This window comes from Thamnophis elegans, chromosome 16 (genome assembly GCF_009769535.1).
Source record: "Thamnophis elegans isolate rThaEle1 chromosome 16, rThaEle1.pri, whole genome shotgun sequence".
NCBI lineage: Eukaryota > Metazoa > Chordata > Lepidosauria > Squamata > Colubridae > Thamnophis > Thamnophis elegans.
This window is the reverse complement of record NC_045556.1, coordinates 5,347,132-5,417,401: the sequence shown is the minus strand read 5'-3', so window position 1 is coordinate 5,417,401 and position 70,270 is coordinate 5,347,132. Positions and strand designations below refer to the sequence as shown.

The 70,270-nt window shown below is 45.8% G+C and overlaps 4 protein-coding genes across 4 annotated transcripts in view; 3 read left to right on the top strand and 1 right to left on the bottom strand.

Moving 5' to 3' along the window:
* Positions 1-15,941: 15,941 nt before the first annotated feature.
* Positions 15,942-24,217, top strand: LOC116519415 (cytochrome c oxidase subunit 5A, mitochondrial). Its single transcript, XM_032233268.1, has 5 exons — positions 15,942-16,238; positions 19,804-19,917; positions 21,193-21,314; positions 22,580-22,701; positions 24,058-24,217. Exons 1-4 carry the CDS (start codon positions 16,157-16,159, stop codon positions 22,691-22,693), a joined length of 432 nt encoding a protein of 143 aa, XP_032089159.1. The 5' UTR covers positions 15,942-16,156; the 3' UTR covers positions 22,694-22,701; positions 24,058-24,217.
* A 1,280-nt stretch (positions 24,218-25,497) lies between these two features.
* Positions 25,498-34,400, top strand: FAM219B (family with sequence similarity 219 member B). The gene is made up of 6 exons (XM_032233342.1): positions 25,498-25,611; positions 27,959-28,055; positions 28,383-28,473; positions 29,218-29,295; positions 29,940-29,985; positions 32,013-34,400. Exons 1-6 carry the CDS (start codon positions 25,531-25,533, stop codon positions 32,166-32,168), a joined length of 549 nt encoding a protein of 182 aa, XP_032089233.1. The 5' UTR covers positions 25,498-25,530; the 3' UTR covers positions 32,169-34,400.
* Positions 34,401-39,441: 5,041 nt separating this feature from the next.
* MPI (mannose phosphate isomerase) lies at positions 39,442-57,146 on the bottom strand. The gene is made up of 8 exons (XM_032233571.1): positions 57,023-57,146; positions 50,369-50,496; positions 48,131-48,331; positions 46,040-46,181; positions 44,252-44,434; positions 42,614-42,787; positions 41,273-41,481; positions 39,442-39,953 (listed from the first exon to the last, which is right to left on the bottom strand). Exons 1-8 carry the CDS (start codon positions 57,039-57,041, stop codon positions 39,735-39,737), a joined length of 1,275 nt encoding a protein of 424 aa, XP_032089462.1. The 5' UTR covers positions 57,042-57,146; the 3' UTR covers positions 39,442-39,734.
* Positions 57,147-60,824: 3,678 nt separating this feature from the next.
* SCAMP2 (secretory carrier membrane protein 2) overlaps positions 60,825-70,270 on the top strand; it is a 30,388-nt gene continuing 20,942 nt past the window's right edge. The window contains 1 exon segment of the mRNA XM_032233416.1: positions 60,825-60,997. Within this exon segment, the coding sequence (XP_032089307.1) occupies positions 60,941-60,997 (57 nt within the window). The 5' untranslated portion in view covers positions 60,825-60,940.

Sequence of the window (70,270 nt, the reverse complement as noted above, 5' to 3'; positions counted from 1 at the left end):
CGGCATAATTCAGTAGCACCAATGACCCATTGGAATTTGTGCAAAAATTATAATATTAAAACAGCAACAAACTGGTGGGAACATCAGCCTGAAAAAGTCACCGAAAATCAGATGGTCAAGATCTTGTGGGATTTTCGCATACAAACGGACAAAATACTGGCGCATAATACACCAGACATCACACTGGTTGAGAAAAAACAAGGTCACAATCATAGACATCGCAATACCTGGTGATAGCAGGGTCGACGAGAAGGAACATGAAAAAATCGCGAAAGACCAGGATTTAAAAATCAAAATCCAACGATTATGGCACAAACCAGCAGTGGTAATTCCAGTGGTAATCGGCATACTGGGTGCTATTCCAAAAGCACTGGAATTACATTTGAAACAGTTAAAAATTGACAAAATCACCATCAGTCAAATGCAAAAAGCCGCACTGCTTGGATCCGCACGCATATTACGAAAATACGTTATGACGTCCTAGGCCCCTAGGTGGGGCCCGACTAGTAACCAATGCCAAATCCGGCGAAACAACTGGCCGCTGTGATACAATTGTGATAATAATAATAATAATAATAATAATACAAGCCATATGCCAGCCTTACCAGGACAACTGGTTGAGTCTGCAGTTTGCATTGAGAGATGCTTTCCGAAGAGACGGTGGGTGGGTTCCAGGAGAGTTGACGTCCCTTGTGCTTAACCGCCTTAGCTTGCATTGAATTCATGAACCGAGTTGGAAAGGGACCTAAGAGGTCTTCTAGCCCAACCCCAAGCTCAAGCATGGGTGCAAGGAAAACATAGCTTGAGCCAACTGTTTTCCCCGGTGTTGACTTAGGGGTCTGAGTGACTGAGGAGCGCATGGGACTTACGCTACTTTGATTTGGATGGTGAAGAAAGCCAATTGTAGGTGGACCTTGGATGTGAGATCAAATTGAGATGGGGGACAGGGTGGAGGGGTGGGAAGAAACTATATTTTGTGGATGCCCCCAGCAGAATGAGAAACCGACTAAAGAAGGAGGTCCTGGAGTCACCAGATGCTCAAGAGCCATAGGTAGCACACAGTGATGAAATTCATATTTTTTTTACTGCCGGTTCTTTGGGCGTGGCTTGGTGGGCATGGCAGAGGAAGGATATTGCAAAATTCCCATTCCCTTCCCACTCCAGGGGAAGGATACTGCAAAATCTCCATTCCCTCCCCACTCCAGGGGAAGGATACTGCAAAATCCCAATTCCCTCCCAACTCCAGGGGAAGGATACTGCAAAATCCCAATTCCCTCCCAACTCCAGGGGAAGGATACTGCAAAATCCCAATTCCCTCCCAACTCCAGGGGAAGGATACTGCAAAATCCCTATTCCCACCCTACTCCAGGGGAAGGATACTGCAAAATCTCCATTCCCTCCACACTCCAGGGAAAGGATACTGCAAAATCCCCATTCCCTTCCCACTCCAGGGGAAGGATACTACAAAATCTACATTCCTACCCCATTCCAGGGGAAAGATATTGCAAAATCTCCATTCCCACCCCACTCCAGGGGAAGGATATTACACAATCTCCATTCCCTCCCTACTCCAGGGGAAGGATATGGCAAAATCCCCATTCCCTCCCTACTCCAGGGGAAGAATATTGCAAACTCTACATCCCCTCCCAACTCCAGGGGAAGGATATTGCAAAATCTCCATTCCCTCCCCACTCCAGGGGAAGGATACTGCAAAATCCCAATTCCCTCCCAACTCCAGGGGAAGGATACTGCAAAATCCCAATTCCCTCCCAACTCCAGGGGAAGGATACTGTAAAATCCCCATTCCCTCCCCACTCCAGGGGAAGGATACTGCAAAATCTCCATTTCCTCCACACTCCAGGGGAAGGATATTGCAAAATCCCGATTCCCTCCCCACTCCAGGGAAAGGATACTGCAAAATCCCTATTTCCTCCCCACTCCAGGGGAAGGATACTGCAAAATCTCCATTCCCTCCACACTCCAGGGAAAGGATACTGCAAAATTCCCATTCCCTTCCCACTCCAGGGGAAGGATATTGCAAAATCTCCATTCCCACCCTACTCCAGGGAAAGGATACTGCAAAATCCCCATTCCCACCCTACTCCAGGGGAAGGATACTGCAAAATCTCCATTCCCTCCACACTCCAGGGAAAGGATACTGCAAAATCCCCATTCCCTTCCCACTCCAGGGGAAGGATACTACAAAATCTACATTCCTACCCCATTCCAGGGGAAAGATATTGCAAAATCTCCATTCCCACCCCACTCCAGGGGAAGGATATTACACAATCTCCATTCCCTCCCCACTCCAGGGAAAGGATACTGCAAAATCCCTATTTCCTCCCCACTCCAGGGGAAGGATACTGCAAAATCTCCATTCCCTCCACACTCCAGGGAAAGGATACTGCAAAATCCCCATTCCCTTCCCACTCCAGGGGAAGGATACTACAAAATCTACATTCCTACCCCATTCCAGGGGAAAGATATTGCAAAATCTCCATTCCCACCCCACTCCAGGGGAAGGATATTACACAATCTCCATTCCCTCCCTACTCCAGGGGAAGGATATGGCAAAATCCCCATTCCCTCCCTACTCCAGGGGAAGAATATTGCAAACTCTACATCCCCTCCCAACTCCAGGGGAAGGATATTGCAAAATCTCCATTCCCACTACACTCTGGGGCCAGCCAGAGGTGGCATTTGCCGGTTCTCCGAACTACTCAAAATTTCCGCCACCGGTTCTCCAGAACCTGTCAGAACCTGCTGAATTTCACCCCTGGTAGCACATCTCCTAAGAGCTTATGCAAAGGAGCTTATTTTAATCGCAGGGCGGTAAGAGGGGAAAACATTGTGCAGCATAAACCTGGAAATTTCTTACTTTTTGTTTCAATGGAAAGTTGCATGAATCCATTATACTTGACACCATGCAATATATTGTACTCGGATACAATGCTGTTTAAAAAAGGACTTATGGGGTGTTTATCAGTAGGAAAAAAAATAAACCCGGGTTGACAAAAAGAGGAGATTCATAAATTGTGAGAAGTGGTTTGTGTTTCCTTTGGTTTGGGCTCAACAAGGTCTGTAAACCCTGACTTGCAAAACAGGGATTCAGATTTGGACGGTTCCATAAAGTTTGATTGAACAATTCATAGTAGAGTAGAGTAGAGAGGAATGAAGGAATAGAATAGAAATAGAATAGAATAGAAATAGTATAGTATAGAATAGAAATAGACTAGAATAGAATATAGATAGAATAGAATAGAATAGAATAGAATAGAATAGAATAGAATGGAATGGAATGGGAATAGGAATAGGACTCAGATTAGGACTAGGAGCATAGCAGAGCAGAGCAGAGCAGAACAGAATAAGGAATAGAATTAGGACTATGATAAGAGTAGAGTAGAGTAGAGTAGAGTAGAATAGAATAGAATAGAATATAGGGTAGGGTAGAGTAGAGTAGAGAATGGAATGGAATAGGAGGAATGTAGAATAGAATAGAATAGAATAGAATTCTTTATTGGCCAAGTGTGATAGGACACACAAGGAATTTGTCGTTGGTGCATATGCTCTCAGTGTACATAAAGAAAAATAAAATAGAATACATTCATCAAGAACCATAAGATACAACAGGGATAGTCCTAGGATACTAAATAAGCAAATTATATTAGGAAGCAAATAAAACAATATAAAATTTAAAGATACAAGCAACATGGCTATAGTCATAAGTGGGAGGAGATAGGTAATAGGAAGGAAGAGAAGAATAATAGTAATACAGTCTTAATAGATAATTTGATAGCGTTATGGGGATTAGTTGTTTACCAGAGTGATGGCATTGGGGTGGGGGGAAGCTGTCCTTGTGTCTACATTGATCGATGTAAGTTACATTGATAAATGTAACTTATCAATGTTAATTTGGGGAGGAGGTGTTTTCTTGTTGTGGGGATGGCTAAATGATGATAAGGGACTGATGATTATTTCAGCTGTAGGGAAAACAAGCAGGGAGGCTCCCCATCTGATTTTTTCATCCTGCAGTTCCATCTTCTCTGGCTTCTGGTCTGCAGAGTGGTTAAACCTTTCCATGGATGGCCATGTGTTTTCCTGGAGGAGGTTTCCCTGGCGTCAACCTTCTAGAGATGTTGGATACCCAAACAGATCTCAGTGAAGGACAAAGCTCTAGGTCACTTAATGATGATGATGTTATCCATTCAACCGTGTCCGAATCTATGAGCCAGGTTTCTCCTACCTCTTCTGACTGTGCGCTGTTTCTTTAAGTTGTTCTGGCTGAGGTCAGCTTTGATTGCATCCAGCTGTTGTCCTTTGTTATCACTTAATAGGCAAAGGTAAAGGTTCCCCTCGCACTTATGTGCTAGTCGTTCCCGACTCTAGGGGGCAGTGTTCATCTCCGTTTCAAAGCCAAAGAGCCAGCGCTGTCCGAAGACGTCTCCGTGGTCATGTGGCCGGCATGACTCAACACCAATGTCACACGGAACGCTGTTCCCTTCCCCCCAAAGGTGGTCCCTATTTTTCTACTTGCATTTTTAAAATCTGCTTTCGAATTGCTCAGTTGGTAAAATCTGGGACAAGTCACGGGAGCTCACTCCGTTTTTGCGGCGCTAGGGATTCGAACTGCTGAACTGCTGACCTTTCTGAACGACAAGCTCAGCATCTTAGCCACTGAGTCCCTTTGTCACTTAATACCTGACCCCAAAATGGAGGCAGGAAACCTCGCCAAAGCCCCATTGGGCCAGTTCTCAGCCTGCGTGACCCAACAAATGCACGCACGACAAACCCGCAGCAAAAAAACCGCGGTGAAAAAACCGCGACGTCATAAACGCGCCCACAACAACGCGCCGACAAAACCGTGCCCACAAAAGCGCGATTTAAGTTAAGGTAAGGGTTAAAGTTAGGGTTAGGTTCAGGGTTAGGTTCAGGGTTAGGTTTAGGGTTAGGGTTAGGTTTAGGGTTAGGATTAGGGTTAATGTTATTAGGTTGTTATTAGTTGTTTGTTGAAGCCGCGCTTTTGTCGGCGCGCTGTTGTCGGCACGCTTCTGCGCGCATTCGTCGGCGCGATTTCGACCTCACGGTTTCCTCGCCACGGTTTCGTCGGCGTGCTTTTGTCAAGCGCGCATTTGTCGGTGAACCCTCAGCCTGCAGTGATAGGGAGCTGGGAGGCCTACATTGAGATGTTTGAGTTGTCAAGAAGAACGGAGGCCCTGTTGAAGTCACATACCTTCATTACCAGCTGTCTGGGCTTATTAATGGCCAGCTCCAAGGCTACAGCCCAATGATTCCGTTTGAGTGAAATCCAGAAAGAGACAGATGGACCTATTTTGCTCTTCTCGTCCATCTGAGGCCTCGGATTATAGAAAGATGCAAGCAAGGGATGGGAAGCTATTAAATATTTGAAGCTTTTGTGCTATTCCTATCATTCATCTCCTCCGCCTACCGGGTTTGTCTCACGGTGGGCCTGCAGCTTAGCTCGGCATGGGGTAAAGGAGCTCCTGCTAGATCACAGGTGTCAAACTCAAGGGCCCAGGGGCCGAATCCACCATGCAGGGTGCTTAGATTGAGCCTGCAGACCTGCCCTGAAAACAGAGAAGGACCAGCCTGCGGTGCCTCTGCCAGGCAAAAGGCAGCTCTCCCAGTCTGTTTTGGATTGCGGCAGCCCTCCCAGTCTGTTTTGGATTGCGGCACCCTCCTGCGACCCTCTGCCAGTGAAAACAGAGCTCGGGGAGGCTGCACAGCAGAGGGTTGCGGGAGGCCGTTGCAGCCCAAAACAGAGCCCTGGAGGGCCACGCACGGCATCCCCGAGCTCTATTTTCACTGGCAGAGGGCTGCGGGAGGCTGCCACGGGTGAAAACGGGGCCCAGGAGGGCCATCATAGCTGAAAACAGAGCCTTGATGAGTGACATCGAGCTGGCCATGCCCATCCTACCCCCACCCCTGAGGTCAAACACAATCCTGATTACGGCTCTTAATGAAATCGAGTTTGACACCCCTGGGCTAGATGGTCAAAAGGGACTAATGGCACGCCCCCAATCCAGTGGTGAAATCCAATTTTTTTAAAACTACCGGTTCGGTGGGCGTGGTTTGGTGGGTATGGTGTGGCTTGGTGGGCGTGGCAGGGGAAGGATACAGCAAAATCTCCATTCCCTCCCCACTCTGGGGCCAGCCAGAGGTGGCATTTGCTGGTTCTCCGAACTACTCAAAATTTCCACTACCGGTTCTCCAGAACCTGTCAGAGCCTGCTGGATTTCACCCCTGACCCAATCCCTGGACTGATTTTGCAAACAGGAGATGCTCTCCTTAGCTCTAGCAGTGGTGGGTGGTAAATTTTTTTACTACCAGTTCTGTGAGCATCGCTTGGTGGGCGTGGCAGAGGAAGGATACTGTAAAAACCCCATTCCCTCCCGATCAGCTGGGGACTCAGCAGGCAGAGAATAGATGGGGGTGGGGCCAGCCAGAGGTGGTATTTGCCAGTTCTCTGAACTACTCAAAATTTCCACTACTGGTTCTCCAGAACCTGTCAGAACCTGCTGGATTTCACCCCTGACCCAATCCCTGGACAGATTTTGCAAACAGGAGATGCTCTCCTTAGAAGCTGTAGCAGTGGTGGGTAGTAAATATTTTTACTACCAGTTCTGTGGGCATCGTTTGGTGGGCATAGCGATGGTGGGCGTGGCAGAGGAAGGATACTGTAAAATCCCCATTCCCTCCCGATCAGCTGGGACTCGGCAGGCAGAGAATAGATGGGGGCGGGGCCAGCCAGAGGTGGTATTTGCCAGTTCTCCGAACTACTCAAAATTTCCACTACGGGTTCTCCAGAACTGGTCAGAACCTGCTGGATACCACCTCTGAGCTATAGGATACAAAGATATGGGCACTGTGACATCATCGATGGGGAATGACTTGAGGGCCGATGGGTTAAACAATCTCCTCCATTTCATTCTCCTTTCCCCCCCCTTCTTTTTTTAAAAAACAAAAACAAAATATGAAATGGATGCACAAAGCATCTTGGATGCTTTGAATGCAATGCTTTGACTTCTCACCCCCATCACCAGGAGAAAATCATGCCAGTATTATTAGCATTTCCGCTTTTTATATTTAGCAAAGTAATCCCAGGGATTGGGCAGTGGGCCAGTGTGATCTCCTTGTGCCCTGACCCTAAAGAGAACTGGCTATGCTTTATTCCTTAGTCTGTCGGGGTTCCGACGGATGCCCTAATTAAATCATGAGCCTCCGACCAAGCTTCAAGAGAAATCCAGTTATTTATTAGGAGCAATTTATTAGTCGGCACTAGCCAAGGAAAGCCAGCTCTGACCCCATGTAGTTTATGGCCCAATTATGATCCTCCCCTCCCCAAGGTGTGTCATAAATCACATTCTCCAACGGAGTGCTTTCACAGCTGTAGAGATCACACTTCTCTGGCTGTTGCAGGTAACCTGGGAGACAGCCTTGAGAAAGGAATGTGTGGAATGTGCTTCTGTTGTGCTGCTCTGTCAGTCCCCCCCACCCTCCTGCCTATGGCAACTCGAGAGCAGGCCAGGGATGCTTTATGAGTTGACATAGTCTTTTTTCTTATTCCAAGGTCTTTTCTCTCTCTCCCCTTCCTGATGTGTTTACGGTGCTTCTGTTCAAAAAAAGCTTTTAAAGCTTGCCAAGCCTTGAGCGAATATTATAAAAGTGACACAATGCCAGAGGACTGGCGACGTTATGAGGTTACAGGAGCGTTTCAGAAGCGGATGGGGGGGGGGGGAAGCCATCAAAAGCCATCGTTCTTGGAGACAAATAATGTGTCAGTTGGGATATAAAAAAACATGCCAGGTTCACCACTTACAGAAATGAGAAGAAATATTCGCTCTCTCCAGACCTGGCCTTTGAAAAGACTCCATACACCGGCTGGGTCTGTACCAATCATGGGACTTCTTGGCTTTTGACTTATTCTCAGATGCAAACGCAGTCAACTGTAGATTATTTTGGGGATCTTGGTTGAATAAAACCACGAATTAAGAGTCTTTACGTAAACTTAAATCACAGAAGAAATGAACTAAGCCAGGGGTGAAATCTACTTTACCTTCGCTATCGGTTCGCAAATGGGAGTGTATGTGTCACCTCCGCGCATGCGCAGAGCATCAAAAAATGGATGTCTTGCTATCCGGGCGGGTGGGAGGAGCCTGCTACCCAGCGCGAGCCCGGTTTCCTCTGGGGGGGGGAATCTGCTGTGCCAAGCGATTTAGATTAGCTAGAAAGCAGGAAATTCTGCTTTCTAGCTAATTTGCATCGTGTGTCATAGCTGATAGTCGGAAAAAACGGTTCGCCAAAACTGGTATACATTTTTTTTTTACTACTGGTTCAGGCAAACTGTTCCAAATCAGTAGCATTTCACTCCTGAACGTAGTATAATCCTGACCACTCTTGGGTTTAGATCATTGTGTGAATGCAGATATTTTTTTAATTACGTATTCGTTATTTAAGTTCCACCTTTCTTTTTTATAAATAACTCAAGGCAGTGAGCATACCTAATGCTCCTTCTTCTTCCTATTTTACCCACAATGACAAGGTGAGGAGGGTTCTGCTGAGGGGGAGTGCTATCCCAAGGTCACCCAGCTAGCTTTCATGCCTAAGGCAGGACTAGAACTCCCAGTTTCCTCACAATTGATCCAAAGTCACCCAGCTGGTTTTCATGCCAAGGCAGGACTAGAACTCCCCATCTCCTGCTGATTGAGCCAAAGTCACCTGGTCAGCTTTCATGTCTAAGGCAGGACTAGAACTCACCGTCTCCTGGTGATTGAGCCAAAGTCACCCAGCTGGCTTTCTAGTCCTAAGACAGGACTAGAACTCCCAGTTTCCTGACAATTGATCCAAAGTCACCCAGCTGGTTTTCATGCCAAGGCAGGACTAGAACTCCCCATCTCCTGCTGATTGAGCCAAAGTCACCTGGTCAGCTTTCATGTCTAAGGCAGGACTAGAACTCACCGTCTCCTGGTGATTGAGCCAAAGTCACCCAGCTGGCTTTCTAGTCCTAAAACAGGACTAGAACTCCCAGTTTCCTGGTGATTGATCCAAAGTCACCCAGCTGGTTTTCATACCTAAAACAGGACTAGAACTCCCCATCTCCTGCTGATTGAGCCAAAGTCGCCCAGCTGGCTTTCTAGTCCTAAGACAGGACTAGAACTCCCAGTTTCCTGACAATTGATCCAAAGTCACCCAGCTGGTTTTCATGCCTAAGGCAGGACTAGAACTCCCCATCTCCTGCTGATTGAGCCAAAGTCACCTAGTCAGCTTTCATGTCTCAGGCAGGACTAGAACTCACCATCTCCTGCTGATTGAGCCAAAGTCACCCAGCTGGCTTTCTAGTCCTAAGACAGGACTAGAACTCCCAGTTTCCTGACAATTGATCCAAAGTCACCCAGCTGGTTTTCATGCCTAAGGCAGGACTAGAACTCCCCATCTCCTGCTGATTGAGCCAAAGTCACCTAGTCAGCTTTCATGTCTCAGGCAGGACTGGAACTCACAGTCTCCTGGTGATTGAGCCAAAGTCACCCAGCTGGCTTTCTAGTCCTAAAACAGGACTAGAATTCCCAGTTTCCTGGTTTCAAGCCTGCTGCCTTCACCACTACACCAAATTCACTCACCTTACAATCCCCAATCCTCACAGATTTGTTTTTTGAATGCCGTTTGCGGGCTTGAGGGATGGAGGCTTGTCACGAACGTATGAAATTACCCAGATCTCATCGCGACCAGCTTTGAAGGAAGCTTTAATGCCCGATTTATTTGTTCCATTTCCATAAAATGCGGTCCAGCCGTAATTGCCTCGGATGTGGGTATTATGGTTGGAATTTTAATCTTGGTGGCTCAATGGGCTGTGATCACGTTTGATTATAATGTGCTTTAATTGCGTGCACCTGATTGCTGAGGGCTACTTTGAGGGAAGGGGGGGGGGGATTGGCTGGAAAGTTGGCTGGAAACATACCTCTGTTTAAAACCAACGCTTTCATGTTTACGCAGCGAAAAAAAGAATGCTGTTAATTAGAGCCAAGGTGGCGCAGTGGTTAAATGCAGCACTGCAGGCTACTGCTAGATCAGCAGTTCAGCGGTTCAAATCTCACCGGCTCAGGGTTGACTCAGCCTTCCATCCTTCCGAGGTGGGTAAAATGAGGACCCAGATGTTTGGGGGCAATATGCTGACTCTCTGTAAAACCGCTTAGAGAGGCCTGAAAGCCCTATGAAGCGGTATATAAGTCTACTGCTATTGCTATAGAAAAGGGTTGGTTTTAAGCACCATGGAGAGCGCCAATGAGGTGACTCACTCCAAGGCTGAATTTGACCTTCGGGAATGAGGACCACAGCTGGGTTAGCCCAGATGTTTAAGCAGTTGGCTTCGTAGTCGTGCTTTTTGGAATAAGACACAACACATGAGCCAGCAATGCTTTAACGGTTATGGCACCAGGCTAGAGAGCAGGAGATGGAGAGTTCTAGTCCGGGCTTAGGCACGAAAGGAGACTGAGGGACTTTGAGCCAATCACCAGGAGACTGAGAGTTCTAGTCTCACCTTGGGCATGAAAGCCAACTGGGTGACTTTGAGCCAATCACCAGGAGACAGGGAGTTCTAGTCCCACCTTGGGCATGAAAGCCAACTGGGTGACTTTGAGCCAACCACTAGGAGACAGGGAGTTCTAGTCCCGCCTTAGGCACGGAAGCCAACTGGGTGACTTTGAGCCAATCACTAGGAGACGGGGTTCTACTCCCTCCTTGGCTATGAAAGTAAACTGGGTGACTCTGAGCCAACCACTAGGAGACAGGGAGTTCTAGTCATGCCTTAGGCATGAAAGCCAACTGGGTGACTTTGAGCCGAGGAGACGGGGAGTTTGGAGAGGGTGGTTTAAAAAAAGGACCTTCCCATTCTGGAATTCCACCATCACTCTGCCTCCTATTGTTAAGGGCTCTTGTTAAAAAAAAATAACACCACCCCGTTTTAATGCAGACGGGAATGAAAATAAGAAAAAAAGACAGAATGTGCTGTAAAAATCTATGGGGGGGGGGCAGTGAGGTTCCTAATAGGATCTGTTGTTAAACTGCCTTCTTATCTGCCAGAAAACAGCTGCTTCCTTGGAGCTCTTGGGGAAGGCTTATCTCTGCCACACAGATCAATTCATTTTGCTCAGCTTCCTGCTGCCTGATTGAATATTCATTTTCTGCTGTTGTTCTCCTTCGGTCCTTTTGTTGACTTTCTTCTCTCACTTCCTTCCCGACAAGACTGGTGTGGTGGTAGGTGTGGTGGGACTGAAACCACCAAGGCAGATGAACCTTGGGAACAATAGAATCATAGGATAACAGAGTTGGAAGGGACCTTGGAGGTCTTCTAGTCCAACCCCGTGCTCAGGCAGAAAACCCTACACACCACTTCAGACAAATGGATATCCAATATCTTTTTAAAAACTTCCAGTGTTGGAGCATTCACAACTTCTGGAGGCAAGTTGTTCCACTGGTCTCACGCTTAGATTTAGAGTAACAGACTCGGAAGGGACCTTGGAGATTCTCTCGTCCAACCCGCTGCTCAGGCAGGAAATCCTACACTACTTCAGATGGATGGCTGTCCAATCTCTTCTTAAAAACTTCCAGTGTTCGAGCATTCACAACTTCTAAGGATAACTAAGGATTTTTTTTTAAAGGAAATGTGGAGCAAAATGGATGCATTTAATTCCACTCAACGTAATTAGCATTAATTAATTAACAACTGGTTTTTGTCTCAGGCAGCCTTGCGGATGAAAGCACCAGGCCCATGATGCAGGCTGGCAACAGATCAATGTTGTTGTTTTTTTAACTGTAGAGGAACGGAGGGCAGGAACGCCTTACATTAATTCTACCAGCAACGTTTTAAATGTTATATATCCCCTGGGATGCTGCTCCACAGTGCCTCATCTGTCAGATTGTTAGAGGCACTAAGAGCTTCAGCGTTTCTTCTTCTGGCACCTATAAAAGATTTCTTCCCCGAGCACCAGAAGATTCATGCATCGTGCCAAGGTGGCCTATGGCAGAACCATCTGGGAATTTTACCCTGTGATGGAGCTTTTGAAATGAACACGGTGGCACCTTGAGCCCGATAAAACTGCTTGAGACTCAGAATGGAATGGAATGGGAATAGGAATAGGAATAGAAATAGAAATAGAAATAGAATAGGAATGGAATAGAATAGAATAAGGAATTGGAATAGGAATGGAATAGGACTAGAATAGGAATGGAAATAGAAATAGAATAGGAATGGAATAGAATAGATAAGGAATGGGAATGGAAATAGAATAGGAATAGAAGACTAGGAATAGGAATGGAATGGAATAGAATAGAATAAGGAATAGGAATGGAAATGGAAATAGAATAGGAATAGGAATGGAATGGAATAGAATAAGGAATGGGAATGGAAATAGAAATAAAATAGGAATAGAAATAGACTAGGACTAGGAATGGAATGGAATGGAATAGAATAGAATAAGGAATAGGAATGGAAACGGAAATAGAATAGGAATAGAATAGAATAGAAAGAATAAGGAATTGGAATAGGAATGGAATAGGAATAGAATAGGAATGGAAATAGAAATAGAATAGGAATGGAATGGAATAGAATAGAATAAGGAATAGGAATGGAAATGGAAATAGAAATAGAATAGGAATAGAATAGAATAAGGAATTGGAATAGGAATGGAATAGGAATAGGAATAGAATAGGAATGGAAATGGAAATAGAAATAGAATAGGAATAGAATAGAATAAGGAATTGGAATAGGAATGGAATAGGAATAGGAATAGAATAGGAATGGAAATAGAAATAGAAATAGAATAGGAATGGAATGGAATAGAATAGAATAAGGAATAGAGTGGGAATGGAATAGAATAAGAATGGAACAGAATAGAATAAGGAATGGGAATAGAATAGGAATGGAATATAGAAATAGAATAGAATAGGAATAAGAATGGAATAGAATAGGAATGGGAATGGAATAGGAATAGAATAGAATTAGGAATAGGAATGGAATGGAATGGAATAGAATAGAATAAGGAATAGGAATGGAAATGGAAATAGAATAGGAATGGAATGGAATAGAATAAGGAATGGGAATGGAAATAGAAATAAAATAGGAATAGAAATAGACTAGGACTAGGAATGGAATGGAATGGAATAGAATAGAATAAGGAATAGGAATGGAAATGGAAATAGAATAGGAATAGAATAGAATAGAAAGAATAAGGAATTGGAATAGGAATGGAATAGGAATAGAATAGGAATGGAGATAGAAATAGAATAGGAATGGAATGGAATAGAATAGAATAAGGAATAGGAATGGAAACGGAAATAGAAATAGAATAGGAATAGAATAGAATAAGGAATTGGAATAGGAATGGAATAGGAATAGGAATAGAATACGAATGGAAATGGAAATAGAAATAGAATAGGAATAGAATAGAATAAGGAATTGGAATAGGAATGGAATAGGAATAGGAATAGAATAGGAATGGAAATAGAAATAGAATAGGAATGGAATAGATAGAATAAGGAATAGAATGGGAATGGAAATAGAATAAGAATGGAACAGAATAGAATAAGGAATGGAATAGAATAGGAAGGAATATAGAAATAGAATAGATAGGAATAAGAATGGAATAGAATAGGAATGGGAATGGAATAGGAATAGAATAGAATTAGGAATAGGAATGGAATAGGAATAGGAATAGAAGAATGGATGGGATAGGATGGAATGGAATAGAAACAGAATAGAATAAGAATAGGAATAGAACAGAACAGAATAGAATAATGGGATAGGAGGGGGTGGGACGGGATGGATTAGCTAGAGTAGGATAACAGTTGGAAGGGACCTTGGAGGTCTTCTAGTCCAACCCTCTGCTTAGGCAGGAAACCCTACATTACTTCAGGCAAATGGTTGTCCAATCTCTTCTTAAAAACTCCCAGTGTTGGAGCATTCACAGTCTTGGAGACAAGCTGTTCCACTGATTAATTGCTCTTAACTAAAACTAAAAAGAGACCTTCCCTAGTTTCTCCAGCGTAAAAGAGACGGGGGAAGAATTATACTTTCCGTCTTGCAAGATTCTGTTGAAGTGGCTTTACAATAAAGCAGAATTAGCTCATCCGGCTGTGATTCCTGTCTAGTTTATTCCGCAGACTGACAAATCTATAATGGAGTGTCTTTAATGTGCTGCAACAAGCCAACCATTGCGAAACATGATTTATGACTCAGGGTTGAAGAGTAGAGAGGCGGCCTTGAAGAAGGCCGCGCAACAAAGAGAGTAGTGAGTTGCTGCAGGTACGGCCCAGTACGGCCTGGTACGGCTGTACCAGTAGTGGCCTGGAGCAATGGAGAGTGCACTGGCATGGTGGTTCATTTGGCCCACCTACCCGCCCGCGTGCTGTAGCTGTATTTATGCCAAAAGGCATAGTGCACATGTATGCACAGCATTCGGTGCCGGTGCGAGCCCCATCAAGCAGCTGGTTGTCACAGGGGTGGTGGATTGCGCATATGTGCGCAGCGCACGTCTGGTGCATGCACGAACAGACCATGATCAGCGTACTGGTAGCGACCGTAAGAGCAATCCACCACTGCACGAGGCTCTTCTCCATGTCCTTCTCATTAGGTGGCCAAAGTCCTTGAGTTTCCTCTTCAGGATCTGGCCTTCTAAAGAGCAGTCAGGGTGGATCTCCTCTAGGACTGACCGGTTGGATGGCCTTGCAGTCCAAGGGACTCAATGCAGGAGTCTTCTTCTCCAGCACCAGAGTTCAAAGGCCTCCATTCTTTGGCCCTCAGCCTTTCTTAGGGTCCAAACTTCACAGCCATCCATCGCAAATGTCTTCACCAGCGACAAGCGACAGTAGATCTCACAAAAAGGAGTCAAGCCATGCAAAAATAAATAAATAAGTAAATAAATAAAATAAAATAAATGAAATAAATGAATAAAATAAAATAAATAAAATAAATAAAATAAATAAAATAAATAAAATAAATAAAATAAATAAAATAAATAAAATAAATAAAATAAATAAAATAAATAAAATAAATAAAATAAATAAATAAATAAAATAAATAAAATAAATAAATAAATAAATAAATAAAATAAATAAAATGAAATAAATAAAATGAAAATAAATAAATAAATAAATAAATAAAATAATAAATAAAATAAATAAAATAAATAAAATAAATAAAATAAATAAAATAAATAAAATAAATAAATAAATAAAATAAATAAAATAAATAAATAAATAAAATAAATTAAAATAAATAAAATAATAAATAAAATATAAATGAAATAAATAGAATAAATAAACAAATGAATGAATAAATGAAAACCCCCACCATAACTTCATCTATTCATCATCCACCTTTCTGGCTTTAGTAGAGTTAAAATTGCAGAATTGACTTTTTCCCTTTTTCTCTTTTTCTTAATTCAGCCCTGGAATTCTTCTCTCCTTTCTTCTGATTGGCCGCCAGCCAGCCAAGCCGTCCAAGCCCCGCCCGCCTCGTTGAGCAGGGCAGAAAACCCCGCCCTTCCTTTTTTCCATCATTCCTCCCCGCCCACCCCTTTGGAACGCCCCGCCCCGCGAGGCCGCCTGCGCGCGCCTTCACACGACCTACCTCCCACCCTTTCTCTTCTTGTCCCGCCCTCCGGCATGGCTGCGCGCGCATCCGCCTGCCTGGCCTGGCCTGGCTTGCCTCCTTTCTTTCCTTGCCCCGCCCTCCCGCGTACCTGCGCGCGCATCCGCCTGACCTGCCTGCTTGGCTTCCCTTGCCCTCTTTGCCCCGCCCTCCGGCGTGCCCCGCGCGCGCATCCCTGTGCCGGCCTGGCCTGGCTTCACTCCTTTCCCCCCCACCCCGATGCCCCTCCCTCCCGCGTGCGTGCGTCAGTTGCGTAGGTGCGTGGCGTGGCGTGTCGCCTCTTGTCCCTCGCGCGTCGCCGTAGCCCGGCTCGTCCCATTTTTGTCCTCCGCGCGCCGAAGGGTGACCCGGGTGGGGGCCGCGCGTGGCGAGCGAGCAGCCCTCAGTTCGCGCGCTTCAACCCGCCCGCCTGGCCTCGCCGCCTCCTTCGCCTCCCGCCCGTCCGTCCGTGGGTTTTATTTTCTCCCCCACCCCCGTCCTCCTCCAGCTCAGAAGATGCTGGCCGCCGCCCGGCTCCTCCGCAGCTGCGCCGCTCCCGCTCTGCGCGGCCTGGCCCTGAGGACGCCCGCTGCGGCAGGTGAGCCCCCCTCAGAGCCCCCCTGACAGGAAAAAAAACCGGCCCTCTCTTCTCCACAAGAGGTGGGGGACTACAACTCCCATCCTCCCCTGCGGCCCCTCCAAACCCCCACCCCACGCGTCCCCTGTCAGATTTTGACAGGGTTTTGATCACCCTTGCAAGGCGGTTCCTAATTTTTCCACACACAGAGAGAGAGTAGGGGGAAGAGGGGTATCCCCAGAGGTCTCCCCCGCTCCCGTCCTCTGAGCCCCGGGCGGGAAGGTGACATTGAACGGCGGAGAGGAGAGAAGGCGAGGCCAGAGGGCGGAAGGGAGGGAGGCCCGTCGCTCTCTCTTTTCTGCCCCCCCTCCCACCAGGAGGAAACCGGGCTCGCTCTGGGGTTAAAAGGCAAAAAGGTTGGGGTTCTTTACGTGGTGGTGGTGGGGCAGGGGATTGTCCCGATGACCTTTTATGCACCCAAAGGTGGAGTTCCCCCTCCCCCCCCCCCCACACACACACACAAACACACAAACACACAGATCCCCCCCCCCAGGGCTCGCTCTGGGCTGAGGGTTACAGACAAAAGGGTGGTGAGGTTTTTTTAAAAAATTGCTTAATTAATTTATTTAACTTGTCATTCACGTACAAGATAACAGGTCTAAGAATAAACAGGAATAAGAACATGGGAAATGGGTAGGAATAAATGGGGACAGGGAGACAAGGATGGTGGGCACAGTGGTGCGCTTATGCAGGCCCCCCTTTTTTGTGGTGGTGGTGGGGAGAGGACTACCCCAGTGACCCTTCATCCCCACTCAAAGGTGGATTTCCTCTCACGTCTCCCCTGCAGAGGAAAACATGTTCGATGTGGGGTTAAAAGGCAAAAGGGTGGGTTGGGGGGGTAGAAAGGGGAGAGAACTGCCCAAGGTGGATTGTGTGTGTGTGTCTCCTTCTCTCTTTTTCTCTTTCTTTCTCTTTCTCTTCTCTGTCTCTGTGTCTCTCCCTCTCCCTTTTTCTCTCTTTCTCTTTCTCTCCCTCCCTCTCTCTCTTTTTCTCTTTCTCTTTCTCTCTCTCTTTCTCTCCCTCCCTCTCTCTTTCTCTCTTTCTCTCTCCTCTCTTTTTCTCTTTATCTCCCTCTTTCTCTCTTTCTCTCTCTCTCCTCTCTTTTTCTCTTTCTCTCCCTCCCTCTCTCTCTGTCTCTCTCTCCCACTTTCTTTTTCTCTTCTCTTTCTCTCTCTCTCTCTGTCACACACACACGCACACACACAACAGCAAAGGGCCTTTGAGTGCAGGACTGCCCAGAAGGTCCGTGTTGAGTGACGGCCAAAGTGGCGATGGATTATTAGCTCAAGGAGTCTTGATTAAGATTGCTTTGATAGAATCAATGTTTTTGGGGGGGAGCATATTTATGAAGGGGTCAATGAGGTGAAGAGTGTGGGGACACCTGTTTTAAGGCTTTTTAAAAGGGGCAGCAGGGATGGGGCTGTATGGGCTTCGTTCCCCTCCCTCCTTCCTTCCTTCTTTTCTCTTTCTCATCTTCCTTCCTTCCCTACCCCCTTCCTTCCTCTTTCCCTTCCTTCTTCCTTCCTTTTTCTCATTTTCCTTCCTCTTTCTCATCTTCCTTCCTTATTTTCCTTCCTCTTTCTCTTCCTTCCTTCCTCTGTTTCATCTCCCTCCCTTCCCCTCCCTCCCTTCCTTATTCTCATTTTCCTTCCTCCCTCCCTCCTTGTCATCTTCCTTTCTTACTTCCTTTTTCTTATCTTCCTCCCTCCCTCCCAGCTGTGACCTGGGCTCCTCCTATGTTGTATGCAATATATGAACAAATATTACAGCAAATAGTGACATGCATGAGGTGATTTATCTAAAGTCCATCTATTTTTAACCCTATGCGATCGTATCTGGAGTTGGGTTTTTTTTGGGCGGGGGGGCGAGGCAATGTATTATCTCGCTATGAAAACATATATTAGCCTCTTGATCTGCTCTTCTTGGGTGGATTAAAACATAATCTCCCTTGTTTCTGGTTTCATGTTTGAAGAAAATCATATTTGTGGCTTTTGACTTTCCTGAAATGAGATTCAAACAACTTGTCAGTGACCTACGTTCTGATATATATCTATTAATGGCATTATTTTAAGTTTAACGTATAGCGTCTATTCTTAATAGGCCACACCCAGCAATGTGCAGTTCAACAAAAGCTTAATAACTTCAAGGAAGTTGAAAGGATATTCCCTTTTACTCTCCCTTTTAGCAACAAGCTTTAGTTGAAGAGCCTGTTGGTTGTTGCCTCCCTGCCTTCCTCTCTCCTCATGGACTTTGTAACTTTAGGTTCACAGCCTTGTGTGACTGAATTCTACTTTAGATTTTACAGTGGTATTCTTTTTCAGCTTTTTCCTGTTTCAGGGTAGGAATTGGAGGCTGCCTCAAGAATATGTTACTCCTATTTGCTGCGTGCTCAATTTTATTCCACGCAGTTCTGCCTTGAAGTTCTTTACATCCCAAGCATCAAGGCACATTGGCATATGCTAAATAAATAACCAGGGCACATAAGATATTATTTTAACTGTTGCTATATTACATTGATGATATTTTAATATCTTCAAAGACCCATTTGCTTAACAGATGTTGAAAGTTTAATTACTCTGTCTTGGTAGAATTGGGCAGATGAGGGAAATGAAACTGCACGTTAAATATTTAAGGTTTTACATTCGTTTTAACACAGTTTATATATGCTCATGAAGGCATGTGCCTTTTAATAAGAATTTGTTACCAGACACTTTTATATCTCTGGAAATAAGAATTAGCATTAGTCAATCAACATTACAAGGTTTATTTATGTACTCCTTAAAAGATTGCTACACTAAGATTAGTGAAGTAAAATTCCAAAAACATCAAATAATTTCCCAGCTTCCTTGTTACTTATTAAATTTCTATGCTGCCCATCTCCCTGATAAGGTTACTCTGGGTGGCTTACAGACCATTAAAAGATAAATTAAAAAAGCAGTTAAAAATTAAAAATACGCAGAAACTAGGAACCAAAAGATGGACAGTACAGAGATGAGGTCTTCTTATCTCAGCAGCCACCTCCAGCAGTGACCTTCCCCCTGGGACCTGCAAGCCAGAGGGCAAAACCAAACTTTAACACTCTTCCAAGGCCAAAAGAATGACAGAAGGTCTCACCTCCAATGGCAGAGTGTTTCACAGCATCAATGCCACTTACTTTTTTTTCTCTCCTATATTATTAGTATAATATAGACTCTTAGGCTCTTCTCATGTTAATATTTTCTTTCTATGCCTTGAAATAATCAAACTTCTGAAGTAATCCAGTGTTAAAAGTCCCCAGCATCTTTTATGCTTATGCGGTATTTAAATTTTTTGCTCAGTTGAATTATTTAAGAACAATGAAACAAATATTCTTTCTGCGGAATAATTCCAAAGTCTGTGATATCCAGTGCTGGACTCATTTTACATCCATCACAGTTAGCGTCATGGACAGACTCTTGACAGTCATAATTTCAGGGCTTCCTGTCCTTGTAGTGTTGTAGTTTCACATCTTTGTTTTCTGCTCCTTCCTGTTTTTGTTTCAAACCAGCACTACCTCTGCGTTGCTATGCTCACAAAGCAGAGATCACGGATGAAGAACTGGATGCTCGCTGGGTGATGTTCTTCAACAAACCTGATATTGATGACTGGGAACTCAGGAAAGGTAACACACCTGGGAAACATTGGGGGGGAGGGGCAGAGCCACTAGAGAAATTATATTTTCTAAAGGTTTGATTGATTTGTGCAACCCAATAGGAATTATTCTATAGGTCCCTTTCCTGGAGCAAACAAAATGATCCCAGAGCAAAAACCACAAAGATCTCGAGGTTTCCACCACTACCACCACTTTGAACAGCTACATTGGTACAGCAAAACTACCGTATTTTTTGGAGTATAAGATGCACCGGAGTTATAAGAGCCAAGGTGGCGCAGTGGTTAAATGCAGCACTGCAGGCTACTGCTAGATCAGCAGTTCAGCGATTCAAATCTCACCGGCTCAGGGTTGACTCAGCCTTCCATCCTTCCGAGGTGGGTAAAATGAGGATCCAGATTGTTGGGGGCAATATGCTGACTCTCTGTAAACCGCTTAGAGAGGCCTGAAAGGCCTATGAAGCGGTATATAAGTCTACTGCTATTGCTATTGCTATAAGACGCACCAAGATTTTGAAGAGGCAAATAAAAATTTAAAAAAAGGTTTTGCACTCTGCAGACCTCCCCAAAACGCTGTGTTTTTTGCAAAAACGTGCCCATTTTTTTTCAAAGAAAGGGCATGAATAACCTTTAGGAGGCTTGTAGAGTGCTTCCGGGAGGTGGAGCCCCCCCAAAATGAGCAAAAACTGGCCCATTTTTCACAAAAGCGGGCCCATTTTTGGGTTAAAAAAAAGCATGCATAGCCTTTAGGAGGCTTATAGAGTGCTCTTGGGGGCTGGGGGGGGCAAAATTGAGCAAAAAACAGCCCATTCTTCGCTCATTTCTGCCCTCCCCAGCCCCCAGAAGCACTCTATAAGCCTCCTAAAGGCTCTGCACAGCCATTTTGGTGAAGGGGGCGGGATTTCGGGAGGCAAAAAATGCTGTATTCAGTATATAAGATGCACCCAGTTTTTCAGCCTCTCTTGAGGGAAAAAGGTGCGTCTTATACTCCGAAAAATACGTTAGCTATAATATATTACGATTGACAGTGTGAGACTTTGAGTTTGAAGTAAAAGTTAGAGAATTGAGATTTCAGCTCCGAAATTTTGTCTTAGATTTTGTATTTGGATAAAAGCAGAGTTACTACCTTATATGCTCCACAGCAAAATCTCAGATGATAGAATAGAGACGCAGAGGGAGAAAAGAATTAAATGTCACGTTACGATTATGTTAAATGGATGGCAAACCTGAGGAGGGGAGGACTGGAATAAATGCAGCCCTCTCCTTCAATGCTCGCTTCTTTCGATAGGTATTAACACCTTAGTCGATGCAGACATGGTTCCTGAACCAAAAATTGTCGATGCGGCTCTGAGGGCATGCAGGCGGCTAAATGACTTTGCTACCACAATCCGCATCTTGGAAATGGTAAAGGTGAGCGAAGGCATCCTTCTGTTTGCAACATAAAGCATGGTGGTGAGATGTTCCCTTGCACACCTCAGTGGCATTCACTAACAAACCTCTGAGATTCTTCTTCCTCCCCCCCACCCCACCTCCAGTCCTTGTCTGGGAACGGCTTAAAGTGAAGCATTCGCCTCAAGCAGAATGGACCTTGAGTGGGAAGGGCGGAAGAATCAGACAGGATCCAGATCTGGCCAGCAGGCCAGGTCGTTTATATTCACTGATCCAGGGGTGGGCTGCTACAGGTTCACCCGTGTTCAAGAGAACCCGTAGCTAATGTTAGGGCCGGTTCGAAGAACCTCCAAATCCCAACCCCTGGCTGGCCCCGCCCGCCCTTCCTCTCCCAGGAGTCTCCACACAGCCCGTTTCGGATGCGAGGTAAGGGCCCGCACAGAGGCTCAGGGAGAGGGAAAAATGAGCCTCCCAGAAGTTCCAGAAGGCTGGGCCCATTTCCAGCCTCCGGTGCCTGGGGGAAGCAGTTTTCGCCCTCCCAGAAGCTCGAGGAAAGCCTCCAGAGCCTATGGAAGGTGAAAACGCCCTCCCCCGTGGGTCAGGAGGCTGACTCGGCCACGCCCTCCCAGCAACTGGGTAGAGAACCCGTAACTGAAATTTTTGAAACCCACCCCTGCACTGACCTTGTCTCAGAGATAGTATAGGTAGCATGCTGGCTTAATATACGGGGATATACTCCTATACGTTCAGACTGCTCCTCCTAGTTCATGAACACTCGTCCAATGCCAAGAGAGCCAGTCTGGCCTAGTGGTTAAGGCATCAGGCTGAAAACCAGGGGACAGAGGGTTCTAGTCTCACCTTAGGCATGAAATCTGGCCAGGCTTATCTTGGGCCAGGATTGTTGTTCAGGGAGAAGGGAGGAAGGCGTAATATGTATGTTCACTGCCTCGAGTTATCTATACAAATAATACAAAAATATCAGTTTAAAAGAGAATTCAAGAAGCTGAATGGACTAAGCATATGCTTCACCTATGTATTATAGCTTCTCTGGACATGAACTTTTCAGAAATAAGATCAGTGGTCAGAAATTATGAGTTTAGTGAAACCACATATGAGTGACAACAACGGCAGCTTCCCAGCAGTCTAAATATTTATTGCTTGTGGGTTATGCATATTTCTTGGATAAGATCAGGGCCATAGAAAAGTTAAGCTTTTGGGCTTAAGTATGCTTGTCTGGCCAAATCTGCTTTTTAAAATCCTGATGTCTTGTGTTCTCTTTGAATTAGTACAAAGCAGGCAGACACAAGGAGATATATCCATACGTTATCCAGGAACTTAGACCAACTTTGAATGAATTGGGAATTTCAACTCCAGAGGAACTTGACATGGACAAAGCGTAAACTTAACAGTAAGAAAACATCTTTAATTTTTGCCCTTTGAGCATGTTCTTTAATACTCTGTTTGGTGTTTGATAAGGTAGAGAAAAACATTGGTGTCTCGGCAGAAAATGTAGGATACCTGGTATGTTCTCAACAACTGGAATCCAATTTTCTGTAGAATACAAGGGCTCTTAATACCTGGGAGATTTAAAGTATATTATAAATGAAAAGATACCTCAGTCATCTTGTACTTCATTTTACTTTTGGGGGAGCCACTAGTTTAAAATGCAGCAGACATCCCTCAAATGGAAAAAAAAAATTAAGCTCTGTATTTCTAAATAGCATTCAGATATAATCTTCTTAAGTCGCTATTTGCTCATATTAACCATTTATTTCCCCTGATAACAAAGAGAGAGAGAGAGAGAGACAGAGGGAGGGGGAGAGAACTAGTGAAAGCATTTTGCCAACAAGAGAAAATTAGAGAAATTAACACAAGCAAACATAGAGCCGAGGTGGTGCAGTGGTTAAATGCAGCACTGCAGGCCACTTCAGCTGACTGTTATCTGCAGTTCAGCGGTTCTAATCTCACCGGCTCAAGGTCGACTCAGCCTTCCATCCTTCCGAGGTGGGTAAAATGAGGACCCGGATTGTTGTTGGGGGCAATATGCTGACTCTGTAAACCGCTTAGAGAGGGCTGAAAGCCCTATGAAGCGGTATATAAGTCTAACTGCTATTGCTATTGCTATATGATAAAATAAAACAGTTCTACGGAAACCGTGGTGGAAGCACATGTAGTGCAAATGCAGAAAAAAGCCCCATGTTACAGGACAAAACGAGACCAGGGGTCCCTTAGCCTCTTATTGCTTGTGGGGCATATTGGGTGTTTTGAGAATATATTGCAGGCACTCCCCCAGAATGGATTAGGGCTTCCCCATTCATAAAATGGCTGTGATGTCAAGGTTAATTACATATTTGCAAAGCCTTAGCCAATTAGAATGCTACATCGCCCTCTCTATATATATCTTTCTTCCTCCCTCCCTCCCTCCTATCTCTGCTTCTGTTTTCTACATCAGTTTTTCTTAGATCTGTTTTTTTTAAATGTAAAAAGGGCATGAAGCCCGATAGAAATTAGGAGCAGTGTTTTTGTATACAAGTAGCAACCTGGGCATTATATCAAACATCCAAAGGACAGACAAGTGGCAATTAAATGCTACAAGTTTCTTAAATTGCTCTATGCAGCCACGTATTCATCTGCGGCTAGTGTTGAAGTTGGAACGGCTTTTCTTAATCTTTCTATCCACTCCCCCCTGAAGAAGCTTGGGAAGAGGTACCGAACTTGAAAAGGATACCTCCAAACTAATTCCAAACTATCTGTTCTTTTCCAGATGGACTTCCCATGAGTATACTGTTAAGGTTCTGTGACTGTACAACAATTACCTGGATATAGACATTATAATTACTTATTTGAAATCACTTCTTCCTTTTGTTGAGTCCTGGATATGTATTGTGAAGTTGACCTAATAAAGAGGAAATGGTTTGAATTGACTTTGGTGTTTATAGCCTGTGATTATGAATTACAATATCTATGTCTGTCTGTCCATCCCTCCATCCCAAGGCAAGAGTAAGCAAGCATGGGATTCTATTGAGACATTAAATTCCGTATATTTCTGCACAAAAAGTAGTTGTTCAGATTTCAAATAATGAAAGAACCACATTTTAACATGCAAAACCCAATTAAGAAATTATAATTTCATAAGTATTAATTCATGTTAAGAACATCATATTGCTTCCATAGAATATAAATTGGACAATAAGCTTGATTGACTTCAGCTGCTTACATAAATCTTAGCATTTACTACGTTAAAAAGTCCCAAGTCTCCACATTAAGCGACATAACGTGTCAGTTATACCACTTTTTAAAAAACCTACAATTTCCTAGTCCTAATAGTTACTTAGAAGCTTTTGAAAATATGTGGTAGTGCTTGATGAGATCGTATATATCAAACTTGGATAATTCATAGTGGTAAATAATGAACGTATTTTGATGGGATAAACACAGAGATGAATTACATCTTCTGAACAATTGTATACCTGTGTCCAGGAAGGATGAGAAAAATAGTTTAGGAAAAACAGCTTGTACGTTGTAAATTCAGTTTATGTACTCTTCGTATAATGGCTAAGAATTGCTCCAAGTTGCTTTCTCCTTATATGCCTTCACAAAGGCAATTGCAGCCTCCCTTCTTAGAAATGGATTAATCGAATCCCTTGTCTCAATATTTATTAAATGTATATATGAATTAAATTTATAGCTCATCAAGCAATGTTATGTAATTTACAACAAGATATAAAACCACCATCTAAAACAAACAAAATATTGATATTAAAATGAACAAAAACAGCTATGGACGATGGCAGTATGATGGGAGTTGTAGTCCATCTGGAACAGGCTGGAGAAAACGTTTTTTCACACAAATGAGATAAAATTTGGTTTTTTTTTTCTGTTTGTCCATTGGAGGGCATTTGACAGACGCCACGGAGCGCAAGTCCTCCAGTATCCTAGAGCGCCTATTCCATTCCTCTGCTCTTCCCAAAAACAAACAAAAAACAGGGAGCCGCCTCCCATTGGTCAGCTCTCTTGTCTCTCTTAACCCCGCCCATAGGCGTTGCTCGCGAGACAGAGAAAGCACAAGGGCGGGGCTTTACAGAAAACAAACCAATCCGGGAGAATGTCGGAGGATAATTTTGAATAAGGGACCGCCCCGTCGCGTTTCCTATTGGCGGAGCTTCGCGATGACGGGCGGAGGCGGTGGGTGGGTGGGCGTGGCTTCGGGGGGCGACCCTCTCCGGCTAAAGCGGCGATGGCGACGGGAGACGGAGGCGATGAGGAGCCGCCTCGGGGAAAGGAGCCCGGGCCGCACCTCGGGCCCAGCGGCGTCCTGGTGAGGCTGGGAAAGGGGCGGCGGGGAGAACCTCTTATTGGCCGGGTCAGCCCGAGGAGCTGGGCTGGATGAGGCCTTGCCTGGGCGGTGGGGGGTGGGGTAGACTGCTCCTGGCTGGGGAGGCTCCATTCACAAGATGTCAAGATCTCAAAGCGAGGAGGGGAGATTCAGGCTTTCCCAGCCTGGCCTAGTAGGGGAGAGTAAACTCCATGCCCGTGAGCAGAGGGGGTGAGTGGGCAGGGGTGTGTGGGTGGGGATGGGGGTGGAGGATGGGGGGGGGGTCCTCTGGGGGTTCGGCCCTTCATGCCTCTGAGAAACACCCCCCCCCCAAAAAAAACCTTCCAGCCTTTTCTTCTTCTCATCTTCCTATTGGAAGAGCCGGCGGAGGCTGGGGTAGACTGCTCCTGGCTGGGGAGGCTCCATTCACAACGGCCAATATGTCAAAGCGAGGAGGGGAGATCCAGGCTTTCCCAGCCTGGCCCAATAGCAGCTAGACTTATATACCGCTTCATAGGACTTTCAGCCCTCTCTAAGCGGTTTACAGAGTCAGCATATCGCCCCCAACAACAATCCAGGTCCTCATTTTACCCACCTTGGAAGGATGGAAGGCTGAGTCAACCTTGAGCCGGTGAGATTTGAACCGCTGAACTGCAGAACAGCAGTCAGCTGAAGTAGCCTGCAGTGCTGCATTTAACCACTGCGCCATCTCGGCTCTTATAAGGGAGAGTAAACTCTATGCCCGTGCGCAGAGGGAGGAGGGTGGGGATTTGGGGGGGAGGAGGTGGAATGGGTCGGGGTCTGAATGGGTGAGGGGGTGTCTCTGAGTTCTGGCCCTTCATGGCTCTGAGAAGGCCCTCCCCCCAAAAACCTCCAGCCTTTTCTTCTCATCTTCCTATTGGAGGAGACGGCGGAGGCTAGGGTAGACTACTCCTGGCTGGGGAGGCTCCATTGGCAACCGCCAAGATATCAAAGCCAGGAGGGACATCTAGGCTTTCCCAGCTTGGCCCAGTAAGGGAAAGTAAACTCTCATCCCCACCTTAAAACATTGGGGTGAGAGGCTTCCTAACTCTTTGGGAAATGGGCGGGGGGCGGGGTGAGGGTGAGAATTGGGGAGGGGGGTTCTGGATGAATGGCTGGGGGGGGTCTCTGAGTTCGGTCATGCCTCTTAGAAGCTCCCCCCCCCCAAAAAAAAACTTCCAGCCTTTTCTTCTTCTTCTCATCTTCCTATTGGACGAGACGGGCGGGGTAGACTTCTTGCTAATTTTGTGTTTTATTTTAAAATAAACAAAACCCCAAAATTGCCAAGGGGCTTGTTATTGCTTCTGCTGCTTATGTACAATCCACCAAAGTGATGTGCTTGGATTTGGTATTTTAGTATGTTTTGTTTCGAAAGAAACAAATGAAACACAACAAGGGCAAAATTGCCAAGAAGCTTGTTGGTGTTGTTGCTGCTGTTTACGTACAATCTACCAAAGAGATGTGATTGTTCTGACCTAGGCTTCCTACTGTGAATTCTGCTCCTTTACATCCAGCAAAGTCTTTCCAGGGAGGATTTACAGTCACAGACCTTATCTGGCTTGGAGAGCTGCCAGGCCGAGATCTGCAAAACTTGGCAAGGAGTCTCGGAGAATCACGAACCAATTAAGGGAACGAATGGTCTCCTGCAAACTCCACTCCCCTTTCACTTCTCTTTTATTTTCTCTGGGAGGGGCCATGCATCGTCCACCTGTGGCCTTACTCCCAAGTCAACCCCTGTTCTTTAGCTGTTCCCTTCGTCTGGCAACTCTAAGGGTGGATTTACAACCACATACCTCATCAGGCTTGGAGAGCTGCCAGGCCGATATCTTCCAAACGCAACGCTTGTACAAGAAAATATTTGGCAAGGAGTCTCTGAGAGTCACAAGGAAATCTTCACGCTAATGAATTGAACTAATTGTCTCCTGCAAACTCCACTCCCCTTTCGCTCCTCTTTATACCCTATGGGAGGGGCTATTCACCATCCACCTGTGCCTTTGTTCCTTAATTGTTCCCTTCTCTGCACACACTGGGAACAGGCTCCAGCTGTTCTTCTGCCTCACTGATGTCTGCCTCTGAAGGCAACTGATAACTGTCAGACGGCTCTGGCCCCCTCTCTGCCTCCGACACAGAGCCCTCCTCAGAGCCTTCCCCAGACTCTAGGACTGGCCCAGGTTCCTCCGCAACCTCCCCACTGTCCGAATCTGCTGCCCACTCTTCTAGCTGCTGGTGGGCCACAACAGTGATTGGATTTAGTTTTTTGTTATTTTTTAGTCAGTGTCCAATGCAACTGCTCTTCAACTTCTCACTCCCCCCCCCTTTCCTTTTTCAGGGGCAAATGGACAAACGGAGGATGTGCCGAGACCCCCCGGTAGAAAAGAGAGGTCCCTACATTATGAACAAACCATCTTCTATTCAGGATAAGCTACGTAAGTAAAAGAACACATGGCTTTTCTCCACCTCTTTATAGTGCTGTTTGTAGGTAATCCTCAACTTTAACGACTGTAATGGGAGCCTGCCCATTTTAAGGTCATTAGTTATGACGGTCCTAAAGTGGATCAACCTATATAACCGTTAAGCGAACCAATTATTCACAATGCTTAACAATGTTGTGCCCAGAAACAAAAGGCTGGTTTTCGGCCGATACGTGAGATGCTACAAACAGCCGTAGTAACAGTTGGGTTATTTACAGAAGCTCAAGGAGCACCGAGTAAACAGTTGCTGAATTTCTCTTCGTGTTTTTTTTGGTGTCGCAGAAAAACATCGCGAGATGGCGAAGGCAATGCTGCGGAAGAAGGGGGTGCTTTCAGGAGCCGTCCGGCAACAGCCCAAACCGGGAGCGGTGAGGTCAGCGCTCTTGTCGAATGGCGGTGATAATTCTGGTTTTTCAGGATCGGCCAGGGATGCAGGGAGGAAATCGGCAACTCGCAAAGGGCAGTTTTGGAAACGGGGGTGGGGGGAGCAAATCACTTTTTATTGAGGACTAGATGCCGAGGTGGCGCAGTGGTTAAATGCAGCACTGCAGGCTACTTAGGCTGACTGCAGTTCTGCAATTCGGCTGTTCAAATCTCACCGGCTCAGGGTTGACTCAGCCTTCCATCCTTCCGAGGTGGGTAAAATGAGGACCCGGATTGTTGTTGGGGGCGATATATGCTGACTCTGTAAACCACTTAGAGAGGGCTGAGAGCCCTATGAAGCGGTATATAAGTCTAACAGCTATTGCTAGAAGTGAAGGAGGTCAGTTTGCAAGGAAGTGTTGTGGCCCGACAGTGAGGAGGTTGGGTCTTGTTATCCGCTTGATTGTTTTGCCTGGTGTGCAAGCTGCTGGAGAGGATGCATTACGGTTTCTCTATTTCCTCCTTAGCTTTTTTAGTGCCTCTTTTAAATGATGTGTAAGTGTGGTTTATCTCTATGTATTTGTTGATGGCTAATTTGTCTGAGTGCCAAGTTCCCAGGAATTCCTTAGTGTTAGTAAATTTAGTTTGAATCGAGGTGTACCTCTGCTTTGGCCTTCTGTTCATGCCCTACACTGTCCCCTTCCACCCCCAAACTGTGCGTAGTAGCTTCATGGTAGTTTCTTCTTTGTACCAGGACGGTGAAATTCAACAAGGGCTACACGGCTCTTAGCCAGACCTCCGATGAAACTTTGGTGGCTCTTGATTCTGACAGGTGAGAGGCTTGACTATTTGGGTCTGGGGAAAAAAACAAGGTCAAATCCTGTCCCTCAATTGAGTTGGCTGTACAGAGGTGGTCCTCGACTTAACGACCGGTCATTTACGACCAAGTGCCAGCTATATGACAAAAGGAGGAAATAATGATCTGATTGTGGCTAGGCTGGGGGGGGGGGGGAATTGGTTAGCTCCAAGAATTAAATACCTTACCTACCGCAGCCTCTCCCAAATCTTTATTGAAAAATGTGGATCAATCACAGGACAATGTTAGGGTTCCAAATAGCATCCAAAAGTAAATCAGAGGCCAAGGAAGGGTATTGTTCAAAGTTCCAATTTATTAAGAGAGCCACGTTGGCACATCTGGGAAAGCTTCCCGGTGTTCCCCACCCAGTTGAAAGTTCAAGATCTTGCCCCCCACACCCACCAGTCCATCCCATGGTCCAATCTCCCACTGCCATGCTGGCAGTTCCACCCATCCAATTCTAGAAAGAATGTTGTTATGGCTACATATCATCTCACTCCTTACAAGGGGGTAGGCTGGGGGGTGTGTGGAGGAGGCCCGTTGATTTGTACGGATAGGTTGGCGACTGAAAAGGGGACTTGCTGTATCCTTTCAACTTGTCCTTCGTTTTCTTCTCCTAGCGATGACCTGGAATCGAGATGCTCCTCTGGTTACTCCTCGGCCGAGGCAAGTCTGGTGTTTTATAATTTAATAATTGCATTTAAATGATTTAATAATTGCATTTAAATGATTCAATAATTGCATTTAAATGATTTAATAATTGCATTTAAGTGATTCAATAATTGCATTTAAATAATTCAATAATTGCATTTAAGTAATTCAATAATTGCATTTAAATAATTCAATAATTGCATTTAAATGATTTAATAATTGCATTTAAATAATTTAATAATTGCATTTAAATGATTTAATAATTGCATTTAAATAATTCAATAATTGCATTTAAATAATTCAATAATTGCATTTAAATAATTTAATAATTGTATTTAAATAATTTAATAATTGCATTTAAATAATTTCATAATTGTTTCCTGTGGGTTAGCTCTCCTATGAGCTTCTTTAAGACAGGCAAAAGTTGCTTCATCAGTCTGCTCTTCTGTTGTATTCTCTACACACACACACACACACACACACACACACACACACACACAGTGTTGTGACTGTTCAGGCTCCCAACCTCAGGGAATTTTTGAGAAGGAAACTGGAGCTGCAGCAGGAAGGTGCCAATTAGGATTCAAATGCTAATCCTCATTTGTGGATGTTTGGGCTAAATTTAATCTTGTGCGCGCATCTTTTTGTGTTTTGAATGGATCAGCCAAAAGTTCTCAAGAGAGGCCTGAATGTTGCTGCTATTGTTTTGTTTGTATTCTGCTTGTATTCTTCTTCTTTTTATAAGTCACTCAAGGCAGAGAACACGCGCGCTACTCCTCCTCCTGTTCTCCCCACATGTGGGGTTATGTGATGAGAGAAAGGGACCGGCCCAAAGACATCCAGTCTGCTTTCATGTCTAAAGTAGTACTAGAACTCACCATCTCCTGGTGATCGGCCCCAAGTCACCCAGCAGACTTTCTTGCCTAAGGCAGCACTAGAACTCACCGTCTCCTGATGATCGGCCCCAAATCACCCGGCCGACTTTCCTGCCTGGCAGCACTAGAACTCACCGTCTCCTGGTGATCGGCCCCAAGTCACCCAGCAGACTTTCCTGCCTAAGGCAGCACTAGAACTCACCGTCTCCTGGTGATCGGCCCCAAGTCACCCAGCAGACTTTCTTGCCTAAGGCAGCACTAGAACTCACCGTCTCCTGGTGATCGGCCCCAAATCACCCGGCCGACTTTCCTGCCTAAGGCAGCACTAGAACTCACCGTCTCCTGGTGATCGGCCCCAAGTCACCCAGCAGACTTTCCTGCCTAAGGCAGCACTAGAACTCACCGTCTCCTGGTGATCGGCCCCAAGTCACCCAGCAGACTTTCTTGCCTAAGGCAGCACTAGAACTCACCGTCTCCTGATGATCGGCCCCAAATCACCCGGCCGACTTTCCTGCCTGGCAGCACTAGAACTCACCGTCTCCTGGTGATCGGCCCCAAGTCACCCAGCAGACTTTCCTGCCTAAGGCAGCACTAGAACTCACCGTCTCCTGGTGATCGGCCCCAAGTCACCCAGCAGACTTTCTTGCCTAAGGCAGCACTAGAACTCACCGTCTCCTGGTGATCGGCCCCAAATCACCCGGCCGACTTTCCTGCCTAAGGCAGCACTAGAACTCACCGTCTCCTGGTGATCGGCCCCAAGTCACCCAGCAGACTTTCCTGCCTAAGGCAGCACTAGAACTCACCGTCTCCTGGTGATCGGCCCCAAATCACCCGGCCGACTTTCCTGCCTGGCAGCACTAGAACTCACCGTCTCCTGGTGATCGGCCCCAAATCACCCAGCCAACTTTCCTGCCTAAGACAGCACTAGAACTCACTGTCTCCTGGTGATCGACCCCAAATCACCTGGCTGACTTTCATGCCTAAGGCAGCACTAGAACTCACCGTCTCCAGGTGATCGGCTCCAAATCACCCGGCCGACTTTCCTGCCTAAGCCACGGCTAGAACTCCTGGTTTCTAGGCCAGCACCGTAACCACTAGACCTAATTCTGCCCGGGAGGTTTGCAATGAAAGTTATTGTTCCGTATTTTTTTTCCCCTTCCCCCTCAGGTCAACCAGGATCTCAGCCGGCAGTTGCTGCAGGACGGCTACCGCCTGGACGAGATCCCAGACGACGAGGATCTCGATCTGATCCCCCCGAAGCCCATTTCGTCCTCACCGTGCTCCTGTTGCTTTGGCGACTCCGCCTCCTGCTCCATCCAATAGGAAGAAGCCTCGGAGGGCTGCTGCACTAACACGGGTCAAGAATTCAGCACTTTCCCCCCCACCTTCCCCCTCCAGTTCCTCTCTTTGTTTTGGATTCCTGCTGAATTTTAGGTCAAATCAGCGGGTCGGAGCCGGGGATGGGGCGCTAACTCTGGAGATCCGGCCCCTGGAAGGGCAAGGCAGTGTACTGTTGGCACCTTGCTCAAGAGCTCCGTAGTGTCTTCTGAATGGTGCAACGTAGAAGTGTATTAACTCTTTATCCAGGAGCCCGGTGGACGCCTTGTGCCAAGAGAAGTTGCTTCTCTGGGCAAGGTTCAGCGCTCCTGAGGGGACTAATCAGGAGGCAAGGGGTTCTCCCCCATAAAAGGTGAACAGAAAAACCTGTGTGCGTGTGTGTGTGTGTGCGTGTAAAAAGCGAACAACAGCAATTCCGATAACTAGGTTTCGCAATATGTTGGGGTTGCGGAGGCCCACACATGAAGGAAAAGAGAAACCCTCAATGCTGCCTAGAAGGGGAGAGATTTACTCCCCGGTTGCTTTTTCTGACGAGAGAGAGAGAGAAGTTCTTGAGATGTTTCTGCAGGACCTCCCTTCAGAATGGAGTTCTTGCCTTGCACAAGGGTGGGGAGAGCTGCTTGCGCAAAGGTTTCTTGACGACATAGGCCTTTTGTTCGTCTACACCTTGTTGATGGCTTTAGTTACTACAACTGTGGGGTCTCTCATTCCGTTCTCTTTCGGAAGTAAAAGGGAAGGGAGGTTGAAGACGCCGGAGCTCTAATCGTCAGCCTTTAATTGATCCCCCGAAAGAGTCTCAAGGCAACCTCACCTTAACAATAGCTTCTCCTTCTGTCCCTTCTGAAGGTTGACCCTCTCAGATCTAGAGGCAGTTGGGCCACGAAACTGCAAATCTTGGAAACTATTGGCCTTAATGTGGGAGAGATGGCTGACAATTCTTGATTTATTTGGTAGATGGGATTTTTTTGCGGGGGGGTCGCATTGGACCCCGTTTCCTTTTGGGGGGGGAATTAAACGGAATAAGAGTTGAAGCTAAGTGAGGAGGACAAAGTTGAAACTCCTTAAGCCAGCTGGCCTCCTCATCAGCTTTGCTGGTCACATACAGCTCTTAACGTTCTCAACCTATCCGTTACTTTTAACGTTTTCTCTGAACTTGGCGTCCTTCAAATGAATGGAGGCGCTATCATCCCCATACTGAGAAACAGCCTATGGAGACCACCAAGGGTCTCCTTGCATTAAATTAACCCATGGAAAAGGACCCTTGCATGCTCTCGGCCCCACTTCATCTCTGGCTCTTCCTGTAAGAAAGGATGGGTTTTTAGGCAGCTAGCAGAGAGTGTGTAAATGTGTAACTTGGGTGGCAATCAATTCTGGGGAAGAAGTCAAGATCTTGTCTTCCTAGGTCACCAGTACTGATTGACCCAGAACAGAAACGGTCTCTTGTCTTTCTAATCCGTTGTTCTGAAGCGGCATGTCTCAACCGACGTCTCGGAGATTTTGACGGGACAGTCAGAATATCCATCTCTAGTGGGATTTCTGGATGTTGGATAGGATGCTCTAGAACTGGGATGGGAGATGTTCTACTCTAGGAAAGTGTAGTGGAGTTCATCAACATGAAATTGTCCATCTACGCTTCATCGGTTGTGGCGGGGGGGGGGGGGGGACGGGGACTCAATGTCCTCTCCCAAGTTTGATCGTAGAAGATCTGGAGTTCTTCCACTGCATCCCTGCGATTTGAGAAGGATGTCCCAGTGTTGACCTGTTAAACATCTCGCTCGTCGCAGTCCCCCCCCCCAAAAAAATTAAATCCCTTTCTTCCTCATACGCACAATTTGCTCTTGAGGCTTATGTCTTGTGACTCTCTCAAAAGGGAATGGGATTAATTTGCCGTGACTAACTCAGCAAGTCCACTTAAATTATTTGAAATAATTTTAAAAATTATTTTAATTTTGGTCTCATTCACATTTCTTTTGGTCCCTTCCTTTTGCATCCTTCTTTTAATGATTCTATTCCACCCTTTTTTGATACGTTAGTGTCACTCTTGTCCCGTAGCGAGTTGGCTGCGGTGAGTTGGCGTAAGTCCTCTCAAAGTCAACGTCTCCTCCGGCTTCGGTTGACGTGGTCCGGGGTGAAACACAGAGACGCCATTGGAAATTTTGCAGAGCTTCCTGACATGGGTTGCAAAAGCTATGGGTGGCCAGTAGGTGGCAGCCAAAACACACCATTACAGCTGCTTCTAGGCTGCCATCTACTGATTATCTGGATTTTGTTCAATCCCAAAATCTGATTTCTCCAGCCATTTTTAATCAAACATTCCAGCATCAGTTACTAGCAGGTACACTGATTTGGGGTTTGGGGTTTTTTTTGTTTTTGTTTTGCCCTGCTGGAACACATCACCAGCAAGTTAATGTTTTTAAAAAGTGACCTTCTATGTACAAATCTTGGCAGAATTGGCTTGGTAAAGCTATAAAATTGGCATTTCCCAATTTTCTCCCTCCATCTGTGCCGGATTACAATTGCTAGAAATTCAGACTTGGAAGACTTAACCACCGAGGGGGAGGCTAATACTAGGTTGGAGAAAGTTGTACTGATAATGGTGAATATTATAGTATAGTGGCGAAAATTGTACTTAAGCTAAACCAATATCTGGTCTCGCTATATATATTTTTCTTTCAAAAAAGCTATTGTTCATTTACCGTATTTTTCGGAGTATAAGAAACACTTCCCCCCCCCCCCCAAAAAAGAGGGTGAAAATTTGGGTGCGTCTTATACACTGTATATAGCCCCACCTACCCACCGGCCCCCACCCTTTGGCCTCTGCCTCTCAGCAATTTGCCTCCTTGTAGCAAACAGCCTGTTTCAGCTTTAGCACAAGCAGCTGATTGTCGGTTGGATCGGCCTCCCAACCATCAGCTGTTTCAGACTGCAGGGATTGCCATTGCCTACTACTACCTCCATGCACCCCATTTTCGGCCTCCGTGCCCCCATTGAGCGGAAAATGGGGCGTGCGGAGGATGCAATAGGCTGTGGCAATTCCTGTAACCTGAAACAGCTGATAGTTGGGGGGGGGCAATCCAACCAACAATCAGCTGTTTGTGCTAATCAGGCTGTGCTGAAACTGAAACAGGCTGTTTGTTGCAAGGAGGCAAATCGCTAGGAAGGAGAGGCAGATTTTTTTTTCTTGTTTTCCTCCCCAAAAGCTAAGTGCGTCTTATACTCCGAAAAATACGGTATTAGGGGGAAAACGGGCTGCTTCGTTGGTCAAATCACCAGAGATGTTTTTTTTTGTCGAGGACAGAAACTACCATGTTCACAACAGAGCCTATGTCACTCATGCACTGTTCGTTCGAACTATCCTAAAAATATGAGTTCCAGGTGTAGCTAACAAAAGAAGAGAGAGACATTGCGATCTCTGGAACTTAAAATATGTTATCCACTTAGCTTTCGTTAGCCTCTGCTAACATCGTCGGAGTGTAAAACTACCATTGAAGAGACGCCTGCCTTTATACATCATTGATCAATTTGGCCATTGGGCACGTGATAGGCCCATCCACCCGCCTCCCACCTGTAATTAGCTGTCGTTTTTTTACTTCACACACGTTAATCGATGGGGGCTTAGCACCTGTCGCTTCCTTCCCTATCGCACACAGTTTGGGCTGCTTATCCCCAAGGAATGACGCTGAGCTGTCCGACGTTTCTTTAACATCCAGAGAGAATGCCATTAAAGCAACATCGGACAGTTCAGCGTCATTCCTTGGGGATCAGCAGCCCAAACCGTTTGCGATAGGGAAGGAAGCGACAGGAGCTAAGCAGGGGTGCGCTCCAGCTGGCTTTACCGCCAGTTCGGTCATCCGCACGCGTTGCACAGTTCAATTAAAATTGTTCTGCGCATGCGCAGAACTCAAAAACAAGATGGTGGTGGCGGAAGAGACTGGGGAACCAGTTTGGAGGTGCGGCAGGCCTGGGTGGCTACTGGCTCCAGCAATGGGAAGCTAAGCTCCATCCCACTGGAGCTAAACCTCCCGTCGATTAACCTGTCTGAAGTAAAAAACAGCAGAGCTAATTACAGGTGGGAGGCAGGTGGATGGGCCTATCACGCGCGCAATGCCCAAATTGATCAATGATGTATAAAGGCGAATATCTCTTCAATGGTAGTTTTTACACTCTTGACGACGTTAGCAGAGGCTAACAAAAGCTAAGTAGATGATACATTTCAAGTTCCAGAGATCGCAATGTCTCTCTCTTCTTTTATGGGATATATTAGTACACTACAGCACAGAAGTGAGTACACCCCACACACACATTTTGTAAATATTTAAGTATATTTTTTTCATGTGACAACGAAGAAATGACGCTTGGCTACAATGTAAAGTAGTGAGCATACAGCTTGTAAATAACAGTGTAAATGTGCTGCCCCCTCAAGATAACGCAACACACAGCCATTAATGTGTTAAGAGCCGAGGTGGCGCAGTGGTTAGAGTGCAGCACTGCAGGCTACTTCAGCTGACTGCAGTTCTGCAGTTCGGCTGTTCAAATCTCGCCGGCTCAAGGTTGACTCAGCCTTCCATCCTTCCGAGGTGGGTAAAATGAGGACCCGGATTGTTGTTGGGGGCGATATGCTGACTCTGTAAACCGCTTAGAGAGGGCTAAAAGCCCTATGAAGCGGTATATAAGTCTAGCTGCTATTGCTATAAGAGTACCAAGTGTCATTTCTTCAGTGTTGTCACGTGAAAAGATATACCAAAATATTTATAAAATCTAGCAGGTATTATACAAATGCATCTTTTCTACTCGTCTGCTGCAATGCTGAAGGAACGGATGATTCTACAGGCATTTTTAGAACTGACCCCACTCCCCCATTAAATCTGCCTAGTAGACTTTAATTTTTAAAGCTGCCTTAAAGCACTAAAATGCATTACATGAAGTTTTTTCTTCTTTAAAAAAAAAAATGAACAGCACAGAAGACAATCTTACGGGATATTTAATATTATTGTATACTCGGTTCATTGTGTATCTTTGTACAGTCTTAACCAAGAAAAGAGTCTTATCAAATAAAGTAGCTTCTACTCTACACACTTTGTCCCTTTGTTTATCCAAAACGGCTGTTCTCCTCTTGGTAAGCATGACAACGACACCTTTTAGATCAGCGTAAAAGGTAAAGGTTCCCCTTGCACATACGTGCTGGTCGTTCCCGACTCTAGGGGGCGGTGCTCATCTCCGTTTCAGAGCCGAAGAGCCAGCGCTGTCCGAAGACGTCTCCGTGGTCATGCGGCCGGCATGACTAAACACCAAAGGCGCACGGAACGCTGTTACCTTCCCACCAAAAGTGGTTCCTATTTTTCTACTTGCATTTTTTTACGTGCTTCCGAACTGCTAGGTTGGCAGAAGCTGGGACAAGTCACGGGAGCTGGTTCCATCACAAAACCGCGGTAGACTAAAGCGCGCTTGACGAAAGCGCGTACCTGACGTCATCACAGCGCGACGAAAACATCACGCTGTGAGCGGTAAAGTTAAAATTAACGCGAAAACCTTACCCTAACCCCCCAAACCTAACCCTAAACCTAACCCTTAACCTAACCCTAAACCTAACCCTAAACCTTAACCTAACGCTAACCCTTAACCTAACCCTAACTCTTATCTTTACGTGAATCGGCTTGCTTTAAAAGCGCTTTTTAAAGCGCCCTTTTTTCTCTGCGGTCATATTTGTCGCGCTGCTGATGACGTCAGGTACGCGCTTTAATCGGGCGCGCTTTAGTGGACCGCGGTTTTGTCGTGCCACGACGGGAGCTCACTCTTGTTATGCGGCGCTAGGGATTTGAACTGCCAAATTGCGGACTTTTCTGATCGACCAGCTCCGCATCTTACCCACTGAGCCACCGCGTCCCCTTCGATCAGTGTACTCCTCCATAAACCATGTTTGTATAGCATGCGATTTAAAACAAAACAACCCCCCCCCCCCACCAAGGAACATAGTTTGTCACACCTGGGTAAACAAAGCAGCCTTTGTTTCCATTTATTTGATTTTTATTCCGCCCATATTGTTTTTATTCCTTCCTTCCTTCCTATTTCCCCCCACAACCGCAGCCCTGTGAGATGGGTTGCGGGCTGAGAGTCAGTGGCCCAAAGTCACCCAGCTGGCTTTCATGCCTACGGCAGGACTAGAACTCTCAGCCGCCTAGAGGTGCCTTAACCCTCTAGGCCAAACATCACGGCTTAATACGACGGATGGATTGGCGCAATATTCAAAGCTAAACTCATTTAAGATGTATAGATGCGTTGATCAGAAGGTCTACAGCTGCTTGTAAGGGTCCTCTGTGTGTTTGTGTGTGTGTGTGTGTGTGTGTAAGAAGATAATAACAGGGTCTACTGAGGTGGCACAGTGGTTAAATGCAGCACTGCAGGCTACTTCAGCTGACTGCAGTTCTGCAGTTCGGCTGTTCAAATCTCAGCGGCTCAGGGTTGACTCAGCCTTCCATCCTTCCGAGGTGGGTAAAATGAGGACCCGGATTGTTGTTGGGGGCAATATGCTGACTCTGTAAACTGCTTAGAGCGGTATATAAGTCTAACTGCTATTGCTATTGCTACCTCTTGTCCAGTGAAAACATTTCAGGTAGTCCCCTTGTTTTTATCAAGAGGCACCTGGACTTTCTGGTTTTCTTAGAAGATGTTTTGCTCCTCACCCAAGAAGCTTCTTCAGCTCTGACTGGACGGTGGGGAATGGAAGGGTTTATCCTCCTTGCAGACAGCTGGTCATTTGCATCCTTTTAGAGAGTCCTTGAGGCCACTTGGAGATTTATCTGTGTCGCCCCCCGAGGAAACCCTTCCATTCCCCGCCATCCGGTCAGAACTGAAGAAGCTATTCGGAGGAGAAGCGAAACATCTGCCAAGGAAAAACAAAACAAAACAGGAAGTCCAGTTGCCTCTTGAAAAAAAGCACCGTGACCTGTAGGACTTGAGAATCTCCATAGGCATTTCAGGTAGTCCTCAACTTACGACCACAATTGGGGGCCCAAATTAGCACGGTCGTCAAGCAAGACATCACAGCACAAGGCCCATTTTTGCCCACTCTCGTTAACCAAATTAAATAACCATCGATTACTGCGTGGCCCTACTTCGACCACCTCATTAATCTGCAAATTTGGGAGGTTTTTGGGAGTTGAGTTGTCCTCAGCCTTGAAGGTTGCAAAGTTGAAGCGCACCGTTATAGTCGTAAGATACAACCACCCTACTCAAGGAAGAATGACACAGGAGAAGCATCTATTGGGAGAGATCGTGTTCTTTGGCAAGTCAGAACAAAAGCATTGCCCACGGCCTCCGGATGCCCCAACTTAGGGGTGCAGCGGGGGCCACCAAAGCATTTCCAACCCTACATTTTTGAAGCAATGGAGCGTCGGCCGAAAGCCAACCAAGGAGAGAAGACGGTTGATATTCCTAGGTGACCTGAGCCTCAGTCTTGGGAGGATGACAACGAACTGGAGATATTCTAGACCAAGGGGCAGCTTCTACTGATCTTGAGTTACTCTAAGGAGGGAAATTGCTCGGTGTCCCTTATTACAAGAGGCAGCAAGCCCGGAAGAGGAGCATTCCCTCCGGGGAATTAAAATGCAAGGAGACACTCTCGTTGGCAGAGATGAACAACACAGTGCCGGGACGTAGAATCATTTCAGATGTAGCAGCCGTGGAAGTGCCGACGGCAGAACCTTGGAGCGTGAGCAAGATGCTTGCCGAGTCGATGGCCGAAATGAGGTACAGCTTAATGGAGGAAGGGATCTGTAAGTAAAAATACACAGAGGTGTTGTTCGAAGCGGGGAAGTAAGGAAAAAGAAAAGTCTTCCTGCGTTGGTGGAACAGGAAGCAACTGAAGCTGGAACAGGACGGAACAAACTGAAACAGGAAGCAAGTGAAACAGGGAGAGGAAATAACTGAAACAGGAAGCAACTGAAGCCGAAACAGGAAAAAACAAACTGAAACAGGAAGCAACTGAAGCCGAAACAGGAAAAAACAAACTGAAACAGGAAGCAACTGAAACTGAAACAGGAAAAAACAAACTGAAACAGGAAGCAACTAAAACAAACAGGAAGCAACTGAAACTGAAACAGGAAAAAAACAGGAAGCAAGTGAAACTGAAACAGGAAGTAGCTGAAGCTGGAACAGGAAAAAAACAAACTGAAACAGGAAGCAACTAAAACAAACAGGAAGCAACTGAAACTGAAACAGGAAAAAACAAACAAACAGGAAGCAAGTGAAACTGAAACAGGAAATAGCTGAAGCTGGGATAGGAAATAACTGAAGCAGGAAACAAGTGAAGCTGGAACAGGAAGCAAGTGAAACTGAAACAGGAAGTAGCTGAAGCTGGGATAGGAAATAACTGAAACAGGAAGCAACTGAAGCCGGAACAGGAAGAAACAAAATGAAACGGGACGCAAGTGAAACCGAAACAGGAAGCAGCTGAGGCTGGAACAGGAAGCAAGTGAAACTGAAATGAAACAATTGAAGCAGGAACAGGAAGCAACTGAAACATAACCAAAGCAAGGGAAACAAACAGGAAGTAGCTGAATCTGTAACAGGAAGCAAATGAAACCAGAACAGACCAAAATCAGAATTTGTTCTACACTTCCAAGCATCCCAAATAGGACAAAGGAGCTTGAGTTCCAGAAGAAAATGGACTGAAGGCACAAATTTATAACCCCCCCCCCCCAAAAAAATTGAAACCACAACTTTCTGTCCATTCCTTTTGTTTTTTTTTAGAAAATTCTCCCCAAAGAATGCTATCAGGATAATCCTTTTCTGCTCAGAAAACCTGGTCTGCCCATTATGCTTACCTCTTAGCCAGTGATTTCTGGGTTGGCATCACATACATTAAGCCAAGGTTTGCTTAATCATGAAACACAACTGGCCAAGTTCTCATATTGTCTTATGTCCAAAAACCTGGAGTACAACATAGCAACAGAGGAAGCAAACGCTGAATAAACTCGGCATGTCTTAGCAGCAAGGAGAGAGGGAGAATCGCATAAACGCTCTTACGACCCGAATGGAACCTGGCCACTACATTTGCAACTTGGGACGGTCTTAGAGCGGGACTCCTTTACCTCTATCCTCATGACAGCAAAATCTGGAATGGGGGGGTCGTAGAGGGAGACGCAAGGATCCAGGCGGCTTTGAGCAGGGAGCAGCAACTTTGAGCTGGCGGGAGCTGGCGTGTAGTTCAGCATTTCGCACAGGGTCAGAACGTCGATGAATTTGGGCGTCAGGCCAGCGCGCACCGTGTTGTCCGAACAAGCCATACATTCGATGCAGTCTGGGGAGAATAAGGACAAGACACTCATGAGGCTGACTGGGGGATTCTGGGAGTTGAAGTCCACGCATCTTAAAAGCAACCGAGGTTGAGAAATGCTGGCTTAGATCAAGGGTCACCAACCTTCTGGACTTCAGGGACCACTAAATTCATCATTTTAATAAATAAATAGTATTTAGTGCAATATAAAAAATGAAAAATCATTTTTCTGCAGGCCACCAAAATTTTCTCGTGGACCACCAGTTTGGTAACCGCTGGCTTAGATAATGTGAGAAACCGAGGTGGCGCAGTGGTTAGAGTGCAGTACTGCAGGCTACTTTAGCTGACTGCTAGTTCGGCGGTTCAAATCTCACCGGCTCAGGGTTGACTCAGCCTTCCATCCTTCCGAGGTGGGTAAAATGAGGACCCGGATTGTTGTTGGGGGCAATATGCTGACTCTGAAAACCGCTTAGAGAGGGCTGAAAGCCCTAGGAAGCGGTATATGTCTAACTGCTATTGCTATTGCTAAATCAACCTTGGCCCTTGGTTAAGAGAGATCCCAAATGCAGCCTGACTATTTATTATGAGATAAACCCAGGAGCAAAAATACAGCACACAGCACACAGAGCCTTTAGAGAATGAACAGTGATTTATATACAAATATATACAGACAAACACATGGTAGATAAATCCCTTACCACTCAGCTACGGACACAAGGAGAGAAATGAAATACATGACGAGAGAGAGAGAAACACCCTCTAATGGCAATCTATATATAGACACCTCTTAAAACAGTAAATGCCTTGTGTGGACCCCTCTTACAAGAGCCCAGGTGGCGCAGTGGTTAAATGCAGCACTGCAGGCTACTTCAGCTGACTGCAGTTCGCAGTTCGGCTGTTCAAATCTTACCGGCTCAGGGTTGACTCAGCCTTCCATCCTTCCGAGGTGGGTAAAATGAGGACCCGGATTGTTGGGGGTAATATGCTGACTCTGTAAACTGCTTAGAGAGGGCGAAAGCCCTATGAAGCGGTATATAAGTCTAACTGCTATTGCTATTGCTAAATCAACCTTGGCCCTTGGTTAAGAGAGATCCCAAATGCCAGCTGTCTCCCATCCCATTTCATGCAGGTGCTTGCTTCCTGTGAAGAAACTCACCTCCGTAGAGGTAGGCGTGAGGTTCATTTGCTCCCAGGAACATACACTGCCCAGGCTGAAGCTTCATCTGGTTGAGGAAGTAGATAACAAAGCAGCCGATATCGCCTGGGTACTGAGAGTGTAGCCGGAGAAGGAGTTCGCCACAACTGGATGAAATATCTTTTCCTGCAGCAGCTGGAGAATAAGACATAGGAAAGGGATTTGAGCAAGGGCTCTGGTCCAAGGTAGGCTTTGTATGGTGCCATCAGCACCTTCATCCTGATACATGGCCCAGCAGGAGCCGTTGGAGCTGCCACCAGACTCCGACAGCGAGGGGCCCTATGAGTCGGCTTTGGAGGATGTGGAGGACCCTGGACAGGGTTCCGACTCCGAGCAGGGTGCAGAGAGGCTGGTTGGCCACCAGGTGGCGCCTGAGCCTTGGACCAGTGGAGAGGAGACAAGGGAGTGTGATCCGGACGTCAGCGGTGGGGAGGAGCCAAGGGAGTTGTTCCTAGATGCCCGGCACTGGAGAGCTAATAGGTGTAAGGAACAATTACACAATTATAGGCGGTAATTGCACTCAACTGGTGGTCATTAGGCTCCTCTCCAGACTATAAAAGGACTGCTTGTGCACACGCCCCTTTTGCAGAAGTCAACGCATGAACTAATGTCGGAGAACATTATTGTGAGCTTGGCAGGCTGGATTGCTGCCACGGCTTATCTGTGCCGGTTTGCTGCCAAGGACTTGTCTGTCTGTTAATTAAATGCCATAACTTATCTTTGGCTCAGAGTGTGTGTTGGTGTGGGACGAGGGGGGGCAGAACACATGTCAGTGTCTTCAGATTAGCACTTACAGAAGAGTCCCAAAAAAAGAGATCCTACAGAATAGTGAAGAGAGCCTCCAGTCTGTGGAAGCAGGATGATGGAGATCTTGTTGAGGTTCACCAAAGCTCAAGTCCAGGGGAAGAGGGATCTTGAAGGACTTCCAACCCTTATGGCTCCCTAAAGAAATCCACAGCTTGGAAGAGAGCTCTTAATGGTGTACTCAATTCTTTCCGTAATCCCCAAGGTCGATTTTACATTCCTTCATAAAACTAAATGTCAACTCGCGCCACATTCCTGACCTGCTCTCGAGTGGCCATAAGGCAGGGGGGATGGGGAATCGGAGCCTCGAAGCTGAATCGAGGAACTTGCGTTTCAGTCAAAGCAAAGCACATTCTAACGTCAAGGTCATCTCCACGCAGACCCACAGTGGCCGGAGGGAGTGACTTCTACAACCCGCGAAATTGCTTTGTTGGGGAATGTGACTGACGGCACACCTTGGGGGGGGGGGGAGAGGAAACAGGGTCAGAGCCAAGGTGTGAATTAAGTGAGGTTAGAGTTGGCTTCCCTTGGAACGTGGCCGACATGAAGCTTCTAATAAAATAACTGGATTTCTTTTGAAGTTTGGCTTGAGGCTCATGTTTTAATTAGGGCATCGGTTGGGACCCTGACACCAAACTTGGAACCCCTGAAACACCCAGAGGTGATTACATAACCCTGCCTTCTTTAGCTTAGGCTTCAGATCAGATTGACTGGCGCTATCAAGAATTGTGACTTCAGGAACACGGGTCCGGGTTGTAGCTCTCTATTAACCTCTCCTGATTTGACGCGACTAACCTTCCTGGGAAATCCGCTTGACCAGTTGGTTGAGGTGATCAACGAAGACTTTCTTCTCGCTCTTCATCATCCTGGTGAAGCAGACCCTCAGAGCTGCTGTCACGCCACGGGGGTCATCTCTCCCACTTCGTTCCAGTTGTTCCGCTGCTACGTTCCCGATCAGAGCTCGAAATTCAGGGACATCTGTAGAAAGGCCAGAGAGATGATGGGAGTCCACCCTAACGGCTGGTCTTCCATTGTCTCTTGGAATTATACAGAAGACAAAGTTTAATAAATAAAGTTTAATAATAATAAGTTTCAAAGTTTAATAAATGTATATGCTGCCCAATCCTGAAGGACTCTGGGCGGCTTACATAAAAAACAATTTAAAAGAATACTAAAAAAATTAAAATAGAAAGACAAGGCAAGTTAAAAAGACACAACATGCCCTCAACCTTAGTGGGGGCTGGACCTCATTCAAGAGGTCAACAGCCCAGGCCTGCCGGAAAAGCCAGGTCTTAATAGACTTTCGGAAGGCCGCGAGAGTGGGGAGGGTCCAGATCTCTGGGAGTAGATTGTTCCATAGGGCCGGGGCAGCTACAGAGAAGGCCCTCCCCTGAGGAGCCGCCAGATGACATTGTCTAGTTGACGGCACCCGGAGAAGGCCCATCCTGTGTGATCTTATTGGACGCTGGGAGATATGTGGCAGAAGATGGCAGAAGACAAGAGATGACTTTGGTGGAGATAGCCAATCTCCATCATCATCATCATCATCATCATCATCATCATCATCATCATCATCATCATCATCTTTTCATCATCCCTTGCAGGGTGGAGTCTGGGCAACTGAACGGAGCTAGCAGAATGTTTTACTGGCCAGATGCCCTTCCCTGTCGCCAATGAGGAGTTTTGTTCAGCAGATAATATTCTCAATGTGCCCGGAGAGAGAAATATCTGCCTCTACCTAGGATCGAACTAACAACCTCCTGATTGTGAGGTGAGAGCTCCACCTTACCGTACCACATAGCCGATTTCCATCAAAATAGTTTTAGCCTTCCTGTGGAATGGAGCTCATGGTGTAGTCTACCTACCGAGGTTGACACCAACTGGGGAAAACAAACTCTTTGGAGAGAGGGGGACTCTTAAGTGCTAAGAGTTCACTGCATATTCGTGTCCAGAATTCACATCTTTTCTACACTGAAAGTTGAATATTTGAAGTTTCAGGGTAGGCGTGAGATTATATTGCTCTACTATTAAGGTAAAGGTAAAGATTTCCCCGCACACGCACGCTAGTTGTTCCCGACTCTAGCGGGTGGTGCTCATCTCCGTTTCAAAGCGGAAGAGCCAGCGATGTCCGAAGACGTCTCCATGGTCATGTGGCTGGCATGACTCAACGCCGAAGGCGCATGGAACGCTGTTACCGTCTCACCAAAGGTGATTCCTATTTTTCTACTTGAATTTTTTACGTGCTTTCGAACGGCTAGGTTGGTAGAAGCTGGGACTTACTCCGTTACGCAGCGCTAAGGATTCAAACCTTTCTGATCGACACGTTCAGTGTCTTAGCCACCAAGCCAATAATAGAGTCCCTAGGCTCTACTATTACTTTAACTCAAAAAAAAAAAGTCATTAACTAATCAACCAGAGAGGTACCCACAGTTCCAATGCGACGTTTTCCCAACGTTTCCCCAATGCAACGTTCTAAGTAAGAAACCTTCTGTCCAAAACTCCCAGGATCTACTAAACCAGATCATTTATCTTTCTAGGATTTATGGCCGGTGATCTTTTTCCTCTTTCCCATCGCCTACTTACGCTGGAGGAAAGCTACAATCTCTTCCACAGGCCGGAAACCGCACAGGCCTTCAAAGGGGGTTAGGGCAATGGCCAGCTCAGGCTTGTGATTGGTGTCTGGATAGTGCTCTGGATATTGAGCGTGAAGTTTCTCTGCCAGTTCCTAAGGAGAGAAGAAACAGGCAACGGGTAAGACCAGGGTCCAAGTCAGCTTTGATCACTGAGCTGATACCGGATTGTTTTCTGATCGATGGATCACAGAATCTGGGAGGGACCTCACATGCACAACAGGTGGACTAGAGAAGGGCAGCAACCCAATCTCAAAGGATCAGAAATGACCCAAAAGCAGTGGTGGGTTCTGGGTGGTACGGACCGGTTCGAGCTGCCATCAGACTCTGACATTGAGGGGTCCTCTGAGTCGGCTCTGAAGGAGGTGGAGGACCCTGGACAGGGTTCCAACTCCGAGCAGGCACAGGGAGGCTGGTTGGCCACCAGGAGGCACCTGAGCCTTGGACCAGTGGGGAGGAGACAAGGGAGAGTGAGCCGGAGGCCAGTAATGAGTTGTTCCTGGATGCATGCCATCGAAGAGCTACTAGGCGTCAGGAACAATTACGCAATTACAGGAGGTGATTGTACTCAGCTGGTGGTCATTAGGCTCCTCTCCACTATAAAAAGCTACTTGTGCACATGGCCCCCTTTGCAGAAGTCAACGCAGGATTGAATGTCGGAGGACATTACTGTGAGCTTGGCAGGCTGGATTGCTGCCAAGCCTTATCTGTGTTTATTGCTGCCTGAGTTTGTCTGAGTTGCTGCCAAGGTCCTTATCTGTTTGTTCTGCTTGGCTTTCAGCCACCGAGGTTTTGGTGTCTTGCTATTAAAGTACATTTCAGTTAAGCTTGTCTCGGCATTCATTACTGGACGGAGGAGGGGGTCAGAACACCCGCCTATCTTTGATCCTCCGATGCCATCACTGATCTTGTCATACCTAACGGAAGAGCCCGATTTAAGGAGCAACCTAACCAATCTTGGGAAACCTTCTAAGCTAAGCAGTCTTAGACCTGATTGTCACTGGGATGGGAAACAGAACATGCGGTACTAAGATTATGGTTACACGTCAAAAAAGTCTTCCTAGAAGTGTATAATTTAAAACTAGTTAAACTTAGTGAAATTTAGTGACAATAGATATAGTTAAATAAATAATCGATAACGTTACAAATGTATATAATGTGTAGTATGATGAGTAATAATTGGATATGAATATTGAATGGTACCCATGAAAGGAAGATTAGAAATCCTTTTGGATTATATATAAAGATTAATAAAAAAAGAACTAAGTTAGATTCAGTTAAGTCTTGATTATTAGGGGGGAAATGTTATGATACAGGATATAGTCAAATAAAGGAGGGATAATGATAACAACACACACACACACACAAACACACACACACACACATATGTATGTATGTATGTGTACAACATAAGGAAAGTGGATATAAATTGTAAACAGTGATTTGGAAAGGAGGATTAAAATTTTTTGTTACTAAATATTATGGATGTTTAGCTAGAATAGGACATAAGGATTCAGTGTTATTGGAGGATTTTAGAAATAGCAAATGAAAGGCCAGTATGTGGTTATGTATTAAATCTTGGTATATTTTAAGATGAAGGACATTTAAACAATTATAGTCAAATGAAAATGGAGGTATGATGATGGTAACACGCATAAATATCTGAGTTAAAATACTTGAGTTAATATGATGACTGTGGAAGAGATGCCCGAAAGCCTTTTGTAACCAACTGATACTCTTTCTACAGCATGTAAAGAAGGAAGATTTTATGTGTTGTGTTTGTTTTGAAAAATAAAAAATAAAAATAAATATTATAAAAAAGACTTCCTAGAACAGAAATCGGCTCGGGAGCTGCATGTGGCTCTTCCATCCTTCTACTGCAGCTCCCTGTCGCTGTTCGGCTCCACAATTGATGGGGTTAGGGGTAGAGTTAGGACAAGTAGAGGAAAAAGGATGCCGTGCTATTGAGGGCCGTCAGCCAAGAGAAACCACAATTGGAAAATGGCAGAATATTCCCCCGCGAATTTGAGGAAGATCCCCTTACCTTGTTAGGATGGGCCTGAATGGACAAAGCTGTATTGACCGACAACACTTTGAAGAGGAAAGGCAGCTGACCTTGAAAGATGTCCTTCACCTTTGACCCCAGGCAGGCAGGGTTATCTGCGATCCATCGGCTTAAAGTCTTTTGGGCAATGCGGTTATCCAGGATGACGGCATCGCCCTTGGGATGAGCACCCATCCAGAGCTGGAAAGGAAGAGAAAAAGTGGCATGGGGAATCCCAGAGTGCCTTGGGGTTATGGCGTAACATGAAAAGTGAGCCCAGCTCATTGTGATGGATATTGTAATCCTGGTTAGATCAATGGTGGCTTCATAGATTTGAGTGAGCCCAGTCAGAGAAGCACACCGAGGGATAGGCATTTGCGCCAGGAATAAAACAAGAAGATTGTACAAGATTATATTTGTCTCCCCAAAATATCAAGAACGATTTAAGTTCCACTCTTTTTTTTTTCTAGCAGTGGCTAATTATCCCTACATTTCACAGAAAAGTGAATTGTTAGTATGGCTTTCAGATTAAACTCTTTTTGGTGAGACAGTGGCAACTTTAAACAACCTTTATTAAACAATCTTTGGGACTATAATTATATATAATGATTTTCATGCATGCCAAAGAAACTATAAATAATATCCTTCCAAAGTTTTTATTTGGACATGGAAAGTACATCAGTAACATTTGATCAAATTGTGTTATATGTCCCATCCATCCTTCCATAAACCTTTATAGGTTTATCCCACATGTAATTTTGTCATTAGACTCACAATGTTTAATTATTTGGACCAACGGTACTTAAGAAATAAACATGTAACACTTTTAATTGGGGTGGGGGGTGGGGGCGGGAAGGAAAGGGATGGGCCAAACATACTTGGTTCCCTTGTAATCTGGGAATTAAAAAGTAGGAGACTGTGAGTTCTAGTCCCATGATTGGTATGGAAGCCAGATAGATGATTTTGGGTCAAAGCCTGTGAGTTCTAGTTCTGCATTAGGCACTGAATGGATGACATTGGGCCAATCACCAGTTCACCAGTCTAATCCCACTTTAGGCATAAAGAGCTGAGGTGGCGCAGTGGTTAGAGTGCAGTACTGCAGCCACTTCAGCTGACTGCTAAGCTGCAGTTCGGCGGTTCAAATCTCACCGGCTCAAGGTTGACTCAGCCTTCCATCCTTCCGAGGTGGGTAAAATGAGGACCCGGATTGTTGATGGGGGCAGTATGCTGACTCTGTAAACCGCTTAGAGAGGGCTGAAACCCCTATGAAGCGGTATATAAGTCTAACTGCTATTGCTATTGCTATAAAGCCAACTGGGCGACCTTGGGCCAGTCACTTTCTCTCAGCCCTAGGAAGGAAGCAATGGCAAACCACTTCTAAAAACTCCCCAAGAAAACTGCAAAGACCTTTTTTTTCCAGGCCAATCGCCAGGAGTCAACACTGACTTGCAAGGGACACATAGGTACTGTTGTGGCCCAGCGGGAGCCGTTGGAGCTGCCACCAGACTCCGACAGCGAGGGGCCCTATGAGTCGGCTTTGGAGGATGTGGAGGACCCTGGACAGGGTTCCGACTCCGAGCAGGGCGCAGAGAGGCTGGTTGGCCACCAGGAGCCGCCTGAGCCTTGGACCAGTGGGGAGGAGACAAGGGAGTGTGATCCTGACATCAGCAGTGAGTTGTTCCTGGATGCCCGGCACCAGAGAGCTAATAGGCGTAAGGAACAGTTGCGCAGTTACAGGAGGTAATTGCACTCAGCTGGTGGTCATTAGGCTCCTCTCCAGACTATAAAAGGAATGCTTGTGCACACGCCCCTTTTGCAGAAGTCAACGCATGAACAAATGTTGGAGAACAGAATTGTGAGCTTGGCAGGCTGGATTGCTGCCATGGCTTATCTGTGTTGGATTGCTGCCAAGGACCTGTCTGTCTGCTAATAAATTCCGGAAAGTATCTTTGACTCGGAGTGTGTTGGTGTGGGACGAGGGGGGTCAGAACAGGTACAATTATGCGTTGGCAGTGAACTCAACGGCACCACCTCAACGGAGGTGACTCGTCATCCTCGCGGAGACGGCCCTGACTCTCCAATCTTGTCTCTGGGAGACGGAGACGCGATATTTTCTTTTGCTCTGTTTTTTTAAATCATTCGGTTCCTTCGGCTTCACGGGAAGGCAGACCAGAGTGAAATTTTGAAAAAAAGAAGATACCCGGAAACTTGGTCAATCTGTAAGAACGAGGAACTCACCTCAGCGTATGGCTTGTCGGCGTCAATCTGTGCCATGGGGTCACTGCTTTCTAAGAGCCTGGCCACTTGGCTGTCCCTTCCCTGCTTACCCCACGGGTAATTCTTCACTGCAGAAGCCAGGGGAAACACTGAGCGAGCCAAAAAGACAGAGGAAGAAGAAGAAGAGGGTGAAGAAGTCATTCTTTTTTTTTTGAAAAAGTTTTATTTTTTTCCCCCTTCCATACGTGACCCGACAAATGCGCGCCCGCCAACAGCACGCCGACAAAACCGTGGCGATAAAACTGCGACGTCGACAGTGCGCCCACAAAGGCACGCCAACAAAAGAGCAGCGACAGAAGCGCGATTATGGTTAAGGTAAGGGTTAGGGTTAGGGTTAGGGTTAGGTTCAGGGTTAGGATTAGGTTCCGGGTTAGATTTAGGGTTAGGTTCCGGGTTAGATTTAGGGTTAGGTTTAGGGTTAGGTTCAGGGTTAGGTTCCGGGTTAGGTTTAGGGTTAGGTTTACGGTTAGGTTCCGGGTTAGGTTTAGGGTTAGATTTAGGTTTAGGTTTAGGGTTAGGGTGCGCTTCTGCACTCTTTCGTTGGCGCGATTTCGAACTCGCGGGTTTTTCCCCGCGGTTTCGTTGGCGCGCTTTTGTCGAGCGCGCATTTGTCAGTGAACCCCTTCCATATACATTCACAAATATAATTAGGACAGATTAGCGAAGGTAAGGAAATTACTAATGATATCAAAAATTATATTTGGGTTTGCGGAAATACCATCCCAAGGAAACATAAACTGTGACCTGAAAGAGACACCTACAATAATAGGGAAAAGAGAGAGGAGGAGAGAAAGAAAGGAAGATGGGGGAAAGAAGAAAGAGGTAAGGAGAGGAGGAAGGAAGGGAGAGGAAGAGAAGGAGTGAGGGTAGGAAGGGGAAGAGGAAGAGCAGCAGTAGGAGAAAGGGAAGGGAAGAAGGAAGGGGAAGGAGAGGAGGAAGGAAGGAAGTAGAGAAGGAAGGGAGGGAGAAAAGAAAGGGAAAATAAGGTGGTGTTAAAACAGGCAGAAGGGATGGTAAACGAAGCAACCCAAACTGTATATTATAACCTCTTAAATGAAATAATAAATGTATAAGAATAATCAATGTAAAGAAGAATAACAATTAGGTGATTGTATATTTAAAATGGTATGTAATAGAATAAAAAATAAAATTCTATAAAATGAATAAATAAAATAAAAGCACATATACATTCACAAATATGTATTCTCATGAGTACCCTTAATGTTTATCTGTTATCCACTAGCATTTATCACAATCTGTTTAAACATATAAAAACCGAGGTCACTTTCTTTCCACCCCATTACATCCAACTTATTTTGCAACAACCCTACTCCTCCTTTCTTCCCGACCTCCCTTCTCTGCCTTCTTCTTTCCTCCTCTCTCCTTCCTCTTTTCTTCTTCCCCTCCCTCTCCCCCACTCCTCCTCTCTTCTTCTCCTTCTTCTCCTACTCTTACTATCCCGCCCTTACTTCCTCTCCTTTATCCTTTCTTCGTAGGGTTCAACTGGTCCAGAATGCGGCTGCGCGGGTTATCATGGGGGCACCTAGATACTCCCATGTTACACCCCTTTTAGGCGGCCTGCACTGGTTGCCGGTTGTCTTCCGGGTGCGATTCAAGGTACTAATTATGACCTTTAAAGCGCTCCATGGCTTAGGCCCAGGGTACCAGCGAGACCACCTACTGCCACCGGTAGCCTCCCACCGTCCAGTGCGATCGCACAGAGTTGGCCTCCTCAGGGTGCCGTCGGCCAGACAGTGTCGGCTAGCGACCCCCAGGGGGAGAGCCTTCTCTGTGGGAGCCCCTTCCCTCTGGAATGAGGTGCCCCCGGAGCTTCGTATAATCCCCGACCTCCGGTCCTTCCGACGCACCCTAAAAAGTTGGCTTTTCCAGCAAGCCGGCCTGGCCTGAACAAAACAAAATAAATGATTGATCATTGTTAATTTTAATCGAATTGTTTTAAAAAATGTTGTTAATCCAAATTGGGTTTGTTTGGGATATTCTATTTAATTCTTTTTGACTTTTGTGATATGTGTATTTTTAATGTTGTATGCCGCCCTGAGTCCTTGGGAGAAGGGCGGCATATAAATTCAATAAACCAAACCAAACCAATCTTCTTTTCCCTCCTCATCCTTCCTCTCTTCCTCTTCCCCTCCCTCTCCCCCACTCCTCCTCTCTTCTTCTCCTTCTTCCCCTCTCTCCTACTCTTACTACCCCTCCCTCGCTTCCTCTCCTTTACCCTTTCTTTTTCCCCCCCCCTCCTCTTTCTCCCTCCTTCTGTGGTTGCCCTTGCCTATTTTCTTCTTCGCTCTGATGAATTTCCGGGGTGAAATTCCAGCGATCCCAGCCTCATATTTACATCGAAAGAAATGTCCTCCGGATGGAGAAGTAATTCAAGGACACCATCTCACAAGCATTCTCATCTCGTCGATCATTTTATAACCCAAGTAGAGGTTGCTCAGTCTAAGTTGAAAGACGATCTGGAAAGTTGGGTTTCATTTTCCAAGGTGATTGTTTCATACAGGGGAATAAAAACGCCAAGCGTGGGGGAAATCAGGAAATCCGTGCAGCCCAAGTGACGATAAAGATTTATTGCGAGCTTAAGGTCCTCTTAGAAGAATCTGAACTATTCATCATCATCTTCGCTTAACGACCCCATAATCCCTGGCAGGGAGGAGTGTGGGCAACTGAATGGAGCAAGCAGAGCGTTTGCTGGCCAGATGGCCCTTCCTCTCACCAATGTGGAGTTTTGTTCAGCAGATATATTCTTATCATGCCCAGAGAAAGAAATATCTGCCTCTACCTAGGATCGAACTCACAGCCTCCGGATTGTGAGGCGAGAGCACCACCTCTAGGCCACCACACCACTCCAAGAATCTGAACTATTAACAGTCAAGGTGAATTACTGGGAGTTAAGAAAGGAATTCAATGCAGACTGGAGTTAGGATCTCTTGTGGGCACACAGGGACTCATGACTGATGACACATTTGACCCCTCCTTCCGGCTCAGCCTGGCCATCTTCCTACCCAAAAGTTCCCTAGTGCTTAACGCTCCTCCACCTCAAATTACTTCATGCAGAGAGATGTGAATTCAGGACACGACCTGCCTGCTCACTTCAACCTCCAAGTTAAAATTATAAAATCGTGCCGTGCAAACCTCCCAGGTTACGATTTTTTTAAAGAACCGTGTGTCTTTTGCTTAGGAATCCAGCCAATTTCGGTTCATCCCGAAAACTAGGATGAAAGATTAAAAGGTTTCGCCGGTTTCCAATCAGCCGCGTATAAATATATCGGGGGCTGATCTCACTGCAAGAGAACCGAGCAGCGCAAACAAGGTGCAAAATATAATCTCCCCGTTCCTTTTTCTTTTTAAAATAAATAAATAAATAAATGGGTCCGTTTTTATCTGTTCATCCCGCCGAGAGAAAAGCGAAGGGATAAAAGATGACAAGGATTAAGATTACAGGGACACTTGATTTGCTATAAACAGCTGCAGCACTTCTAAGCGGGCCTGACTTGACCTGAGATAAACGGCTATTTTGGGAACACCTCAGAGCAAACCGAGAGTAAGAAACTGGCACAGATTTCTGCAGATTTTCACCCATGCAAAATCCAGAGAGGTTGGAGAGGAACCTGCCTCCCCAGACCGAAAGATTACGTTGTCAGGCAGCCTTGGATCAAGCGGATCTCCTTTGGCTTAGAAGCAACCGCTCGCAATTCCAGCATACTGTTTCCTTGCCAAAGGTCTTCCTTTCCGATCCAGCGTCAGCAAGAAGGGCTGGGAAACCTTCCCCACCAAAGGCCGCGAAGAACACATTCACACATTGTAGTTAACCGTTAAGGCGGCCTGTTTACGCATCTTTGCACGTGACCCAACAAAAGCGCTAACGTCATAAGCGCGCCGACAACACCGCGGCGCTAAAACCGCGATGTCAAAAGCGCGCCGACAACAGCGCGCCGACAACAGCGTGCCGACAGAAGTGAGATTTAATTTAAGGTAAGGTTTAGGGTTAGGTTTAGGGTTAGGTTTAGGGTTAGGTTTAGGGTTAAGTTTAGGGGTAGGTTTAGGGTTACGTTACAGCGCGCTTCTGTCGGCGCGCTTTAGGGCTAATTCGTCGCTCACTCGTCGCGCGGTTTTGTCACCGCGCTTTAGTCACCGCGGTTTAGTCAGGCACGCTTTTGTTGTGCGCGCATTTGTGGTGGAACCTCTTTGCAGGGTGTTGTGGCCCATCAGCGGCCAGCAGAGCTGGCAGAAGAGCCAAACCGTGAGGAGGGTGGGGAGGAACATGGGCCAGTCCTGGGGGGATGAAGGAAGCTCAGACGAGGCCTCTGCATCGGAGGCAGAAAGGGAGCTAGACAGCAGTGAGGCAGAGGAACAGCTGGAGCCTGTTCCCAGTGTGCGCATGGGCAGAGCTGCCAGAAGACAAGAACAACTAAGAAAGCAGGTTCGACTTGGGAGTAAAGACACACCTTGGAGGTGATTGGCCCCTCCCAGAGGAAACAAAAGAGGAGCGAACGAGGAGGGAGCTTTTGCAGGAAACAATTCATTCATTCAGTCCTTTCAAGAGTGGGAAGTCCTGTTTGTGACTGTAAGAGACTCTGTGCCAAGTGCTTCCTTGCCCTGCCTTTGGAAACTGTAGTTATCTGGCAGCTCTCCAAACGAGATAAGGTTCGTGTGGATAAATATTCCTCCGGAAGACTGTTTGCCAAGCCTGGCTGACTGTGAATGAAAGGAATTCACAGTCAACTCTGCTTTTTGCTTTTTAAGGAAGGCTGGGTCAGAACACTGAAACGCAGGGCACTGAATGCAACATCTGCTGGGGCATCGGTGCTTTTCCTGGACCCGTTTCAGTGCAGAAGCCCGCCCCACTGCCTCAAATCCCCTTCCCAGCCCACCACCCACCACACCCCAACCAAAGTATACAGCGCTTAGGCAGGCCAAGGATAGATAGATAGATAGATAGATAGATAGATAGATAGATAGATAGATAGATAGATAGATAGATAAATTTATTTATAGGCCGCCCTTTTCCCTGAGGGGACTCAGGGCGGCTTACAACGTATAGGGAAGGGAGTACACACAATGACATATAAAACAGTACGTAATTAAAAATAGAAGCAACATTCATCATTCGGGAGGGGACGGATTATAATCTTTAACCCCAGGCCTGACGGGATAGCCAGATCTTGAGGGCTGTGCGGAAGGTCTGGAGGGTGGTGAGGATGCGAATCTCCATGGGGAGATCGTTCCAAAGGGTCGGAGCTACTACTGAAAAGGCTCTCCTCCGCGTAGTCGCCAGTCGACACTGACTGGCGGATGGAACTCGGAGGAGGCCTAATCTGTGTGATCTAATAGGTCGCAAGGAGGTAATTGGCAGGAGGCGGTCTCTCAAGTACCCAGATCCACTACCATGGAGGGCTTTATGGGTGGTAAGTAGCACCCTGAAGCGCACCCGGAGATCAACAGGTAGCCAGCGCAGCTCGCGGAGGATCGGTGTTATGTGGGCGAACCGAGGTGCACCCACAATCACTCACGCGGCCGCATTCTGGACTAGCTGAAGCCGCCGGATGCTCTTCAAGGGCAGCCCCATGTAGAGCACGTTGCAGTATTCCAGCCTAGAGGTCACAAGGGCCCGAGTGACCGTTGTGAGAGCCTCCCGGTTCAGGTAGGGTCGCAACTGGCGCACCAGGCGAACCTGGGCAAATGCCCCCCTGGTCACAGCCGACAGGTGGTGGTCAAAGGTCAGCTGTGGGTCCAGGAGGACTCCCAAGTTGCGAACCCTGTCTGAGGGGTGTAAAATTTGGCCCCCCAGCCTGAGTGATGGAACACTAGCCAAATTATTGGGAGGGAAACACAACAGCCACTCGGTCTTGTCCGGGTTGAGTACCAGTTTGTTAGCTCTCATCCAGTCCCTAACGGCTTCGAGGACCCGGTTCATCAAATGAGATAAGGTTCGTGTAGATAAATATTCCTCCGGAAGACTGTTTGCCAAGCCTGGCTGACTGCGAATGAAAGGAATTCACAGTCAACTCTGCTTCTTGCTTTTTAAGGAAGGCTGGGTCAGAACACTGAAACCCACGACACTGAATGCAACATCTACTGGGGCATCGGTGCTTTTCCCCGGACCCGTTTCACAGTGCAGAAGCGCGCCCACCGCCTCAAATCCCCCTCCCAGCCCACCACCCACCACCCCCCAACCAAAGTATACAGCGCTTAGGCAGGCCAAGGATCCTGAACGCAGCGTCTGCTGGGGCATCAGCGCTTTTGCACCCCGTTTGCAGGCAGAGGCGCGCCCCACCGCCCGAAATCCAATCCCCCCCCCAGCCCGCCACTCACCAACCCAACCAAAGTATACAGCGCTTAGGCAGGCGAAGGAGAACCCCTGAATGCAGCGTCTGCTGCTGGGGGCATCAAGGCTTTCCCGCCCCGGTGCAAGGGGGCTTCTTCTCCCCTCCAAGAGGCTCCCCCCACCCCCAATTCCGGCTTGCAACCCCCGGCCTCCCTTTCCCAGCCGAGATTCATTCATTTTGCAAAGCGATCCCACCCCCCCACCCACCCACCCTTTTCCCTTTTTTGCATTTGCATTTGCAACCGGCTTGGCTTCGCTTTGCAACTCACCTCTTAACTCGTTGGCCATGCTGGAGGGCTTCCGACCGAGTCCTGATCGGTCCTTTTTTATTTTATTTTCTTCCAAGCGAGGAGGGGGGAAAAAAGGAAGGGGGGGAGAAAAAAAAGAAAGAATGAGTAAGAGCCCCCGGCGCCACGCCTCTTCCCGGCCACCGGCTGGGCAAGCTGGGTAATGTAGTTCTCTCAATCCGGAGTGGGCTCGCTTGCAGAGCTGGAGGAAGGCGAGCAGCGAGCAGGGCGCCCGCACGGGGGAACCGGGGTGACTTCGGAGCCCGCCCGGGATCCTTTCCCCACTCCCAAGAAATCGTTTCAAGGGGTCCTTTGAAACAACACAAAGCAGAGGAGGCAGGCAGAGGTTCCCCCGGGGCAGCGGCCCTTTCGTTGACTGGAGACTACAGTTCCCATAAGCCGCTTCCTCCCAAGACAGGGCTCTCGTTATATGTTTTCCTGCTGCATAGTACAATAGATAGATAGACAGACAGACAGACAGACAGACAGATAGATGATAGATAGACAGACGATAAGTAGATAAGTATATAGATAGATGATTGATAGATAGATAGATGATAGATAGATAGATAGATAGATAGATAGATAGATAGATAGATAGATAGATAGATAGATAGATAGATGGATGATAGGTAGGTAGATAGATAGAGATAGATAGACGATAGATTGATAGATAGATGATAGATAGACGATAGGTAGATAGGTATATAGATAGATGATTGGTTGATAGATAGATGATAGATAGATAGATAGATAGATAGATAGATGATGGATAGATGATAGATAGACGATACCGATAGATAGATGATAGATTGATAGATGATAGATAGATGATAGATAGACGATAGGTAGATAGGTATATAGATAGATGATTGATAGGTAGATAGATGATAGATAGATAGATAGATAGATAGATAGATAGATAGATAGATAGATAGATAGATAGATAGATGGATGATAGGTAGGTAGATAGATAGAGATAGATAGACGATAGATTGATAGATAGATGATAGATAGACGATAGGTAGATAGGTATATAGATAGATGATTGGTTGATAGATAGATGATAGATAGATAGATAGATAGATAGATAGATGATGGATAGATGATAGATAGACGATACCGATAGATAGATGATAGATTGATAGATGATAGATAGATGATAGATAGACGATAGGTAGATAGGTATATAGATAGATGATTGGTTGATAGATAGATGATAGGTAGGTAGGTAGATAGATAGATAGATGCTAGATAGATAGATAGATAGATAGATAGATAGATAGATAGATAGTTATAGATAGATGATAGATAGATAGATAGATAGATAGATAGATAGATAGATAGATAGATAGATAGATAGATAGATAGATAGTTATAGATAGATGATAGATAGATAGATAGATAGATAGATAGATAGATAGATAGTTATAGATAGATGATGATAGATAGATAGATAGATAGATAGATAGATAGATAGATAGATAGATGATAGATAGATAGATGATAGATAGATAGATGATAGGTAGGTAGATAGATAGATAGATGCTAGATAGATAGATAGATAGATAGATAGATAGATAGATAGATAGATAGTTATAGATAGATGATAGATAGATAGATAGATAGATAGATAGTTATAGATAGATGATAGATAGATAGATAGTTATAGATAGATGATAGATAGATAGATAGATAGATAGATGATAGATAGATGATAGATAGATAGATGATAGATAGATAGATGATAGGTAGGTAGGTAGGTTAGGTAGGTAGGTAGATAGATAGATAGATAGATAGATAGATAGATAGATAGATAGATAGATGATAGATAGATGATAGATAGATAGACGATACCGATAGATAGATGATAGATTGATAGATGATAGATAGATGATAGATAGACGATAGGTAGATAGGTATATAGATAGATGATTGGTTGATAGATAGATGATAGATAGATGATAGGTAGGTAGGTAGATAGATAGATAGATGCTAGATAGATAGATAGATAGATAGATAGATAGATAGATAGATAGATAGATAGATAGATAGATAGATAGATAGATTTGGATGGATGGATAGATAGATATAATAGGTGGATGGATGGATGAGTAGATAGATAGATTTGGAATGGATGGATGGATGGGTAGGTAGATGGATGGATGAATGGATGGATAGCTAGACATATAATAGGTAGATGGATAGATGAATGGATGGATAGATAGATAATAGGTAGATGGATAGATGAATGGATTGATAGATAGACAGAGATAGATAGATAGAGATATTTATCAGCACAAATATAACAAATAGATAGATAGATAGATAGATAGATAGATAGATGATAGATAGATAGATAGATAGATAGATAGATAGATGATAGATAGATAGATAGATAGATAGATAGATAGATAGATAGATACGATAGATAGATACGATAGATAGGTTGGTAGACAGGTAGATAGATAGATTTGGATGGATGGATAGATTTGGATGGATGGATAGATAGACAGATAATAGGTAGATGGATAGATGAATGGATGAATGAATGGATAGATAGAGATAATAGGTAGATGGATATATGGATGGATGAATAACAGATAGATCACAGAGAGAGAGAGAGTAAACAGACAGACAGATAGATACATAGACAGACAACTGATGATAGATTACAGACTGTATTACTATTATTCTTCTCTTCCTTCCTAGTACCGGTCTCGTCCCACTTATGACTATAACCTTGTTGCATGTATCTTTACAATTTAGTTTTGTTTCCTAGTATGATTTGATTGCTAATTAGTAACCTTGACTATCACTAAGTGGTGTATCTTTTTATTCTTGATAAATGTATTTCTATTCTCCTTATGTACCCTGAGAGCATCTGCACCAAAGACAAATTCCTTCTGTGTCCAATCACACTAGGCCAACAAAGAATTCTATTCTATCGGGCTATTTTATTTTTTTAGATCTTGAAAGTTTGGTAAGCCACTTTTAAACACTTTATTAAGAAAAGAGGAAGACGATTCTTTCCTGTCCTCCAAAACCTTTGGAGTGGAAGCATATGTGCTTGAAATAAATAAAACAATGGCAGAAAGGAGGTTGAGATTAAAATGCATTCTTACTGAAAATAATAATGGCCATATGTTATAAATATGTTATTGAAAATAATAATGGCCATATGTTATAAATATGTTATTGAAAATAATAATGGCCATATGTTATAAACCAATTGAAATTGGAAATCTGTTGCAGTACAAGCCTAATTTATTTTATTTCTATTTCATTAATTTATTTTTCTTATAACACAGAATTGTTTTTCAAGTAATTTGAACAATACGATTAGGCACTAGAATTCAATCGGCGCTCCTCATCGAAACAAAAAAATAAACACCCGCGCTATTACACCATACAACACGGTACCGACCTAGACCTTTCTGCCGTGCGCATGCTCACAAAGTCTGCGCATGCTCACATTGTCTCTTCCCGCTTCAGCAACTCCATCTTCCTGATGTAAACGACACTCGCCCGACCCGCCCCCCTCCCCAATCCGGAAGGCAAGCGGAGACAAAAACACACATTTCACGCATGCGCACCCTTCTCCCCTCGCTCCGCCGCCGCCGCCCGGCCGATGAGATCACAAGGTGAGAGGGGGCGGAACTTACCCTTGTCACGTGCCAAAAGAACGGCTCCTCGCCCTCCGGGCGGCCACTGCGCAGGCGCAGGCCGGAGCCCGAAGAGGAAGGAGGGAAGGAGGGAGGAGGGGTGGGCGGAAACCAACCTTCTCCCGGAAGTGTGTGGTTTCTAGGGGGGGGCAGGAAGCGGACCCGGGTGAGAACAGGTGCGGCGCGGGTTCTTCGTCCCGGTCGGCGGGCGAGGAAAAAAAACAAAAAACCGGCCATGTCGGCCTCCGACGCGAACCCCTTCGCGGATCCCGTGGAGGTCAATCCCTTCCAGGTAAGCCGGGTCTCCACCCGCCCACCCCCCCCCCCACTTTGGGGGCGAGTGGGGAGTGGGGTAGGCCTCACTTTAATTGTGGGCGGGGGAGGGGGAAGGCAAATATACTTCATGGGAGGGGGCAACGACTCCCCCACAACGGGGCTTGGTAAGGCAATGCCCCACCTGGTACTCCCCGCCCCTTTAAATAGGCTAGGACTACAACTCCCATCGTTTCCAACCGCCCCTGGGCTGGGAATTCTGGGTGGGAGGCAGAGTGGGGGTGGGTGGGTGGGTTCCAGCGGGATTCGTGGGTCTTGGTCGGAATGGGGAGGGGTTGTTTTGGGCCAGCTGGCACCCCCACCCAATTTTGTGGCTCCTTTTTTCAGCTTCTTTCGTTCCCTTTTGGATTTCCCTTCCTTAAAAGGTGGGAGAAGTCATGGTAGGAGAATAGCGGCCGAGCAAAGGTCAGCTGGGTTTCAGGCTGGAGTTTTTGAGCCTTGGCTTCCCCGGTTCTGCCCAGGAAATCGCTGATCTCCCAAGCTGCCCATCCACCCACCCACAGGGGCTAAAGTAGAGGCGAAACATGATTTATGGTGTTGTAAAGCCACTCAGGGAAAAGGGGCGCGGTGGCTTAGTGGCTAAGATGTTGAGCTTGTCGATCAGAAAGGTCGGCAGTTTGGAGGTTCGAATCCCTAGTGCCATGTAACTGAGTGAGCTCCCATGACTTCTCCCAACTTCTGCCAACCTAGCAGTTCAAAAGCACATAAAAATGCAAGTAGAAAAATAGGAACCACCTTTGGTGGGAAGGGAACAGTATCATTCCGTGCGCCTTCGGTGTTGAGTCATGCCGGCCACATGACCACGGAGATGTCTTCGGACAGCGCTGGCTCTTCGGCTTTGAAAGGGACATGAGCACCGCCCCCTAGAGTCAGGAACGACTAGCACATCTGTGCGAGGGGAACCTTTATCTTTACTTTATCTAAAGCCACTCAGGGTTGTTCAATAGTCAGATGGGCGGCTTCTGCATTTCATAAATAAATACAAGGAAATAAATAACTTTTTCCCCTCCCCCTTTCAAAAAAAGAAGATAAAATATGCTGATTTTTATTGAATCTGATTTCTAGGGAAAGTGTGAAAGTCTGTTTCATTAACCCAGGGAGGGGACTGCTGAATTGGCCACTTTTAAGACTTGTGGAACTTCGATTCCCAGAATTCCTCAGCCAACATAACTGGTTAAAGAATTCTGGAAATTATTGAAGTCTAGGTGGCCAAGTTTGGCAAGATTTCTCCAAAGAAGTAGCCATGTCTGTCTCATACAACCAAAACAGCATTTATGGGTATTGTGGTATTTAAGAGCCAGGAGGAAAGCTTTTTCTTCTGTAGTCCCCACCCTGTGAAACATTTTCCCCCAAGGTGAGGCTGGTCCCAACCCCGTTAACTTTCCAGAATGTCCTGAAACATTTGTCAACAGATTTGGGAATCCCGTGATAGTGAGGAGCCAGTTAGACAATTGTGTGTGTTGATTCTCCATTACACACTGTTTGCTATCTGTCTTTTTTTTTCTCTTTAAAGTGTGGTTTAAATGTTTTTTACATATGTGTTTTTGTGTATTTTATTATGTATGCTGCCCAGACTCTCTATATGAAATACAAATGTAACATATAAATAAATTTGCAGGAAACTCAATTTACGTAAGAAATGTGTTGGTCCCCAACATTCCTTGCGGTTTCAGCTAATGTAGACAGTTCCCTGCTATCTAGCTCTGATTCCTATCTCTTAGCTGGGTGAATGCTTAACACTGGCCCTAAGAATAAAAATATAATTGCTTCTGTTCACATTAATATGCTGGAGCAAATAAGCCATTTTGTGCTTTAACGTGATAGCTTGTTTCCTGCATTACTGAAAGCCACAAGGGTTAAAACCAATGGGGGCGTTGAAGTGGAAGCCTTAAGGGGGCTTAATTTGCACTGCCTGTCTTGAATTTCTTGACAAACGACAAAGAGGAGGAAAAAAAAGATAAAATGTAAACACGATTGCGCTAGGTAGGTTAGTCAGATTTGTTCCAAGTTGCCCAATTTTTCAGCATTGAAATGCTGTTTCCTCTTATATAGATAATATGACAACACAAAAATGATACTTGTTTTTTTTGGAGGTGGATGCTAAACATGGATTGCAGAGGAAGCCTCTGATCTGCAGTTTGAGGTTCCCCGATTGGAATAAATAACTGTTTGGCAAGCTACGTATGGATAGAGCCACCGTTATGTGATTTCTCACGATTTTTCTTGAAATATCACCTCTGTTTTGGGATTGTGCGGCTGAACCTCAGCAAGCTTTTGCTGCTGTTTGTTCCACTTTGCGAAGATGTTTCCTGCCCTATTTTTCAAAGTGTTTCCTTTGCCTTTTTTAAGGCCCTGCTTGTGACCTTTTAAACGCAAGGAATATACAGGGTTTGCTAAATATGACTAGTCGCTGAAACTTGGCTGCATAAGGAGTGTTATTGTTCATCATCTGGCACAGATTTCATCTGCTCTTTTATTTGATTTTTACAGCTTTTCAGAATACATTTCCTGTCGCTTTCCTCCTAATTCTGCTGAAAAGCAGGGACTCGACTTAAAAGTCTTTGAAGTTTGTTGTTCCAAGTCCCTAATGTTGGAAGAGAACCTATGCCAGATACTGTTTTCTAAAAGTTTTTAATCCTTCGTTGTAAATTTATTTAGACCTAAGAGGAATAGGAATTTCCCGTTCAAGACCAGTTTCTCAGACTTTCTCCCCCCCTAGGTTAGCTTAATTTATGGATTTGGGATCAGGGTAAAATAAAATTGCTCCCATTTTGGAACCATGAAGAAAGCGGGGCGCGAACGTCAGGTTTATGATGATCTGGGTGCGGTAGTGTGATTGTCTCTGGGCATCTGGGCAGCTGTTTGAAGTAGGCCAGCTCAAGAAATGGACACAGTGGCAATGCCAGGAATGCTAATTTATTGTTGTAGGATCCTATAGACCAGTGTTTTTCAACCTTTTTTGTGCAAAGGCACACTTTTTTCATGAAAAAAATCACGAGGCACACCACCATTAGAAAATGTTAAAAAAATTTAACTCTGTGCCTATATTGACTATATATAAAGTAATTTTCCCACGGCACACCTTACACTATCTCACGGCACACTAGTGCGCCACGGCACAGTGGTTGAAAAACACTGCTATAGACGGATAGATTTTCCCCCCTCACCAGAGGGAGCCCCCTCGTGGAGTACGATGAGGCTGTTGCCATGGCAACTCCATTGCGCTGTACAGTAGAAACCACTTTACGGCAGTACAGTAGAAGCCATTTTACAGCAGTACGGTAGAAGTCATTTTAAGGCACAATAGGCTGTATCTTAACAGAACACACCCTGAAGGGCGTTTGGAGTGTCTTACCCCCAGAGTGTTTCTTTCCAGGGAGTAAGTCATCTGTGTACCAAGTTTGGTTGAAATTGCTCAAGGCGTTCCAGAGTTATGCTGGGACACACACACAAACACACACACACACAGCCATTTATATATAGATAGATAGATAGAATAGATAGCTAGATTAGATAGCATAGGGTGGTTCCTACTTCCACTTAATGCTGTCTTGGAAAGTTATTCCAACCTTGGAAGGAAGAACTTTAGTTTTATTTTTTTAGGAGGGGAAAAAGATTCTTTTCTTCGAACGTCACTTTCAAAGAGTCGTTTTTTATCCTGTGGAATTTCTTTGTAACACTTTCCTTAGTCCATTAACTTCTCTTCCTCGTGACAAGACGCGACGATTGTTAACTGAGGCACTCAAGCCGACTTGTCCTTTTTTTACCGAGGGCCCTGACAATTTTTTTACGAATATAACTAATGTTATCTCCGCAGATATTTTTTTTTTCACGTTTGCCTCATGTAGCATTTGGAAAACACTGAACCTTTTCTTCCACATTACAGGCGGAGAGGAAGATAAAACTTTTGTAACTTTCAATGCTCGGGATCTTTTGGTTATGGGTTTTTGTTTTAAAAAATAATAATAAATATGAATTTAAGACATTGGGAAACCTTGTATCGAATGAGATAGACTTTGGCGCTGAATTTTAGCATTGGAAACTTTAGTGATTCTTTGAGAAACACGGATCTGCTTGAATTCCTTTTGATAGATTAATCTTTTCATGTTGTTTTGTTTCTGAGATTAGCCTGTAGGGTTTTAGCTATGGCTTGGTCCAGTTGTTGTTACTAGTTGCGAAGTTGTGTCCAACTCGTCGCGACCCCATGGACAACATTCCTCCAGGCCTTCCTCTCCTCTACTATCCTTCGGAGTCCATTTGAGCTCACGCCTACTGCTTCGGTGACTCCATCCAGCCACCTCCTTCTCTGTCGTCCCTTTCTTCTTTTGCCCTCCATCGTTCCCAGCCTGAGGCTCTTCTCTAGCGAGTCCTTCCTTCTCATCAGGTGGCCAAAGTCTTTGAGTTTCCTCTTCAAGATCTGGCCTTCTAAAGAGCAGTCAGGGTTGATCTCCTCTAGGACTGACCGGTTGGATCGCCTTGCAGTCCAAGGGACTCACAGGAGTCTTCTCCAGCACCAGAGTCCAAAGGCCTCCATTCTTTGGTGCTCAGCCTTCCTTATGGTCCAACTTTCACAGCCGTCCATTACAACTGGAAAAACTGTAGCCTTGATCCAGTTATTCCTGCATAATTCATAACTCATGGCACCTGTTTTTACAAAAAAAAAAAAACAACAGAATAGTCTCTTCTTAAAACCCTTTAGTGATGGAGCGCCTAAAACTTCTGGAGGCAATCTGTTCCGCTAGTTAATTGTTCTCGCTGTCAGGAAATTTCTCCATAGTTCTACGTTGGTGTTCTCCTTACTTAATTTTTCCATCCGTTGCTTCTTGTCCTGCCCTCAGATGCTTTGGATGGGCAAGAAAGGAAAGCAATATTTAATATGTCCTTATAATGAGCTTTCCTAATATGACATGAGCATAATTCTTAAGTGTACAAGGAAGTGAAGTCCTAAGAAATACAACGGAGCACTGCCTTCGTAATAACCCTAGGTAAGATTGTGCCAATCCAATTTTCACATGCAATGAATGGCTAAAGGAAGTGGGTTTGCTTAGCCCGAGAAAGAGAAGGCCTAGATGGGACGTCCAATACTTGAAGGACTGTGTGGCAGGGAAGAGAAATTGATTAATTCTCTGTAGGGCCTGAGGGCGAGGCAAGAAGCAAGGGCAGGAAGCTGGTCAGAGGGAGATCAGAAATGTGACCTTTCCTGACAGAGCAATAAATCAGTGGAATAGCTTGACTCCTAGGGTTAAGGGCGTGCCGTCGCTGAAGGCCTGCAAGAAAAAATTGGACAGTCATTTGTCCTGGATGGTATAAGGCAGTGGTCCCCAACCCCCGGTCCGCGGACCGGTGCCGGGCCGTGGAGTACCTGGCACCGGGCCGCGCAGCGGCCGGGGGCCATGATCGCTGCAGCGGCCGGGGGCTGCCACCAAAGGACCTTCCCGGAGTTGCTTTTCTGAGCAACGGGGAGACAGAAGGGACAAAGTACCGTCCGTTTTGCCCATGCCACGAGGGCAGCAGGAAGACTAGGACAGGGATCTCCTCTTGGCTCCAGCCAGGGAGAGAAGCAGCAGAGAAAGGTAAACCAGCATTTTATATTTTATTTGCTTTATTTGCTTTGCGCCCGAGTGGGGCGGGGAAAACACCTCGCCAGAGGCTGCTGGAGAACTCTTTCCAAAGAGAGGGTCTGGGAACTGGGCGGGCGAGATTGGAGCGGGGAGCCAGGGAGCGCACTTGCTCCCCTTTCCCATGGCCTGCCTTTCTCCACGGAGCCTGTGGATGCGGCTGCTGGCTGTGCAGGTAGCCTGGAGGGAACCCCCGAAGCTCCTGGCATGGCCCTAGCATTGGAGATCCACGTTTCCAAAGCGTAGCATTATTTCACTCCTCTCCTGTTTTTTGTGGGGGGAGCTACGAGAAGCGGGTGGTGGCACTTGGGGAATATTTGTGTCCCCGGGAGATCTGCTCTTCCCCGCCCCTTACCTCCGAAGGGGAGGCCAGGCGTGGGAGAGAGTGCTAATGATAATGACCGATTCCCTCCTGTTTCTGTGGGTTTGGGGGGGTGGGGAGAGAAGGTAGTTGCAGAGCCTGGACTGAAGTTAGGAGGCTGACTCGCTACAATAAGCAGTGACCATTATTTGGAGGAAGAAAAAGCATAGCAGTGCGACGGAGATTCACTCTTTCAGAACCTGCATCATCTTTTTTTCAAATTAAAAAAAAAAGTCTTTTAAACATTCTTATTCCTAAAGGCAAAAAGCCCCATGAGGCTTGCTGGAGAACGGAGCGGAGGTGACGTACGAGGGGGAGGCTGGGCGCCATGGTGGGGGAAGCTGTTGCTGAAATAATTTGATCTGTCAGGAACTCGGAGGGGGGGGGGAGGTCAGTGGGAAGCCAGCCGTAGCTCTGAAGTTGCTTTCCTTTCTACTGAATCCCCGGTCTTCACTCCCTCCCTCTTGCAGCACGCCCCGATGTGAAAAACGCCGAGATCGGCACACTTGGGGCTGCTGCTGCTGTGATGTCCAGGGAGGCTCCGCTGGTCTAGAACCCATCCACGGGGGGAGGGATCGTCTTCCCGAATGGGCTGGTAAGGGGATAGAAAAGGTTTTTCTCCAGTTCCAGGTTTCAGCTTCTTGGCTCCATTATCTCATTATCTCTTTCCAGCTTCTTTTGTTGAGCCTCTAATTAAGGCTCATTTTTATGCCTTAATAAAGATCACCTGGTTAAAAAGAAAGAAGAGGCTCCACTGGTCCGGAGCCCATCTGCAGGTTGGGAAGGAGGGAGAGACAGACAGAAAAACAGACAGACAGAGACAGAGAGAGATGCACACACAGAGTGAGTGAGTGAGTGAGTGAGTGAGTGAGTGAGTGAGTGAGTGAGTGAGAAACAGATAGACACACACACATACATATACACACAGAGTGACAGAGAGAGGAAGGGAGGGGAGAGGGATAGAGTGATAGAGAGGGAGGGAGAGACACACACACAGAGTGTGTGATTAAGTGAGTGAGTGAGAGATAGACACACACACACACATACACACAGAGTGACAGAGAGACAGGAAGGGAGGGGAGAGAGAGAGAGAGAGAGAGCTTTCAATTTGTAGGGATGTAACCTGGCTGTTTTTGCCTGCTCTCAAAATGAGCAGGGTTGAACCTGGCTAATAATTGGAGGGGAACCCACCTGGGAATCTCAGTACTGTATATTTAATAGTAAAATATTAAAAATTGTCCAAAAGCAACAATGACAATTTTCATACTACTGCTAAGAAAATTAGGACACATCAATAAAATTATAGGAGCTGAGTTTAACTCAAGAGAAACTTTTCTAAAGGTAGACAGTTATATAACAATTCCACAATTCTGAAAGAACAAGCTTGTTCTATATGAAATTTAATGCTACAGTAGAATGAAGTAACACTGAAGGTAAGTGCAGGTAGTCCTCAATGCACGACCACAATTGAGCCCAAAATGTATGTTGTTAAGTGAGAAATTGATTGAGTTTTGCCCCATTTTACAATTTTTCTTGCCACATTTGTTAAGTGAAACAATTTTTTTAAATCAAACATCCCCCCCCCCCCCGTCAATGGTGTCCCTTACCTAAAAGTCCACTGGGTAATTTTGGTCATTTGCTCTCAGATGAACCAATCTCACTGTTGTTGCAGGAAAAAATGGCACAATATTTATTTATTAGACTTATATATGCTGCTTTGGGCTTCTGATATTTGCTGCAGCGCAAAGGCTCCTGGGCCGTGCGCAAAAGCTCCTGGGCCGTGCGCAAAGGCTCCAGGGAAGAGAGGGAACAACGCCCCCCCACCCCTGCGCGCGCTCAGCGGGCCACGGTAAAATTATCAAAGGCTGACTGGTCCGCGGCGATAAAAAGGTTGGGGACCACTGGTATAAGGAATCTTCCCTTGGGCAAGGGGTTGGACTAGAAGACCGCTGAGGTCCCTTCCAAATCTGTTATTCTACTCTGCTCTACTCTACTGTATTCCTTATTCTGTTCCTTATTCTGTTTATTCTACTCTACTCTATTTTACTCTACCCTGTTTCCTATTCTATTCTATTCAATCCAATCTATTCTATTCTATTCTACTTTATTCCCTATTCTGTTCAATCCAATCTATTCTATTCTACTCTATTCCCTATTCTACTCTATTCAATCCAATCTATTCTACTCTACTCCCTATTCTATTCTTTTCTACCATACCAAGAAAATCAGCAATTAGCTACCCATCTGGAAAGGCCCTTTGCATGTGAATGTTGGACTAGAACAGTGTTTTTCAACCTTTTTTGTGCAAAGGCACACTTTTTTCATGAAAAAAATCATGAGGCACACCACCATTAGAAAATGTTAAAAAAATTTAACTCTGTGCCTATATTGACTATATATAAAGTAATTCTCCCACGGCACACCTTACACTATGTCACGGCACACTAGTGTGCTGCGGCACAGTGGTTGAAAAACACTGGACTAGAAGACCTCCCAGTTCCCTTCCAGCCTTCGAAAGCTGCTGCTTAAGCCGACACCCAGCCTCCATGTGATTATAGCCAACTCATTTCTGTGCTCCCAAAGGCCTCTTGACCCTGGGCCAAAGAGATGCCTTCCATTGGCACACTCCCCAGTGACTGATGCAGCCTTTTCTCCGAATGGTTCCTCTTTTTTTTTCTTTTCCTTTGGCAACGCCAATCCGCTGATTGGCAGAAGATATCCCTATCCTCAGGAAGCAAGGCCATTTGGGCTGACCCAGCTATCACAACCGTGTCTGGCAGAGCCCATCTAGTCTCAAAACAAAATGTCTCGAATTAGCTGGCTTCACATGACGGCATGTTGATGGATGTGTTGCCACCACCTTATATCTTCCCGTGTGCTTTTCCCCCCTAACTTTTGAAATTCTGAAGTTCTTAAGTCCTCAAGAGCTGCTTGGGGAGAGTTTCTCCCATTTTTAGAAGGCAACTTGATATATATCCCTCGCACATCTGTGCTAGCTGTTCCCAGCTCTAGGGGGCGGTGCTCATCTCTGTTTCAAAGCCGAAGAGCCAAGCGCTGTCCGAAGACATTCTCCGTGGTCATGTGGCCGGCATGACTAAACACCGAATGCGCACGGAACACTGTTATCTTCCCACCAAAGGTGGTTCCTATTTTTCTACTTGCATTTTTTACGTGCTTCCGAACTGCAAGGTTGGCAGAAGCTGGGACAAGTCACGGGAGCTCGCCCCGTTAGGCAGAGCTAGGGATTCGAACT

Excerpts from the sequence above, each read along its gene's own strand:
- LOC116519415 (XM_032233268.1), top strand. The coding sequence starts at position 16,157 with ATGCTGGCCGCCGCCCGGCTCCTCCGCAGCTGCGCCGCTCCCGCTCTG. Across the intron at positions 19,918-21,192 it reads TGACTGGGAACTCAGGAAAG|GTATTAACACCTTAGTCGAT; the intron begins GTAACACACCTG and ends TTCTTTCGATAG. Across the intron at positions 21,315-22,579 it reads GCATCTTGGAAATGGTAAAG|TACAAAGCAGGCAGACACAA; the intron begins GTGAGCGAAGGC and ends TCTTTGAATTAG.
- FAM219B (XM_032233342.1), top strand. The coding sequence starts at position 25,531 with ATGGCGACGGGAGACGGAGGCGATGAGGAGCCGCCTCGGGGAAAGGAG. Across the intron at positions 28,056-28,382 it reads TTCTATTCAGGATAAGCTAC|AAAAACATCGCGAGATGGCG; the intron begins GTAAGTAAAAGA and ends TTGGTGTCGCAG. Across the intron at positions 29,986-32,012 it reads CTGGTTACTCCTCGGCCGAG|GTCAACCAGGATCTCAGCCG; the intron begins GCAAGTCTGGTG and ends CTTCCCCCTCAG.
- MPI (XM_032233571.1), bottom strand. Across the intron at positions 48,332-50,368 it reads CCGACAAGCCATACGCTGAG|CTCTGGATGGGTGCTCATCC; the intron begins GTGAGTTCCTCG and ends CTTCCTTTCCAG. Across the intron at positions 42,788-44,251 it reads CAAGCGGATTTCCCAGGAAG|CTGCTGCAGGAAAAGATATT; the intron begins GTTAGTCGCGTC and ends CTTATTCTCCAG.